The 72,089-nt window shown below is 44.0% G+C and overlaps 2 protein-coding genes across 2 annotated transcripts in view; one reads left to right on the forward strand and one right to left on the reverse strand.

The window, feature by feature from the left end:
- DCTN6 (dynactin subunit 6) overlaps nucleotides 1-9,698 on the reverse strand; it is a 13,032-nt gene extending 3,334 nt beyond the window's left edge. Inside the window, exons 1-5 of the mRNA XM_083177549.1 lie at nucleotides 9,563-9,698; nucleotides 8,826-8,890; nucleotides 5,763-5,868; nucleotides 2,241-2,329; nucleotides 1,829-1,876 (exon numbers count right to left, since the gene is read on the reverse strand). Coding sequence (XP_083033675.1) covers nucleotides 1,829-1,876; nucleotides 2,241-2,329; nucleotides 5,763-5,868; nucleotides 8,826-8,890; nucleotides 9,563-9,600 — 346 coding nt within the window. The 5' untranslated portion in view covers nucleotides 9,601-9,698. The remainder of the gene's footprint in view (nucleotides 1-1,828; nucleotides 1,877-2,240; nucleotides 2,330-5,762; nucleotides 5,869-8,825; nucleotides 8,891-9,562) is intronic.
- Nucleotides 9,699-29,854: 20,156 nt separating this feature from the next.
- On the forward strand, nucleotides 29,855-36,895 carry MBOAT4 (membrane bound ghrelin O-acyltransferase MBOAT4). The gene is made up of 3 exons (XM_083174217.1): nucleotides 29,855-29,970; nucleotides 31,781-32,008; nucleotides 35,956-36,895. Exons 1-3 carry the CDS (start codon nucleotides 29,855-29,857, stop codon nucleotides 36,893-36,895), a joined length of 1,284 nt encoding a protein of 427 aa, XP_083030343.1.
- Nucleotides 36,896-72,089: the final 35,194 nt, after the last annotated feature.

Below are 72,089 nucleotides of genomic sequence, written 5' to 3' on the forward strand. Positions count from 1 at the left end.
TAAAACTGCACCATAGGGGTTATTAGGTTAATGTATCTATTGTATTCCAATGAGGATTTATTATAATCAGCACATACACCTTTCTAGACAATGATATGCTAAGTACGAACAGAATATTTATTATTTTCTCCTTAAGCCATAAGTATGTGCATTTGATAGCCATATATCATTTTATTTAACTGTACATATAGTACTCCTCTAGTGTTTACATTACTAAACCATAATGTGTACTGGCCGATAATCGCCCAGAGATTTCCTTTGTGTTCCGTCTGTGTGATGATGGCATTGAGATACTTACATGCACTTTCCCAAGCTTCCTAACTTTTGTTCAAATAATATTTGGTAATTAAATTCTAAGCACAAGGATTTTTCCCAGCTCACAATTAATCCTAAAGCATGTAAGGTTTTGTAAAGGGTTTGTTATTCTAGGAAATAAATTAGAATTTGTAATTTGGATTTCTACCCTTCAGGCTATTAGTGCATGATTCTAAACACAATTATCTGAATGCCTCAAATAGGACCGAGATGTTGATGAGAAATAGCTGGTATATTTTATCTATCATATATCGGGTGGCCAAACTAGTTCTCAAGATCTACAAACATTTCACGATTTCCAGGCCACATGTGGGCCTATAGACTGTGGGGCAGATTTATTAAGCTTGGAGAAGAGATAAACTGGAGATAAAGCGGAGAAAAGGAAAAAGGAGATAAAGCACCAGCCAATCAGCTGTGTTTGAAAAAGACAGTTGGGAGTTGATTGGCTGGTGCTTTATCTCCTTTTACCTTTTCTCCGCTTTATCTCCAGTTGATCTCTTCTCCAAGCTTAATAAATCTGCCCCTGTGTCGGTTAGGAATGAATGCAGCACGTTAACAAATGTGAGTTAGTAATGACTACACCAGTGCACCAGCTAGGTGGTATGGAAAATGTGACAGTTAGTAATGACTACACCAGTGCACCAGCTAGGTGGTCTGCAAAACAGTTGGTAGATCTCAAGGACCTCTTTGGCCATCCCTGGTATATATTATAATTTATTAAAGTGGGGAAGACTCACAACAGCGCTCCTTGAGGACATATATAGTGCAAGAACATAGTACTGTAAGTACATGAATTTATTAAGCAATGACTTATAAAGTATATACACTGTCAAACATCCAGTATTAACAGCTCTACTGCATTTAAATTAATAAAACCGGTTTTCATTTTTCAGATAAATTCAAAAGAGTTATTTGTACATGTCCCTCTGCAACATTTTCTAGATTAATTGTAACCTTTACCAGTCTTCATATCCACCAGATCCAGACAACATTGGCTGCCACACAGCTTATGTCTATGTGGTAGGGGCCTGATTCAGAGGTGTACCTTATTTCTCAGCTGCAGGGAAACACAAGGAAGCGGCTGTGCAATACCCGCTAATATGTTAATGCTTAAGGGGTGTCTGGGGTAAACAGATGCCTCCTGACTGCTTCCGTGATCCGCTGAAGACGCATCAGACCACAATGCGTGACCATTGCTTTTATCCATTTAGTCAGTCGGTTGTAGTCTTTATCTGGTCATGTATGGGAGCACATGATTTATTTATTTATTTACAGTTTCTTATATAGCGCAGCAGATTCCGTTGCGCTTTACAATTTTCTCTCCTCCGCCTCCTTTTTTCTTACCAAATTAGTTAAGGTGTGCAAAAAGCATTCATGTAAAATTCTCAACGTTAATTTAATTTTAAACATTGCTTGTGAAGATGTAATGTATTGTTAAAATACCTTATTTTACTAGAGGTGTAAAATAAAAAAAATAAAAATCGCACAGAAATACAAGAAATTAATAGCTTACCTTTGGATTCAATAACATTGTTGTCCCCCATCTTCATTGCCTGGGAATCTAAGTAAGGCTATTAAGGTTTATTCATAGAAATCCTCCAAGATATTCAAAGATAAAAATGCTAAATAAGGTGTACATTTTTATGACAGGAAATTTTCATAAACAGGTGTTAACACATAACTCAGCACTCCAATCACTCAGAATGTGAATACTAAAATCACCCATGTAATCCAATCATAATAGCAGAGGTCCCCGAATACCCAGAGCCAGTGATATCAACCCTACAAAGGCAAGTAGCAGCACAATAAGTGAAGAACTCTGATTGGCTCTATGGATTGTAAATCCTATATATCCATCTCCACACATTTCTTATGAACATCATTAGCAAATGTCAGCGTATAATTATAAAAAAAAAAAAGGATACAGCTTCCCACTTCAAACACATTGTTGGTTCCAATGATCATGGCTTTTGGCTCCACATCTTCTGAATCAGGTGCGATGTTTTCAGGTAAACTGCAAAATACATTAATAAATCTCAGATTGTGCAGTTACCAGCTAACAACAAAATATTAGCCTACAATGAAAAATACGATACTTGTTTCCTAGCACGGCGCCCATCGCATCGTATACCATAAGACTAAATAAGGTATACGATGGTATGCAATGCGACGCAATGTTGTACAATAAAAAAAAAATGTATGGCATACATTGCGATGGTATACGATTTTTTATTGTACAAGCACCCTGATGGGTCCTTACAACGTTAAATGCCTCCACTATCAATGCCAAACCGAAGCATGGCGAGCGCAGCGAGTCCGCGAGGGGCGGCGGTACGCGTCCTCCGACCTTTTCATACCCCTACAATCCACGTCGGCGTGTAGTTGATTTTAGATAGTGTGGCGAGCCACCGAGCCCAAAGCGTGGCGAGCGCAACGAGGGGACGCGCAATACATGTAAAGTAATACATAGTTACATAGTAGGTAAGGCTGAAAAAAGACTTGCGTCCATCTAGTTCAACCTGCTATAGATATCCATTGCTGATTTGGTAGGTTCTGGTATTTTACAGACAAATTATATTTCTTATTTGTACCCATGGATGTTTTTCTCCAGTAAATGTTTGTCCAACTTTGCCTTGAACGAATTTAATGAGCCAGCCGTTACCACCTCTCTGGGAAGAGAGTTCCAGAGTTTGACTGTTCTGACCGTAAAGAAATTCTTTCTACTTGCTGAATGAAATCTTTTTTTCTTCTAATCTATACTCATGCCCTCGCGTCCTAGATTCCTTTCTAGTAGAAAATAGGGTGTGTGACAGTTCCTTATATTGGCCCTTGATATACTTGTACATGTTGAGCATGTCCCCCCTTAAACGTCTCTTTTCTAATGTAAATAGTCCCAAATTGCTTAATCTAGGTGAGGTCTCACCAATGCTTTATATAGTGGCATAATTACCCTTGAGTCCCTAGTTTCCATTCCCCTCTTAATACATGCCAGAATTTTGTTGGCCTTTTTTGTAGCTACATTACAATGGGCACTACATCCTAGATTGCTGTCTATTTGGACTCCTAGATCCTTTTCAAGTATGAAATTACCCAGTTCCTCTCCGCTAAGGTTGTAACTTGCACACTGGTTGTGTCTCCCAAGGTGCATAACCTTACATTTATCTACATTGAACCTCATCTTCCATTTTTTTGCCCACTCATCTAGAATTGCAAGATCATTTTGAAGCATGGTGACATCTTCTGGTGATTTTATGACTTTGCTAAGTTTTGTATCGTCCGCAAAGATGGATACATTGCTGAGTAACCCTATCCCAATATCGTTAATAAAAATGTTAAACAAAATGGGCCCCAAAACCGAACCCTGGGGCACTCCACTTAGTACCGGTATCATATCTGATACGGCACCATTCACAACCACTCTTTGTTCTCTATTACATAGCCAATTCCCTACCCATCTGCAGATATTTTCACCCAATCCTAGGTTCTCCATTTTATTAATCAATCTCTTGTGTGGGACAGTATCAAATGCTTTAGCGAAATCTAGGAAAATCACATCTACAGCATTTCCATTATCGAGGTTTTTGCTAACCTCTTCATAGAACCCTAGTAGATTAGTTTGGCATGAACGATTTTTCACGAACCCATGTTGGTTAGTACTGAGTAGACGGTGATGATCTAAATATTCCTGGATACCATCCCTTAAAAATCCTTCAAATAGTTTACCCACAATTGATGTTAAACTAACGGGTCTGTAATTAGCTGGATCTTCCTTTTTTGAATATTGGCACTACCTCTGCTATTCTCCAATCTTTTGGTACTATACCTGACGATAGTGACTTGCTAAAGATATAATGTAGGGGGGTAGCTAGTTCATCCCTTAATTCCATTAATACCCTCGGATGAATCCCATCTGGCCCTGGTGACTTATTTGTTTTGAGTTTGCTTAGCCTCAGTATTATTTCCTTCGGCGTGAAATCCACAATGAGATCTGGCTTATTTGTCCCGTTTGTGGTAAATGTTCGTTCCACAGTCTGCTCTCCCTTAGTAAATACTGATGAGAAGAACTCATTTAACAGTTTTGCTTTTCCCTTGTCCTCAGTAACACTTTTTCCACTAGTATCAGTTAGTGGGCCTATGTTTTCCTTAAACGTTTATTATTTATGTATTTAAAAAACTTCTTTGGGTTGGTTTTGCTTTCAGTGGCTATGCACTCTTCATATAATATTTTAGCTGCTTTGATTACCCCTTTACAAACGCCTCCTCATTCAAGTTATTTTTATAGAATTTAAAGGCTCTGGTTTTATTGTTGATAGCTGACCTTACTTCTTTGTCCAACCATGGTGGCTTTTTTTTGTTGAATTTACCTTTAGTTACTTTAGGAATGTATTCAATAGTTAGTGAATCAAGCACCTTTTTTAGAGTATCCCACATTTCCTCTGCATTTTTTCCCTCCATAACCGTTTCCCACCCAATTCCTGTTAGGGCTTCCCTGAATAATTCAAAGTTCGCTTTTCTGAAGTTTAGTATTTTTGCAGATCCTTTTTGATGTAATTTACTGAAGTTGATTTCCAGTGAAACTATATTGTGATCACTATTCCCTAATTGTTCAATTACTTTTGTGTTTGAAACTAAGTCTGTGTTATTTGTTAATACTAAGTCCAAGAGCGCCTCATCACGAGTTGGAGTTTCTACCGTTTGTGTAATAAACTGGTCTTTAAGTAAGCTTAAGAACCCATTGCTTCTTGCTGATTTACCGGTTTCGTTTTCCCAATCAATGTCGGGTAAATTAAAATCCCCATAATTAAAACCACGCTTCGGGCTCGCTGCGCTCGCCACACTATCTAAAATCAACTCCACGCTGACGTGGATGGTGGGGGTATGAAAAGGTCGGAGGACGCGTACCGCTGCCGCTTGCCATGCTTCGGGTTCGCGTTGATAGTGGGGGTGGCGTGGGGGGGCATTTAACATTGTTACAATTAAAAATCGTATTGGGGGTGCATTTAACATTGTAAGCACCCATTAGAAAGCTTATACAATTAAAAATCGCATTGCATCGCATGCGGCTATATGGCATACGATGCATAAGATGCCATAAGAAGGAAACAAGTACCAAAAATACTAATAAAGCATCAAGGAGCTGGGTCCAACTTGGAAAGCGACACGTTTCAAAAGATATTCACAGATAATGGCATTAGACCGAATGCAATCATTTGATGAACATGGTGCAAATTGCAATGCTATGGGTTACAGCAAACAACCCCACACTATATAGTGGTAGGTTTACTAAATATTGTGAGTGATAAACAACCAAATAAATCAGCCCCTTACTGTAATTGTTTAAACCCAGTCTGTAACATGACAGCTAGGAGCTGATTGGATGTTAATTTACCTTTCTCTCCAGTCACAACTAATTCTTCCAATTTTACCCAACATGCATAGTGCATTACCTGTTTCTTATAAACGCCTGCTCCTCTATCAGGTTGCCCTCACCAATAATGATAGGGCCTGCTTCAGCAAAAATGCGAACTTTCGGGTGAACTACAGTCCTTGGTCCTAAAGGACAGCCAAACAAAGAAATAAATAAATATTTTATAGGTCATTGGGCTTTAGAGATTTTTTATCACTAATTTATATATGCTGCTCCAACCAATCAGCTCCTGGCATTGTTTTAAACACATGACAGCTGATTGGATGGAGCAAAAACGTGATAACAAGAAGATCACTTGTTGCTAAACTGTATCTAAGTAAAGCTGTGTACACACGGGGGCGATAGGGGCTGAAATCGCTGGGAATTTGGTCACAGGCGACCATATTGCCAGTGATGGGAGTGTGCCCCGGCGATAAATCGCTGGGTGCGCGCTCCCGTTTTCAGCCCTGTTCTAATCGCTGGTCGCAGGAGCTTGCTCCTGCAACCAGCTGATTACCTCTGCGGCTCCCCCGGCAGAGGTTCCTTCTCATCAGTGACCATCTCTGGTCGCTGATGAAAAGGAGACACTGAGCAATATATTGCTCAGCAATATATCTCCCCCGTGTGACCTGGTGTGAGGAGGTACATGAACAGATATCTCTGATATTTGCCTCGGCCACTCCATTTTTGCTTGGAAAAGTTGCTCCTGTACCAATCTCTGGAGATCATTTTTACATTTTGTAGTGATTCTTCTGGGCATTCTGATAGCAGTATACAGATCTCATAGTGGTTAAAAAATGTTAATAAAGGAAAAAAAAACATCCAAGAGGCTTTGAACATGATTTATTGACAGTTGAGATGTAATCCTGAAACACACATTGGATGCTAATAGATACTGACAGAGTAAGCACCTTTTATCTACCAACATTGCAAGTGGAAATTAGGCCGGCAATATCCTGCAACTAATGGATTCAGCCAAGGCCATCCATTAGTGATATCTCACAATTGCAGGTCCTTTCTGATTCAATAAAAATGGCCTATAAATTGAGCAGCATGATTATGACCATCGGTCAGAAATCGTCCGTATTTATCACCCGATAGTGAAAAGAGCCCACAGTACTTGTTCATTATGGATACACAGTGGTTTATTTATTTACAGTTTCTTATTTATCGCAGCAGATTCCGCTGTGCTTTACAATAGTAGACAGTGATAAAACAAACTGGGTAACAACAGACAGACTTGGAGGTAGGAGGGCCCTGCTGCAAGCTTACAATCTTATGTCATGTGAAGTCCACAGTATTTTTATAGTGTTCATTCTAGCACCCGCTATCTTTGAAAATCCATGCAGTTCCTCTTCCCTGCCTGGGGTGTCGCTGTCTGCTGTAGTGTTTCTACCAGTGTGGTCTGTATATCAGCACTGATAAGCAAACACCACAGCAGACAGTGACACCCCAGGCAGGAAAGAGGAATTGCATGGATTTTCAAAGATAGCGGGTGCTAAAATAACCATTACTTGTACTTATGGATGCACAGTGATGTACTCACTTAATAGGATATGGTCCTTAAATGGCCTGTATCACAGTGGATGTTGTGACCATGTCTACAATCCTAATGACAACAGTAAGGATGTTGAAATGGAACATGTCAATTTGTAGAATGCCAGCATGTGAACACTGGTTCAGATGACTGCCAGTCCCAGAAGACACCACTGCATTGCTGGAACAAATACCATGTAAATGCTCACCGCATTACCAGGACACACAGTTTTGTCCACATTTTAATCATGTTGACATTTCACACGTGTCGACAAAGCTAATGTCACATACTGCATGTCATCATTCTTATACTGCAAACATATAAAAACAACCCAACCTGTATTAGGATGTTTGGGTTCTTGGCATCTAATGTGCATAACTTAAGACCCATAGACACGGGGACATTGACTTGAAAGCAGCGCCCTTTAATCGTTTGAACTGCTATCAGCTCAAAAGCCGCTCAGTGTGTATGGACCAGCTGGGGAGCACTGATGCGTGCTCCCGCATCATCACTGGCCACCCCTGTAAAAATCATTGGATGGGCGTAAATCGCTCAGTGCGTATGCACAAAGCGAGTTTCAGCACAGCGCTACTCCCCATCATCACGCTGCATACACGATGGGAAAAACACCCAGTATGCACCTTTATTGTACTTTGCCTTCCATTATCCATAAATATGTGATACAGATGTAGCCACACGCATTATATGTGGCAATTGGGCCAATCCGTTGCCATGAGCGAGCATCTATTTTGAGCCCACATTAAGCGGCAATGGTACAGCATAGCCATTTTGCACCACTGGTGTGCCAAACTAGCAACGTGGTGCAAATACTTTATCTGTATTTCCGTCGGGAGTTCTATTGAAATTAGGATGTTGCCCATAGCAACCAGATATTATCTTCTAGAAAATGCTAATTAAATAATGCTGCTTTCAGACCGCAAAACTGGCTTTGACCAGGTATTTTAAAATGTTTCTAAAAAGGGGTCTGCCAGCTAATACCCCTTTCACACCGCATGTCTTTAAACAGTATTTCAATGCAGTTTTTGTTCCTTCACAAAACTGAACCCGTTTTAACCCATAGAAAACCCTAAATAAATACCAGGTCACTAGAACCGGTAAATTCAATCTGCACCTTTCAGACTGCACAAATTACCATTTTAAAACGGCAAAATAACGGGTAAAAAGTGCGGTCTGAAAGCAGCACACGTAGACTGATAACATGCCACCTTCTAAAGAACTCCCATCTTTGTAGATTCACCCTAGTATGTGAGCTGCGTGACATGCATCATTGCCTGTGTATGCTCTGCTCACACAGTACCTTCCCCTCCAACACTCATTAAGCAATCTCTCTCCTCTGTATTACACCTGGGGAAATAGAGAGCATGCCTGTGACAGGGAAATAATATAATCACATGTAAAAACACTAGAATAGATTTTTCATTTATCAGCAATTACATAGTATGTGACTGGTGACTGGTGTGAAACTGTTCTACAGTTACAGATGTTGGAATGTGAACTATGATCAAGCAAGGACAAAGCTGTATAGGACTGCACCTATATACTCACCTATTGTGACATCCCCTTTAATTTCACTTTCCGCACAGACCACTGCTCCTGGAGCTATTTTCACACTGAACAGACAATAAAAATAATTAGCATTTATGCCGCCCATACACGCTGCCATTCCCGGTGGTGCGATGTGTGCGCTCCCGCAGCACCTCATCGCACAGTACAAAAAGTATGTGCTGCACATACTTTGTGTACTTGCGTTTCATCGCATCGCATTGCATGGACAAGGCATGCAATGCGATGTGATGGATGCTATTTAAGTCCGGAACGCACGCCGGGATCGCAGCGTGTATGGGCAGATTAAGTTTCATAGAGGCATATGTACTAACCCATGGAGATAGAATAACAGCCAATCAGCTCTTTAATGTAAGGTTATAGGCTAGGTTGAAAAATGACAGCTAGGACCTGTTTGGCTGGTACTTTTCTCTCTCGCTCAACCCCCTTTGATCAAATGTTAGTATCTCTTCCCCATACTGAGGTTAGTAATAACAGCAATCCCATACTAATTGGCTCCGATTTAATAATCAATTATAATCAACAGTATTAGGGCACTGGCGTGGCACTGAACAATACAAACAGTGATTGCCGGACAACTACTTCTTCTACGCCTGCACATTATACATAACACGCAGCGCTGCTGTCCACTGTAATGCAATCCCTGCAGCTCTGCCCCAGAGTTAGACATCTAAATACAAAAATGTATAGGTGCAGATAAAAGCATTGTCAAGTGTCACCTCTTTTGCAGCTGTGCCTGCTTGATCAGCTCCGCCATTTTTACGGAAATGGGTGATTGCTCGGAAATCGTCTTAGTCCCCTCAGCAAGAGAATTAGGCTTTAGCAAAAGAAGGACAGATAAATCGATTGGAACGCGGAACAAAGATTGCTGGAACGCGGAAGTATGCAATCAGCGCTGACACTTGAATCCCTGAAAAGGTGATAGCTTCGCTGAGTGAGTGACGCTGCCGTTACCATGGAAACTCAGCACTCAAGTTACAATTTACTATTACATTTTAAACTTTGCTATGCAAAGAAATTTTTTTTATTATGATTATTATTATTATCATTTTTGTTATTAAAGACGTTACTTCTCAAGTGAACTATTTTTTTTCCAACTTGGTACAGTGGTTTACCTTTAATTTCATTTTAAGCGATTTTGGGGAGAATTAAAGGCCCATACACACTGGGCAATCATGGTGAGATGAAAGCAGCTTAGTTTTACCATTTGTGCTGCTTTAAGCTCAAAAGCATCCCAGTGTGTATGGCACGGTGCTGAGCGGTGAACCATGATGAGCGCTTCCGCATCATCGCTGGCCGCCGACGTGATGAGCAACGGAGTGGACGGCTTTCCATAGTGTCCGGCGATGGAAAGTCATCCACCCCAGGAAAATCACTTAAATGGGTGAAAATTGCTCAGTGTGTATGCACTGAGCGATTTTGAGCCCATAGATTTTCTCTATTATCGCTCTGCATACACACTGCGCAAAAACGTGTATTAATTGACTTTTTTCCCCACACATTTTTGAACCATTGTGCCATTTTGCATACCGCCCAACTGTCCCACTTTTCAAGGGAACTTCCCGGTTTTATGGGACGTTCTCAAGTCCTGCTTATCCAGCAGTGTTCCGGGCATGGGTGTAGTTCAGAGACCCACCTGAACAGATTGTGCTGCTGATGGCTCCCTAGGAGCATACTTGCTGACTTTGGTGCCAGCTCTGTTAGGCAGGGGGCGGGACCATCGCCGGGAGTATAAAAAAAGCTGGTTTGGGGGCGGAGACACAGACGGGTTGTCCTGTTGGGGGCATGTCTAGGGTAATTGCATCATTTAAGCCACGCCCCGCCATGCAATGCATGGCGGGGGGCAGGGCTAAAATGACGGGAGGGGGACCCGTTTTCTGGGACCCTCCTGGCCATCCGGGAGGGTAGGCAACCCTGGCCTAGGAGCTGTGCAGCTCAGCCAAATATGTTCCTGTCTTATATATATCTGTACTGTCACTGTTTACTTGTTACCTACCTGGCTGTTGCAATGACCAAGTGGCACCGCTGATGGCTGCCTAGGTATTGTGCCCATCCAAAATATGTTCCCTGTGTCTCCCCTGTCCTTGTTCACTACCCTCCCCAGTGTGCAACTAGGCAGTGCCAGATTAACCCTTTGGGGGGCCCCCTTGCACTTGTCATTACTGGCCGCAAACTGCAAAAGTGAGAATATTACACTGTCAAAACACAGAGTAAAGGCAGTATAAACTTGGTCAACGGGAAATTGCATTACATACATACATACATACATACATACATACCACATGAAAAGCCTGTGTTTGTCCCACTGCACCTTACTCTGTAGGAGACCTCACAGTCCCAGTGCTGCCTCTGATTAAAAACCCTCCTATTACTAGGCTGCTACTGCTGCTGCTGCTGTTCTCCATGGGCCTGAGAAGCATGTAATGAGCTCCACTGCACTTGTGCAATCAGTGTGCCCTGGCTCCTGATGCTCAGCACCATTAATCATTGTCACATTGGCAGATAGGTGAAGCTGCAGCACTACCCCACTTTTTTTTTTAAATACATGCGGTTGGCAGGGGGCCCCTAGCAAGAGGGGGGCCCAGGGGTACTAACCCCTTGTGCCCACATTATAATCTGGCCCTGTATCTAGGGCCTGATTCTGGTTGACTCTGGTTGAGCCATGTAACGCCGCCCCCACCCCCCCCCCCCCCCGAGGCATGCAAATGCCCGCCCCCTCACCCAGCGAATATGCACGCAGCACTGTGAATGGATGTTTTGCATAAACATCCATTTGCAGGGTAGTTTGAGAGCTCCAAATCATTCAATGGTCCCTGACCATCGGATGATTTGTACAGTGCTCGCAAATCAGTCTCTGCTGACTTAAGGTCCATACACACTGCCCAGCGTGTATGGACAGCGATGATCACATTCAGGGCCAGATGTATCAGGCTTCAAAAAGTGATAAAATGGAGAGTTATAAACAACCATCCAATCGTGCCATGTTATCGGCTGGGTTTGAAAAATGACAGATATGAGCTTATTGGCTGGCTGTTTATCACTGTCCATTTTATCACTTTATGATAAGTGATGCATCTGATCCTCAGTCTGATTCCACATGTCAGGGATGCTTCTAGCATTTAGAAATATTGTTGGAATTGTCTGTTCCTCTGACCTTACCTCTCCTGCTTATCACCTCTGTAATCTGACTATGACTACTGCATTTCTTCCCATAGCTACCTGCTAAATTCTACAGCACTTTTGGGCCTGATGGCGGTACCGCTCACCAAGCAGTGGTTGTCACCACCACCGAATCCTCTTGGTAACATACGGTGCTAGGGGATGTACACGAACACATCCCCTCGCATGCGGCCGAAGGGGAGAGAAATCATTCGATGGTCGCCAACTATCAAATGATTTCATTCCCCCCCGGCAGGCATTGTCCCGCCTGCATTCCCAGGGGAACACACAGCATTTTCATGGAGACACCCATAAAACGCTGGGTGTTCCCCATCTCTGGTCCTTGCCCGCCCCCCTCCCTCCCCTACCTGGCGTGAACGCTTCAGTGACGGTGATGGTCATGAAAGGTGTTCGCACAGCAGCCCTGCACATGCATAGAATCGGCCATACTCATGCGCAGAGAAGCACCATCGGTCCCTGGAGCGAGTATGCAGGGCACTGATCCAACATGAATCAGGCCCTTTGTGTGTGGTGTATTGCAATACTGTGCTTTCAAAAGATTATTGGCAAACCTAAGCACCATGGGAACCTAAACTATAAGAACAGAGACCACAACTTTTTGTGGACTTCAGGATCCAGTCACATTCTGTAAAGCTTAAGACCTAGGCAACATGTGCCTTATTTTTATTTATTTATTTACAGTTTATTATATAGCGCAGCAGATTCAGTTGCGCTTTACAATAGTAGACAGTGATAAAACAAACTGGGTAACAACATACAGCCTTGCAAGCTTACAATCTATAGGGACATAGGAGGTAGCTTGTAGGTCCAGAAGGGAAGCTATATAATACATAAGTGCCTCAAAGGGTTATGCGTATGGAACTTAAATATGATAGGCTTGCCTGAAGAGATGAGTTTTCAGGGAACGCTTGAAAGGAGGCTAGTGGAGAGTCTTATTGGGCGTGGAAGGGCATTCCATAGGGTGGGAGCATCCCGATGAAAGTCCTGTAATAGTTAATGAGAGCTAGTGATCTGTGCAGAAGAGAGACGCAGATCTTGAACAGAGCGGAGTGAGCGAGATGGGAGATATTTTGTGATAAGTAAAAAGATATATGCTGGTGCAGTATGGTAAAAAGCTTTATATGCGAGTAGAAGTATTTTATATTGAATATGGTAAAATACAGGAAATCAATGGAGGGATTGGCAGAGCGGATCAGCAGACGATGAGCGTTTGCAAGGAAGATCAGCTTAGCAGAAACTGGGAAGACCACTTAGAATACTATTGCTATAATCAATGTGGGATATAATGAGTGCATAGATAAAATATTTAGTAGTGTCTTGTGTGAGATAGGGTCGTATTTTGGATATGTTTTTAGATGCATGTAACACATACTTGCCTACTTTTGAAATCTAGTTTCAGGGAGATTATATATGGTAATAGAATTTTACACAGTGCCCCACTGAGGAGGCATGTCATGCTCCACCCAAAGGGTGTGTCTAGTTCCATATATGGAGATATTGTGAGAAGAGATTGTGAACGTGGCCCCTAGAAGCGTGGGTTTGTACTGCTACATCTGAGAGGAATCTTTTAAAATTACTTATATCCAAGTGCAGATAAGCCCCAAAGCAGTTAGTAAGAGATACTATACTTAAAGTGCTGGGAAATGGTGCTGATGATTCAATGTAAATGTATCTCTCTCTCATTCCTTTTTTCCCCCAAAATGTAACAAAGTATTGTGCGCTAGGTGAAATGAGGGAGATTGCTAGACGAATGAGGGAGAGAGGGAGATTGCTGCTATTTCAGGGAGTCTCCTCCAGAATGCAGGAGCTATGATCTAACATGATTTGGAGACCAATTGAATGTGGGGAACAAAGGACAGTTCAGAGTCGAGGATGACCTCTATGCAACGAGCTTGTGGGGTAAGGTAGATTATCGAGTTGTCAACAGTTATAACGGGAATATAAGTAAATCAGTTTTTGGAAATATTGAGTTTGTCTTATTAAAACTTAAATGAAATACCTATTTCTACCTGCAAGAAGCCACAATTTTGATATTTGGATAAGAATAAATCTGTACTATACCTATACAATGTCTTTGAGGCAGTATTAACTAGAGATGTGCAGACTCGGATTCCAGAGATCCGAGCCCCCACGGACGTCATCATTCCGAGCCCGATTCCGAGCAGCGCTCGGAGATTCCCGCCTGACTCGGGTCCGTCCGCGTGATTAGAACGTCATCTCCCGGCGCCGGATTTCGTGAGGCATTAAAAGTGGCTGCCGCGCCTGCCATCTTCACTCCAGGCTAGTAGTGGGTTGGGAGAGGGTGTGTTGGTGCTGCTGCTGGGGCTTAAACTTGAGCTTGACCTTGAACGCAATATTTTTTATTCGCTGGGGCTGTCTTTCAGTGCTGCTGTGTAGTCTGTGTACTTGGGTTGGGATCGTTTGGTCGAATGCATTATGGTCGAATGTCATTACATCGAATCCATTAGGTCGAATTGCTAAAAGGTCGACATGATTCTAGGTCGACATGGGAAAAGGTCGAAATGATTCTAGGTCGAAAGGTCATTAGTTCGACAGGTCATTAGGTCGACAAGGTCATTAGTTCGACATTGTCTAGGTCGACATTCACAAAGTCGACATGGGGTTTTTCACTGTTTTTTTACCTGAATGTCAACACAGTCGACATGGACACAGTTTAAAGTGCACTGCATCCCCTCGCATCGCTTGCTGCGCTCGCTATGCGTCGGGCACGGTGCCTCGCTACGCTCGGCACACTATTTTATTCTCCCACCACGCCCTAGTGGATGGTAGGGCATGAAATACCGCCTGTCAGCACATGTCGGCTCAAAAAACAGTGAAAAACCCCATGTCGACTTTGTGAATGTCGACCTAGACAATGTCGAACTAATGACCTTGTCGACCTAATGACCTGTCGAACTAATGACCTTTCGACCTAGAATCATTTCGACCTTTTCCCATGTCGACCTAGAATCATGTCGACCTTTTAGCAATTCGACCTAATGGATTCGATGTAATGACATTCGACCATAATGCATTCGACCAAATGACCGCATCCCGTGTACTTGTAGTACTACTGTCTCCTCTGTGCGGTCTACCTCTGGTGTGCTGTGCTGTAATTAATTATTTTATTTGCTGGGGCTGTCTCCCTCAGTGCTGCTGTGTACTCTGTTCTCCTCTCTGCTTAGGAGAACAGTCTAACTGTGTACCTGTAGTACTACTGTCTCCTCTGTGCTGGGGCCTACCTCTGGTGCTGTGCTGTAATATTATATATTATATTAATAATTAATTAATTATATTATATATATAGTCCACTGGTGCTGCCTGCACTGAATCTGCCAGTATTATTTAGTTACTCAGTCCACTGTTGCCACTGGCAGTGCTACTGCCTACCTAGTGTACCTACCTAGTACATACTAGGCTGCTATATCTAATTTAATTAAAAAATAATACTTGTGCTGTGTGGGACTGTAAAAAATAATTCCATGCTGCTGGTGCACTGACGTGTGCCACTGCCAAGCAGTACCTAATATAAAATTAATTGGTACTTATGAGTTATCCGGGCGCCCGATTTTTTGATTGTATGCCTTAAGTTAAGGCATACAATCAGATGCGATGCGATGCGATATCGCATCGCATCGCATGCGACCATCGGATGCGACCATCGGATGCGACGACCCGATTTTTCCATAGGAATCAATGTTAAAATGGACAGAGTCCATTTTAACATGGAATTCAATGGGAAAAAGGGGTCCTCTTCATACCCCTACTATCCAAGTGGGCATGGAGTTGGATATAAACCTGTGGCGAGCGTAGCGAGCCACCGAGCCCGAAGCGTGGCGAGCGAAGCGAGCCCCGCTAGGGGACGGTATTCTATGTCCCCTCGCGGGGCTCGCTACGCTCGCCACGCTTCGGGCTCGGTGGCTCGCTACGCTCGCCACAGGTTTATATCCAACTCCATGCCCACTTGGATAGTAGGGGTATGAAAAGGACCCCTTTTTCCCATTGAATTCCATGTTAAAATGGACTCTGTCCATTTTAACATTGATTCCTATGGAAAAATCGGGTCATCGCATCGCATCGCATCGCATCCGATGGTCGCATGCGATGCGATGCGATGTGCCCGATCCGACCCGATTTAGAAATCGGGCGCCCGGATAACTCATAAGTACCAATTAATTATTATAAATTCTGCTGGTGCACTGCATAAAGCTACTGGTGGTGTGTAATATAATAACTAACATTTGTGGTGACCACTGGCAGTGCTACTGCCTGCCTGCCTGCCTACCTACCTAGTAGTTTATTTTCTCTACCTATTAGGCTGCTATATTATTAATAATTATTGAATTATATATATAGTCCACTGGTGCTGCCTGCACTGAATACTGTGAATAGAGGTTGCCAGTATTATTTACTCAGTCCACTGTTGCCACTGGCAGTGTTACTGCCTAAGTGTACCTACCTAGTAGTACAACTACATACTAGGCTGCTATATCTAATTTAATAAAAAAATAATACTTGTGCTGTGTGGGACTGTAAAAAATAATTCCATGCTGCTTGTGCACTGACATGTGCCACTGAGTGCCACTGCCAAGCAGTACCTAATAATAAAATTAATTGTTATAAATTCTGCTGGTGCACAATACTAGTATTGCTGACGTATCTACCTGTCTGGTGCCTAGTACTGCCATATCTACCATCTGGTCTGGGGCTCACTGCCTAATACTGGCGTATCTACCTGTCTGGTCTGGGCTCACTGCCAAATACTGCCGTATCTACCGTCTGGTCTGGGGGTCACTGCCTAATACTGCCGTGTCTACCGTCTGGTCTGGGGCTCACTGCCTAATACAGCCGTATCTACCTGTGTAGTCTGGGGCTCACTGCCTAATACTGCCGTATCTACCTGTGTGGTCTGGGGCTCACTGCCTAATACTGCCGTATCTACCTGTCTGGTCTGGGGCCCACTGCCTAATACTGCCGTATCTACCTGTCTGGTCTGGGGCTCACTGCCTAATACTGCCGTATCTACGTCTGTTTTGGGGCTCACTGCCTAATACTGCCGTATCTACCGTCTGGTCTGGTGCTCACTGCCTAATACTGCCGTGTCTACCTGTCTGGTCTGGTGCCCACTGCCTAGTACTGCCGTTTCTACCGTCTGGTGCCTAGTACTGCCTAGTACTGCCTTATCTACCGGTCTTGTGCCTAGTACTGCAGTATCTACCATGTGGTGCCTAGTACTGCCTCATCTACCTGTCTGGTCTGGTGCCCACTGCTGAGAGTCATTCGTATGAGGGACTTGTCTTTTCAATGCATACAACTGATTGCATTTCACTAATGAGAGTTATTGATTGCTTCACCAATCGCCCACTGCTCCTTGGCTGCACTGTGTAAACAGTGCACAATCAAGCCAGATAGGGCTCTTGTTGGATGTTAAACTGATCGAAACAGTTACACACTTGCAGACAAACTGTGCTGCACGAAATGCCCACTGCTCCCTGGCTGCACATGGTAAACAGTGCACGATCAAGCCAGATAGGGGTCTTTTTGGGGCCTAGTTTTTTAAACTGCCATCCTGTCTGCCGCTGCAGTGCCACTCTTACATGAGCCACGTGTTTGTGCCACACACTTGTGTGGCTTAGCATAGTTATCCAGCTACCTCGGTGCAACCTTTTGCCCTAAAAACAATATTGTGAGGTGTGAGGTGTTCAGAATAGACTGGAAATGAGTGGAAATGAATGTTATTGAGGTTAATATAGCGTAGGAGCAAAAAAACCCCCCAAATTCTGCGATTTTAGCAGTTTTTATGCTTTTTTAACAAAAAAAATCAAAACCCAAAAAATCCAAACACAAAACACTTAGGAGGTGTTTTGCCAAAACCCATTAGAACCCAAAACCTCAAGGTAATCAGAACCCAAAACCCGAAAAGTGGCAGGTGCACATCCCTAGTATTAACACAGTTGCACTATTTTTGGTACTTAGAATTATAGCCATAAAAAAGTACTAGTTGTACTGCCCATGACCACTAGATGTCTCTGTAATACTGCACAAAGACAATGTAATGATGTTACAGTTCCTGATAGAAGTAATATGATATGCTATTGTATAACTTCAGTTATTAATATTACGCCTCACAGTTTTTATACAATTTTTATTGTTTTTTTTACCTAAGCCATTTTCATTGCAAGTGAATTCTGACATTTATTCAACTAATTCTCATGATTTTATTTGCTATTAAACCTTCCCTGTATCTGGTCACATGGACGAACAGCAACCAAGTTGTCATTGAAAGTGTCCACACCACAATGTCGACATTTAAATATTGACACAGACAAACTGTGAATAGCACCATGCATCCTCAGAATGTTGACAGTTAACATGTCGCCATGAGAAATGTCGACATTCTGAGGTTGCTGATGTTAGGTGCCATCGTTAATGTTAAAGTTGACTATGGGGGAGGGTTAAGATTAGGTTAGGTTGCATGTGGGTGAGCTTAAGGTTAAGCACTAGGGGGAGAGTTAGATGTGGAAACTAGTCTAGAAATACTATTAAAACTGTCCGTGCCCCAAAGTTCTCATCAGGAAGTGACGGCCACGTGACCACCGCTGGGATAATGTAAACACCACTAGGGACAGTTTGTTGACAATTGATCATGTGGGCATATCACCCGGGTACACATGATGACTATCGACATGAGCCCACAAATCATAGCACACCTTAATTTGCAGTAAGAATATTACTCAAATGGATGCTACATGTGTGTTTCATATTTGACTGAAGCACATTGCCCAAGCACTATTTTTCCTCTTTGCTGAAATCTTTCAAATATATTTTATGAATAGAGCAAGTTTTTAATTATAGCAATGACACCAGGGGCTTATAATAGTCAGGCACTACAAGCAGGGCTGTTGAAAGCGCCACCAGGACAAGGTTAAAAAGGGGACATGGCCAGCAAAAGGGTGTGTGGCCAAAGGTAGGGGGCGTGTCCACATCCCTGTAAAAAAAATTAGCAGGGGGTGCAGGCCATGTGCCAGTGGTCGACTGTCTGGCGGGTAGGACACCCGCTCAGGGAGAGATTGAACAGGCTGTGCTGCCTCTCTCCCCCGCTCAGCACATGGCACTGGGCAGCGTGTGCTGAGCGGGGGAAAGGGACTGTGCTGCAGCGGGGGCCTGTCCTCTCTACTCTCACTGCCCGGCTAGCTGCAGTGGGGGAGGGACCTGGGACCCTCCATCAGAGCCAGGCCCTGGTAAAAATGACCTGTAACCCCCCCCCCGACGACACAGACTACAAAACCCTTGTGGCCATATCTCACAACGTTTGAGTTGACCAAGTCGGGACTTCTGCGTGTGCCCGCAATTTGGGGGCATGGTCTTCTGATCAGGGGCACGACTTTACTCTCACGAGGCCATGCCCCTATTTTCGCCTCTATGGCGGCATGGCCAGCAGCTCTGTGAGCTGCTGCCCATGCCCCCAGCCCCTCTATCTCCGGGAATAGACTCTGTGTGTATGCGTAGTAGGGTGGACTCCCAACTCCCCCCCCCTCCCCCTCCACTGCGGGACAGTTGGGAGGTATGTTTATGACGACATATAAATAAAAGATAATAAGAATTTCTGTCTCAAGCTGGGCATACATTAGGGCAACTTCCTGGGAAACTAAAAAGAGGAGGAGGCCCTTGTTCAGCCTCCTAAGTTCGGGCCCCGTCCTCTCCACTACCCAGTGCACTGCGCACATTGCACCCATTATATATACACCACTGGCAACTTCTCCCCTATTCTTCCCAACCCGCGACCCCCCTAGATCCTTCTGGGACCTTTCCGAGTGGCATGACCGCATGCGGTCCTTTCGCATGTGATATATGTGTGATCCCAGCCAATTCTGCCTGGCTTGGAAGCAATCCAACAGATTGCTTCTATAGAAGGAGCGACTCGCTTGCTCCAGTGCGATGCTCAGTCCCGGACATGTCGTCAATCAGCAATTTGGATGCTTTTTATGCGATTGATCGCAGCAATCACCTGAAAAGAGCCTAAATTGCATGTGAATGGCCCTAGTGTATGGGGACCTTCAGAATTAGAAATATGAAAATACAATATGTAAAAAACTATTTATCTTAAAAATCAACATATTCCAACATGCTTCATGAAGAAGATAATTGGTTAGTCAAATCTGCAGGTAAATTTGGTAAGTATAAGTATAGGTCTGGGGTCACCGGCAAATTTCACAGTCAAAGGTCAGTCGAGGTCAGGTTCCAGGAATTCCTAAACAGTGTAAGCTTAAGAGTAGCAGGAGCTAAGTGATCCAGGAGTAACAGACAGGATAACTCATGACTGCTCACAGAAGATCAAAACAAATATGAGAACATGACTGAACCATCAAATACACCTCCTATAGGGCTTGGAGGAGATGCAGGTGGCATCTGAATAAGTCATAAGTCATCATTGCTGAGTAGAGAAAAAGACATAAAGGTGCAGCCAGCAATTATGCAATGCGCATATGAAGTGGATAACAATGGCAGAAGTGCTTTGCAACAAGTTAACCAGGGACTGATTTATTAACCTCTGTAGAATGAGTTTCAGTGTAATACAGGGTTAAGCCCCATATACACTATACCAGTGGTCACCAACCCGTTGCTCGCAAGCTACCGGTAGCTCGCCAGAGCAATCTGTGTGGCTAGACCACTGCTCTCTGCCTGCCCACTGGCGCCTTCCCTCGCACTCCTCTGCTGCTACCTTCCTTCGCCTTCCCCCCTAGAGGTCAAATATAACTTCTAGTGTCTGTCTCCTCCGAGGTGGAGGGCTGTGGGTGAAGAAGATGGTGATGGGCAAGAATTGACCCTTGCAAAGAGCATTAACTCCTGGCAATGAAAATTAACCCCTGGCAATGAGCATTGTCCCCTGGCAATAAGCATTAACTCTTGGCAACGAGCATTGACCCCTTGGCAATGAGCAGTAACCCCTGACAATGAACATTAACCCCTTGGTAATGAGCATTAACCCCTGGCAATGAACATTCACCCCTTGGCAACGAGCATTGACCCCTGGTAATAAGCATGCAATTTACAATTTATTAGAAGCTTTACGGTGGGACATTGGGTGCAGCATCTTGTGTCAGGGGCATTGCGGTGTGGCATAATGTGTCAGGCATTGCGGTGTGGCATAATGCATACCTCCCAAATGTCGAAAAGACATCCCTTTTTTGGAGACAGTCCTGCGTTCCCACTGGGGCCGGTAGTGTCCCACGGAGTGTGTGTGTGTGTGTGTGTGTGTGTGTGTGTGTGTGGGGGGGGGTATTACAGTGGGGATTAGACACTGTGCACATGTACACAGTGTCTATTCAGGAAGGCAAAGTGGCTCTTCAGGGAAAAAAAAGAAAGCCGCTGACACTGTAATAAGAGGCGGGGAAATGCGTTGGAGGTTCTAATCCTTAAATGCACAAAAGGGATACCATCACTGAATGCAGCATAATACGCCAGCATCTCAGAGCTACTCCGGATAAAGTTGTACCAAAGGTTATTCAGCACCAGCGACTGGGAGGCATGAGAAGCGAAAGGTGACATCTGTAAGGTACCCTTCCTATAATGTCTGGTCAGATATACTAAATTGGACAGTTCCAAACAATTGTTTCACATCCATTAAAAATTGAAAAAGTCAAATTAATGATACTAACAAACATTTACTACTAAAGATGTCACAAGTGTGACATAGAACTGCTTATTAATAAGCTGCTATAATTAAGCAAATTCAACCTCCGCTCAGTGGCTAACTACTATCCTTAAGGAAAAATGCATGTCTAAACAACATAATTAATTTTTAACTATTATGTTATTTTAAGTGTTTCAAGTGGTCACAACCGGTTGTGCTTTTTGCATTTATTTTTTTGTGTATGTTAGATGTGATTTTGTAAAATTGTGTCATTTACTGGCAAATATTTAAAAATGCCATATTATTATTAACTCTACCCCTGTCATTGTGCAGTTCTATTTTTCACAATTTTTCTCTTTTGGCTCTTCAGGAGATTTATTTTGTCTCAAGTAGCTCATGCTCGATTAAGGTTGCACAAGGCGATATAATAAAAGATATCTCCCAGTAGGGCCTAGTAACGACTCCCTCCCTCTCCTTGCATAACGAATATTGTTAAAGATGATTCCCCCAATACACCCCCTCACCCCCGCATTAGCAAGTGTGTCAGCGGGGATTGCTTAATGTGTAGGGGGCTTTAGTGCAGTAGGTATATGATGCAGTAGGTTCTACAAATCCAGCCAGGAATGTGTATGGGTTAATACAGGTGGTGTGCTTATAAGGGAGTGCACACCTGTGTACATGCAAACAATGACATCATTTATCTTTTGAAATTAAAGCAACTTTTTGTCTGTAACAAACCATGAGGGTGATTCAGTACCACTCGATAAGCAGCAGTAGTCCCCATCAGGCCACCTGCATTCCCATGAGAAACACCCATAAAACGCTGGGCGTTCCCCTGCTCCAGCCCCAATTCCGCCCCCCCTGGCCCTCCCTCCCCACAATGAACAGCACAGCGATGGGGCAGAATTCGGCTCGCTACGAGCGATCCTGAAGCGGCCGCCATATTGCCATGCAAGGGGAGCAAATACATTTAGATTTTTTTCAGTGTATTGTAAATACTGGCTGCTTTTGCATGTAGTCCGCAAATGTTATACAGCTGTATTCTTAAGCTGGGCACAACCTAAAGATTTATCTATCCAATATGTCTAGTGGGAGCAAAAATCTGGTAATGTATGGGAGCATATGAGAATCGAACATTTGTTCCCAAACACCGGAAAACAGACAAAGGTAATTAAAACAAATTACATTTATTCCATTTGATTTAAGAAAATTTATCGTTAATCGTTTTTGTTTAATTTTCCAGCATTTTTGGAGCGAATGGTTGATTGTCATCTGCATACTGTATGGTACCCTATGCAAATTGGGCATATGAAATTTCCAAATTGTTTGCATGAATATAATGCCTATAATTGGCAATGTGATGTACCCCCTTATTATTTGTAAGCTTGGTGTGGGCCTCCTTCTCCCCACGCCCATCACAGCACCAAGTACGTCCTGGCTTACTCAGCGCTACGTGCAGGGGGAAAATAATTTGACGGTAAGTGATTTTGAATGGTTTTCCCCTCAATTGCAAATGGGCAGGGGGATTGCATTTGGTGGGCGGCGTTTACCTGATTGCTGGGCTCCGAAAACTCGCAGCCCAGTGATCATATCTGAATTGAGTCCCATATGTTTTATCAAGAAATGTCCCAAGCACAGAAGGATATGAAGTCTCTGTAAGCTAAACCCAGGGCCGGCGCCACCACTAGGCAAATCTAGGCATTTGCCTAGGGCGCCAGCCACTGGAGGGCGGCACTTCGCCCCTCGCCTCTCACATGGAGGCTGCAGGGGTGTCCGTGCCGGGTACCTGCGGCACTGTGTGATCTGGCGGCGGGGTCCCTGCAGTGATGCGCTGCTGGGTTTGAAAACATTCCGCATGCTGATTGGCTGAGATTCAACCAATCAGCGTGCGGCGAGTTTTCAAACCCATCAGCGCTTCCCGCGCCGCCCCCTGGCTGCCGGATAGCACGCATCACTGCAGGGACCCCGCCGCCAGATCACACAGCGCCGCAGGTACCCCCCCCTGTAGGCACCGGGGCGCCCCACCTCCCCTCGCCTGGGGCACTCCGGTGCCTTGCACCGGCCCTGGCTAAACCCCTTGAGTGGTGGGATTTGCCGGGGCAGGACAAACCTACCATGGCAGGTTTGTCCTGCCCCAACAATACTCACCACTCAAGGGCAGCAGCCAGTCCCTACTCCCCCCTCCTGTTGCACCCCCCTGTTCCTGACCTCCGCCCTCCTGTGATCCTACGCCAGAGCTCCCCACCACCATTCCCACTGCAGCAGTGACCATGTGGCAGGCCACGCTTGGGGAGGTTCTGAGCGGCTCGGGGGGGGGGGGAGGAGGGGGGGAGGGCACTCAAACTTGGGGGAGACTCAGGCACCCAAACTCCTATGCAGAGGTCAAAGGGGGAGTGACAGGAGGGGGGGGGGGAGCAATGGGAGGGTGCCTCTACAGGTGGTGCGCCAGTGGTGCACAGGTGGATGCACCACTGGTGCCCACCTACCTACTGGTCGTAAGCCCAGAAAATTTCCGGGCATATCACTGAAGTGGTTAAGGCCCCCAAACATTAGGCCACCCCAACTTCCCCTGAGCTCTCTAAAATTTAGCACTTGATTTTTTTACATGTGATAAATGGGTACTTGTGTACTAGCACTGCGCACGATAATTAGTCGCCCGATTTTTTATCGCATCGAATCGCATGCCATACACCCGATGGCATGCGATGCGATTTTGACCCATATACGATATAAAATTGTATAAGAACCCTAATGGGTGCTTTTAAGCACCCTAATGGGTGCTTACAATGCTTAAATGCACCCCCACGCCACCCCCCAAGTATAAACGTGAATCCGAAGCGTGGCGAGCGCAGCGTGCCCCTAAGGGGCAGCGGTACGTGTCCTACGACCTTTTCATACCCCAAGTGTGGCGAGCGCAGCGAGCCCCGCAAGGGGATGCGGATACCTGTGAAACCTGCGAGGGGACGCGGATATCGCTTCGGGCTCGGTGGCTCGCTGCGCTCTCCACACTTTTTAAAATCAACTCCACGCCGACGTGGATAGTGGGGGTATGAAAAGGTCGTAGGACGCGTACCGCCGGCGCTCGCCACGCTTCGGGTTCACGTTTATACTTGGGGGGTGCATTTAAGAATTGTAAGCACCCATTAGGGTGCTTATACAATTTATAATTGCATCCCATCGCATTGTATGGCATTGTATGCCATTGTAGAACATCGGCCGATATCGCGTCGCATCGCATCGCATGCGATATGGTCTGCGATGCGATGGGCGCTGTGCTAGTACACAAGTAAAGATAAATGGGATGCAATAAATTAAAAAATCTTATTCAAAAGACTGGGCTGCTGCTCTCTCAGCCAATCAGCAGGAGCCAGTCTTTTGAATAGGATTCTTCAATTCTCCTACCGCCCACCGCCCGCTGCACACTGCTCGCTGTACGCAGTCTGTCTCACCCCGCCCAGCACCCCACTCCCCGCATCGGATGTGATGATGATGATGGCATACATTTGCAATTTGGCCCAATTTCACCAGATTTCTTGACCCGAATCTTGTGAAACCAGGCCCACATCGCGAAGTGTATGGGGACCTTTAATCTAGTATCAAATACAATTTAACTATAGAATGTATGTTCACTTTAAGTAACATTTCCTTTTAATGTGTCAGAGATTTTGGTAAAACATTATTTTCATACTTTTACAGCATTAACATTGTTTTTACTTATCTGAATTGTTAATCTTATTCCACCTTCCAATTGTCCATGTTATTCCGAGTCATGCTGACCCAAGGCACAGAGCCAGATACAAAACACCAATTGTACTAAGCTTTTAAGCTTGAATTATTTTTACTGTTTATCTATAATGAGAAACTTTCAGTGCTTTCCCATAGAGATACGGGGGGAGGCGGGGGCGGTTCTGGAAGAAAATCAGTCTCTGCCCCGATGGTCAGGGTTTGCACATGCACATTTGTACGCATGTGCAAACGCCAACTGCGAATTGCCTTGGCGATTTACACTGTCGCTGGGCCATTCACAGCGGGCAGGGAGGGGGGGTGGGATGCAGGTGGTGATGGAGATGGAACATGAGAATGCCCAGCATTTCAAGATCATCCCCATGATAACACTGGGTGTTTCCATGCAAATGCAGGTGGGACAAAGTGTTCCGGGGTCGGTCGGCTAACGTCACATGACATCAGCCGCCTGCCCTTTCTTCGTCCCGGCACCCACAAATATAAGTCAGACTCCACTGACATATTTGTGAGCCCAGGTAAAATCATTTGAGGGCCCCCTCCAATATGGCCCTCATATTGGCCCTAAACCCCCCCCCTCCCCCAATATTGCCACAGTGCATCCCAAACCAGTGCTGGATTTGAGTGACAGAGTGCCCCTAGGCACCACATTTTTTGGCCGCCCCCCCTGACCGATTTTAAGATAGAGTGGGAGAGAAAGAGAGAGAATGGTAGGGAGAGAGAGAAAAAGGGAGTGTGAGAGAGAGAGAGGAAGGGAGAGAGAGGGAGGGAGATATATATATATATATATATATATATATATACAGAGAAGTTAGGGCGGCACTCGCTGGATTTCAGAATGAAGAATAACTCCTGGACACAGGTAGTTCTGTTCAACGTTTCAATCTCAAACAGATTTTTATCAAGAAAGTTCTTGATAAAAATCTGTTTGAGATTGAAACGTTGAACAGAACTACCTGTGTCCAGGAGTTATTCTTCATTCTGAAATCCAGCGAGTGCCGCCCTAACTTCTCTGTATCTGTGGTGGTGAGAGTCTCCCTGCCAGGGAAGGCACCAGGGTCTGTGGAACAGTTTTGTGGTGGAGTTGCCGACTGCACGACAATTATATATATATATATATATATATATATATATATATATATATATATATATAGAGAGAGAGAGAGAGAGAGAGAGAGAGAGGGAAAGGAAAACAGAGAGAAAGGGAGGTAGAGAGAGAGAGAGAGAGAGAGAGAAAAAGAAGTAGTGAGAGAGAGAGAGAGAGAAAGGAGGGAAAGATAAAAAGGAGGGAGAGAAAGAGCGAAAGGAAGGGAGAGAAAGGGAGGGAGAGAAAAGTAGAGTGGAGATAGAGAGAAAAAGAGAGAGGAAGCACAGAAAGAGAGGGAGCGCAGAGAGAGAAAGAGCACAGACAGTGAGTGAGCACAGAGAGAGAGAGAGAGGAGTGCAGAGAGAGGGAGTGCAGAGAGATAGATGGAGCACAGAGAGACAGAGTGAAGTCTGAGACACAAATAGAGCGCTTTTTGCAACCTCCCTCCCACGGGGTCAGATTACCTTGTGGGTCCCCCCCCCTGTGTGTGGTGGCCTCAGGACCACTGTCCCTGTTGCCCCTCCCTTAATCTGGTACACAATGGTACACAATGAGCGATATTAATGAAGGAAGGAACGGTCACTGTTCTGTCCTTCATTAGCATATATTGTGCACCCAGCTTAGACTAGCTAACCACTTTTTTCTGATTAGAGTCACAGATGTGGGAATGTTTTTGTTCAATTCAGAGCACAAGGTAGCAGATAATAAAACTATTGTAGGAGAAAAATCCGGTCTCCCCTTAGTTGCTTTAAAGTTTTAACACCCTTGAACCTTTTGGGGGACAGATTGGACTTCTTATGTATAACGAGTATTAATAGGCATCTTGTTAGATCAAAGGATTTTTTACATGAGATAGAAAACAGACAACTAGACCCAAAGTAAAAATAAAAACAGTGAAATATCTCAACTGGGGAAATGGGGCTTATGAAATGAAGGTAAAGAGTGGAGGCGGGAAAAGGTCTAAGGTTCTAAAGGTTATGGTATAAAGAGTGGACAGTATGTAGGTTGACACCAAGTGGTTGACATGCACAAGGACGCCTTAGACAAATGTTGACATGGAAATGGCAGACACATGAAAAGGTCGATGTGCCAGAGTTGGTTTCTCCCACATTCTAGGGAAAGGGTTCATCTCCTGTAGCTCAGGGAGGAACCACACCCTTTCCTCAATCACATACTGCTAAGATATGTGGATTAGCTAGTCAGGGGGGAATGTGAGGGAGAGGTTGTAACTTCAGAAGCCCTCTCTATGCTGTGATAGCTGAAAATCCTGACTTTAATGTGAATACTCTGCTCATTGGAACTATTGTCTAAAGTAAGCTGAATTACTGGCGGTGGTGGGGACCCGGTGGGGTGCCGGCATTGGCAAGTGCATATTCACTTGCCAATGTCAGCAGGCGGGAGCAATGTGGGGAGTGGGGGCCATGCTGCAGCATGGCTCTCATTAACGAGATGCTCCTTTGTCTGTATTGAACATACGAGGGAGGGGTCATTCACGATGCGTGCAAGCGTGCATTGTTAACGATATTGAGTGTACACTCTAAATGAGAAAATGGCCTTTATACTTTCTCATCCTGGGTGTATGGGGCTTAAGAAGTTATTACAAGGGCATGAAATAAAGCTTACTTGACTGCGATACCTCAGTCGCCCAATGGTTGTCTGGAACTTACCAACTACAGTGGACCTAAGATTTTTATTTATTTATTGTGTTCATTTGTAGATTTCAGCACATGGACCCCTAATGAGTGTACTGCATCCCCTCGCCCCACTGCAGACATGGTACCTCGCTGCGCTTGGCACACTTTACCATGTCCAATTGGAGTCCATGTGGATGGATCATGTTGACCTATTCATGTGTCAACCATTTGACCATGGTGTTCTTTTGACCAATACCTAGATGACGCAGTTTTTTAATTTGTGGAAACAAGACAGTGCCCACTATCAAGGCCATTTGATTTTTTGGTAATTTTAACAAACATTTTCCCCTGCCTTTGTTTGCATTTCTACAGACAGTGGACCTCATTGAGACTTGAATGCCAAGAATCTGCAGTACGTAAGTTGGTCCATGATTGAATTGTGATATCGCTCGTAATGAGGGATTAGTCAAAAGTAACAGGTAGACAGCGTATTTAAGTGGTAAAGAGGAGTGGGCAAAAGCAGGTATGTCATGGTGAGTCTGCATGGTACCCATATTTCAGCATTTGTATTCTGTTGAACGAAATTGATGATGCAGCAGTGGGCATCTCTATGCTCCTGCCCATATTCACATACAGTATACTCGCATATTTATCAATCACATCAACAGTCACATCTGAATGAAGCCCAGTGAGTCAGGGAAGCAGAATTGATGCAAAGTAACAGATGATACACAGCTTACATTGCAGTTTAATAAATGTGTTCCAATTTGCATTTTAAATCTTAAAAGTTTTACTGATTCACTATTCACTATTGGGGCAGCACAGATGATGCAATGGTTAGAATTGCTGAATCACAGCGCTGGGGTCATGGGTTCATTTCCACCATGGTCCTAACTGTGCAGAGTTTGTAAATTCTCCCCATGCATGTGTAGGTTTCCGATATAATCTAGTTTAAAAAGTATGTGCAGCACATACTTTTTGAGCTGTGCGATAGTATGTGGCGGGAGCACGCACCGCATCGCATACAAAAAATGCGCCGTGTATGGGCACCTTATCTTACTTGTTAAGTTTTGTTATTTTGTACGGTGCTGCGAAACACTTGTGGTGCCTTAAAAATAAAAATATAATACTAATAATAGTTATAAAAAATAAATAAATTTAACATCCAACACCAAATCATGGTGAAGATGGAATGACTAAACACGGAAAATGAAAGGAAAATGGCTTCATTATAATATTTGTAATAATAAAAAAAAAGATTAGGTTCCATCACCCCTTTGTCCTCATATATAAACCACTATTCCATCAGTAACAAGATAGACTATTTTTTTTCCATTAGTCTGTCAGTAGACTGTGTCCAGCTGATAAAAAGATTAAGGTATCTCCAATTTCCCCTCACCATTATCTGCCCACTTGATCAGCAATATGGGGGATTTCTGGTAAACCTAGCACGCTTAGCATGTCATAGACGTCTCCATCTGCTTTCTTCTCAAAGTGCTGGAAACTGCTCTTAGAAAAACAAATACTTTGACTGCATTGGTGCAGATAAAGCCTTTCTGGAATAACTAGGTCACCTTGGTTATCAGGCAAAGCCAGGGGTGTGTTTATTTGCACTAGTACTCCTCATATCGTGTCCTGCTATATAAGGATGAAGACAGGGAACTGTTCCACACTGATGGTGAAGACAGTTCTTGTCAAGCGCGTTGCCTGTTATACTGGTAAATAGAACTTTTGAATGGATAATATTCAGGTAACATTTCATCCCATCGCTCTGTACCAGCTGGCTGCCTTCCCATGTGCTTTGCTGTACTGTTATCTCTGCTCAGTTGGCCATTTGCCTATCACATTCAGGTATGCTTTGAAGTGCTAATTAAATACTCCTTATTACACTCACATTGCCAAAATGTTAATTTAACATAAAAGTGTGAGAAGTAGAGAAGCAACACAGAATGGAAGTAGTGTCAGGTACCATCTTTAGATACAATGGGGCAGATGTATTAAGCCTTAACAAGAGATAAATTTAAGTGTTATAAGGAGAGATAAACTTCCCAGCCAATCAGCTCCTTACTGACTTTTTCCAAACACAGCCTGTAACATGGCAGTTAGCAGGTGATTGGATGGACGTTTATTTCTCCTTATCACACTTGCATTTATCTCTTGTTAAGGCTTAATACATCTGCCCCATAATGTTTATATTCAGGACTAAAATCAAACTGCCAATAATATATAGCTCTTGTACTCCAATCCGGGAATCCGACTGTCAGAACGTCCCGACAGTCGGACAGTCGGAATTCCAGGCCGTTTTTGTTTCTTCTGACTGTAACTCAACAGCTAGAATTCAATGTTCCGGCTGCCGAGTGTTGGAAAGTCTGTGGATCAGTGAAAACGGCCTCGCATTGTCAAAAAACAGAAGTAAATTTGACAGAGGTTCTTTAAAAGAAGGGGGCCAGAAAAAAAAGGGGCATCTTAGCCTGAGCACAGGATTGTTGTGTTTATTTAGTTGTGAACACTTGCAGAATGCCACACAGGTGTTTATATATAAAAATGATATTTGCAAATGGTCATGGGCAAATATTCTCATGGTTGCAACAAGGTTGCTGATCTTTCTGTTGGTTGCGACAAGGTCACAGATTATTCAGTGGGTTGTGGCGAGGTCACATATTATTCAGTTGTTTGCTGGTTATTTAGTTGTTTCCTTTTGCAGGTAGTCATATAGGCCCTTATTCTGGTTGGTGCGGATATGTCCGCATGCGTTCATTCCGCCGATGTTTTGTGTTTGCGCATGTGCAGAGGCATATCTGCAGAGGCATTGACTGTCTGTAAATACCCTGTTTTGTTGTATCACTGTCTGCTATTGTAAAGCGCAACGGAATATGCTGCGCTATATAAGAAACTGTTAATAAATAATAAATAATGTGCGAAAGGGACATACGTCCAAATTCCACATGAATTGTTTACACTACGAACAGGGGGAGGAGAGGGGCGTGAAGGGCTGTTTGGCCTCATTAACATATGCATATGCCCCGCATTTCATGGGCGTTCCCATGAAAATGCTGGGCGTACGTATGGTAATGCGGCCGTGATGCACGTGTAGGGGGCGGACATATGACATTGCCGGATGTCAGCTGCCCGCCCAGATCCCTGCTTTTGCACGGAGAAATGCCCGAGTGGTCTGAGCTTGCGGGAGCTGCCTGACCACTCGGTCCTGCGACCATCGAATGATGGGGGAGGTTCCCAGAGATGGAGGAGATGTATACATGAGAAATCCACTCGTGCTCCGTGCGGTCAGCGGCTTACCGCATTCGGACGGAGTAAGCGATCCGTACGGAAGGCGGGGTTTAGGACGCATGGTCCTGGCCGCATATTCGGCTCCAGCCGCACAGACCAGAATAAGGCCCATAGTTTGTTATCCTCTTGCCTACTTCTAAGGATTTCTAGGTTCTTGTACCATGTACAGTAAGACCTGGTGGCACCAGAGTTGAGGTGGACCTAATTCGGCTATTAAAGTTGAAGCCTAGCACCGCAAGATCTAGTCATCCCTAGGGAGATGCAACAAAGGTAGTGTAGGGGCTCACTGTGACTCGCTCAGACTGTCCTAAAATGATCTGTTCCGGTCTCCAATTTACATTAATTACTACATTAATTGTTTTCTTTATTTCAGATACATATATCTCCTACTTGGAGGAGTGATTTTAGCATGTACTTCAATGGGTCCTTGTGCTGCTACACTGCTATTCATCCCTGCCCTGGGCACAACAGCGCTGTGTTATACTGTAAGCTACCATGTGGTGCACAGATGGGCTTTTCTGCTTCAGATGGGGTGGCTAACCTGTTGTCATCTATGGCTAATGTATAAACAGTATTACCTGTATGAAATCATGACAATAAAGTAAGTAAAGCAACTACAGGACAGCAGTTGCAGAAATATGTATCTATGCACCATAATTATTGAACAATATAGTGCCTGATTCAGTGCTAGAATCAAGTGCACAATGTTTTAATTATGCGCATTTAGCTGAGATGCACTGCACATATGTTCCAATTTGTTAACACGGTCGGAACTACATGGAGATCCATGCAGTTACATAGTTACATAGTAGGTAAGGCTGAAAAAAGACTTGCGTCCATCTAGTTCAACCTGGTATAGATATCCATTGCTGATTTGGTAGGTTCTGCTATTTTACAGACAAATTATATTTCTCATTTGTACCCATGGATGTTTTTCTCCAGTAAATGTTTGTCCAACTTTGCCTTGAACGCATTTAATGAGCCAGCCATTACCACCTCTCTGGGAAGAGAGTTCCAGAGTTTGACTGTTCTGACCGTAAAGAAATTCTTTCTACTAGCTGAATGAAATCTTTTTTCTTCTAATCTATACTCATGCCCTCGCGTCCTAGATTCCTTTCTAGTAGAAAATAGGGTGTGTGACAGTTCCTTATATTGGCCCTTGATATACTTGTACATGTTGAGCATGTCCCCCCTTAAACGTCTCTTTTCTAATGTAAATAGTCCCAAATTGCTTAATCTCTCCCCGTAGCTTAAATTCTCCATTCCCCTAATAAGCTTTGTTGCTCGCCTTTGGACTTTTTCTAATTCTATGATGTCCTTTTTATAGTGTGGGGCCCAGAACTGTACTCCGTACTCTAGGTGAGGTCGCACCAATGCTTTATATAGTGGCATAATTACCCTTGAGTTCCTAGTTTCCATTCCCCTCTTAATACATGCCAGAATTTTGTTGGCCTTTTTTGTAGCTACAATACAATGGGCAATATACAGTTCCTATAGTCCTTCTCAGTAGGTGACAGGGCGGGGCAGTTGCATGTGTCAGTGGGCATGGTGGGGTGTACCGGTGTCTGTAATTGTGCAAGAAGGCTGGCAGCCAGATATTGTTGGACATTCTGAGCAACCATACGGTTGCTCAGACGTTGGATGGTGCAGCTGATGCCCTCTTGATGGTGTGCCTTTGTGCACACCATGGGGGACTAGAGCTGCAGCCGATAGGCAGCTTAATCCCCAAGCTTATCAACTGCAGCCTTAGTATTATTTTGCAGAAGCATCTATGACAGAAGTCACTGCTGCTACTGCTTAGCGTCAGACTCAAAATCAGGCCATGGTGCAATCTAACATTTTACAAAAATATACATACTGGAGCTGGAAATATGTATTTTTATGGAAGATTCACATTTTCATAATCTGCATGAGCACAAAGATTTAATCCATGTAAAGTTTGTAGTGTATCTTTGACTTCTTACATGTGGAGAGAAGTTACATATAAGCATAGACTCATGATCAAATTATTGTGACTCATGCAGATAAAAATGCATATACATCAGTCAGGAGACATATATTGTGCATGTATTGGAGAGCTGGTGCATATATACATATCATAGTTGCCTACCCTTCTGCATTCTACAGGAGACTCCCTGAAATAGCAGCAATCTCCTTCTCTCCCTGATTAGTCTAGCAATCTCCCTCATTTCAGTAAACCCACATTACACAGCGGTTACATTTTTTGGGGGAGACAAAAAATAAAGAAGCATGAGAAATATACATTCAAATGGAATCAATACCATTTCCCTGCATTGGTTATTTTATGGTACAATAATCTCTAGAGGTACATGCATATTAAATAAGGTTTCTTGTGGCCACTTATATGGAACCACGTGTAAAACACAATACATGAACAAATCCTGGCACATATCAGTGTATTTTCTTCAACAAGGAGAGTAGATCTTACTAACTGCTTTGGGGCTCATCTACATTTGGATGTACTGTAAGTCATTTTATGATATGCCTCTCAGATGTAGTAGTGCACATCTGCGCTTCTAGGTGCTACCTTCCGGGGCCTGCCCAAGGGTCCCTCAATTCTGGTGCCTCAATTACAATGTCCGTGAAAAATGTTCCCAAAACTAGGTAAGTATGGTTACATTTCATTTGGATGTTATTGGATAGGCATCACATTTAATGACATATAATATGCTGAGTTAGAAGAAAATAAGTATCACTCCCGTCATAGGGACCCCTCAGGCAGGAGGCACTGACACCCTGGGCCCCCCATTAAATCTGACTCTGGTCCATATATGGAGCTAGACATGCCTTTGGGTGGTGCATGACACACCCCCTCTACGGAGCGCCATGCAAAATTCTAATACCAACTCTAATCTCCCTGAAATTAGTTTTCAATAGTAGGCAAGTATGATACATCTGTATATCTTTAGTAGTAATGATAGTGATAACTTTAAGCAGTACTATTCCATTATCTGGTATGTCCATACAATAACATGACTCAGATGTGCTTGGATTGTGTATCTCTGCTGCTTACTTGGACGCAGCAGTGATGCACAGATATATATTAATGCAGCAGGAGGTGTCTGCATTTATTTGCAGTCCAGTCACCTGCAACTCCATCAGCAAATGTGGTCATGTAAATATTAGTCAGCAGACAAAGCTCTGCTAAAATGGAGGCAACATGTGTCTGTTTTGGGAAACCTATCCCATCGCATTCGCCACCTCAAACAGCTGCAAACTGCCAATCATTTGATGTCTGCAGCCATTCTGCGTGCAGTAGTAGTAGTAGTAGTAGTAGTAGTAGTAGTAGTAGTAGTATGTTTATTTATAAGGCGCCGCAAAGTGTCCGCAGCGTCGTACATAGCAAACAAAAAACAAATTACAAGGTAACGTACAGGGTGTGTTGAAAAATACAGTATGAATAGGGGTATAGCTGGTAGAACTAAAATCAGCATCAGTTCAGAAGTAGGTGTCAAAATTGTCGAGGAGACTGAAGATGAAGTAGAGGAAGGGAAGAACAGGACAGGAGCACAGGTGAGGTAAAGAGGTAGGGTGAGTATGTGAGGAAGGAGGACCCTACTCATAAGAGTTAACATACTAAAAATAGGTGGGTGGACGAACGAAAAACAATAGGATAAGTAGGAACGGAGGGGAACGGAGGCAGGATAGGAGGATCAAAAGAGGTTAGGAGGAGGGATAGGCTAGTCGAAAAAAGTGGGTTTTGAGGGAGCGCTTGAAGGAGGTAAGGGAATCAGCAAGCCTGATGGGTGGCTGGAGGTTGTTCCAGTGCAGGGGGGCAGCGCGAGAGACAGTCTTGGACACGGGAGTGGGAGGAGGTGATAAGGTGAGAGGTCAGTCGGCGGTCAGCGATGGAGCGAAGAGGACGGGAGGGAGTGTGGATAGAGATCAGTGAAGAGAGGTAAGGAGCGGTGGAGGAGGAGAGAGCCTTGTAGGTGGTGGTGAGGAGTATGTCCAGTACCCATACTGGGCATGCACTGTATGTGTCCTGCACATGAGCAAAGTACCAAGCATCACTCAGAATGCAGGGAGCATCTTGTACAGCAACTATCTTGCACTTGGTGAAGAGTACCAGACATATACTAGTGGGTATCCAATACTTTTGTGAACAGCACTAAATATACACTAGTCAGGGTGCAGCCTGCCCAGTGGATGGTCTGCAGCTCTGTAATTGGATATCCGGTCGATGGACCAATGGTGTCTAGATCAACCATGTTATGATTGACAACTCTTAGTCGATGTGTCTAAATTAAACGTCTCTTGCAGTATATTATAAAACAATGTCTAATTTGTGCAATGTGTCGGATGTGCACATTATGCCGTATGAAGCAAAATAAAGTGTCATGCAGTACAAATGCAAGTGCCAAGTGTAGAACTACTAGCCAATGAGTTACAGCATGTTGCAGAAAAAAAAAATGTACCTTTGTTTATTTGTGGTCATTTAATTTGGGCTAACCATAGTAGAGGTCTATTTGTATTGTCATTGTATCAAAAATAAAGTAAAAACCATTGACAGAATATTTTTATTAGGTTTTCCATCATGATTTCATCCCTTATGCTGTTGACTCAAAAAGTCACATCTCTTGCTATGGATATCCATGAAAGGAAAGTGACAGTCATAGCAGAAGATTGCATTAAGGAGAAAGGTTCCCATGATCAGCCCAGTCTACTATCTCTCCTTTCCTACCTTATGTCCTTTCCGGCATTGTTGGGTGGACCACTTTGTTCATTTGTGGAGTTCCAGCATCAGGTCAGAAGTTCCCATAGGTGTAGTAATTTGCGGCAGGCTTGGACGACAATTCGAGGTTGCACATTATTTCTGTTACTTCAAACACTCCGTGGTTTTCTGTCTGAGAGGAAAGTCTTCCAGTGTGATCTCATGGACTGCAGGCAGCATCACTGTGTGTATGTAATGTGGACCACAGCACTGTTATATAAACTGACTTACTACTCCCACTGGCTCCTAGATGAGGCCCTATTTCACTCTGCAGGCTTTTCAGTAGTTATGGATTCTAATACAAATCTTTCTGATATAGACATCTATACTTTGGAGACAACCAACAAAATCGCAGTGTTTGCCAGGACCTGGAATAAAAGTACAGCAAAATGGCTTAGGAGAATCATATTCCAAAACTGCAGAAAGAGTCCCTTATTCGCTACATTCGCCTTCTCAGCTTGGTGGCACGGACTATACCCTGGACAAATATTTGGCTTCTTGTGCTGGGCTGTGATGGTGGAGGCTGATTACAGGATACACATGAATTTAGATACGATTTCAAATTCATGGTACATCATCACTTTTAACAAAGCAATTACTTGGATTCAAACCCAGTTAATTATTGCATTCATCATGTTAGCTATTGAAATGAGAAGCGTAACAATCGTATATTTGCTTTGTTTTTCTTACAATAGTTTATTTCCTATTATATATGCCTTGTCATTTATATTCTTTATTAAACGAAAGAGATAACATTATCATGATACTTAGAGCTTAAATGGGGGGGGGGGGGGGGCATCGGTATGGGCTAAAATGGCGGCAAGAAAAAAATTAATTAATGTTCTCTCTAAACAAAGTTTTCAATGTGAACAAAAAAATTAGGATTAGTTATTTTACACATTGTTGGTAATCTTGTTTGGTTCACCCATGGTGCCGTACAAGCGACCTATCCAATGAAGGAGATCCCTGGCCTCCTTCTGTACACACCTACATTTGTTATTTTAAAAAACTGACCTAATTGCTCCCCCTTCCTCCTGCAATCCAAATGACAACAGCTTGTCAATCACCAATAGTCTGCTGCTGTACTGCATCCGGTGTCACAGGACCCATTTGTGCAAACACTGATTGGTAATTTGTAGTGTATTGTACACCATTTAAATCTTCATGGTGAAGAGCAATGCTGTATGTTTGGGATAAAAAATACTGCAATTTATAACCAATGAGCTTATAACGAGCAACCTCATTGGCAGGAAAATTTGCAGTTAGTTTGGACATCCTTAAGTCATCAAAATGACAAATACAGGTACTACTGTTAAAACAACACAAAAGGATGCTTGATAAAAATGCTCATAAGAAATAATACTAACCATGTATGATAACCATACTTCACCTAAAATTGTGGCTTGGTTACCTTTTTTAAATTTATATTCATTTAATCAGCTTTTGTCTATTATTGATACAAACTCAATGATTTGTGGTCTAAGAGAATGCTAAAAATGCAACTATAAAGAAATTGCTCAACTGGTTTAGAATTCACTGTCTACTTTTTCTTTAAACATCAAACATAAATAGCTTTATTAATGTAAAATATACAGTTCTTCAAAGTGCGAGTTACTGATTTAAAAACCACATCAAAGTGTGTGTCTTTCTGTATAAGTGATCCATCGTACATAAGGTCTTTTATTATCTTTTGTAATATTTTAAAAACCTGGAATAAGTGACAGAAAATGCCACTAACATTTGTTATCATTTAATTTTGCCTGGGGCTTTCTAACTGGCCCCATCTGGCCAAAGGGGATGTAGTTGGCATCCCAGCGTTCAGAAAACTGGCAACGGAATCCAGACACCTGTCAGAATTCTGCCTCCGGAATAACAAATCCCGGAAGCCCTACGTAACTATGTCAGGGTCAGGAGGGTTATGCTGCATGGTTCGTTCAGGTTAGTCTGTGGGGTGGGGAGGGGGAAGGTTAGCGTTTGGCTGCAGGACGGAAAGGTCATAGGTTAGTGTAGTTGAGGTCCCCAGGCAGGATGGTAGGCAGTTGCTATGTCGGTGTCAGAATACTGACGGATGGTATCCCGACTGTTGGTATCCTGTACCCAATTCAACCAAAGATACCAAAACCAGTATCAAAAATATATATTCTTTTTCCATGAGGTATGACATAAAGGGGGGTATTCAATCGCGGGTCACAGCTGTCGATCCATCTCCAACAGCCGTGACCCTGGCCCGTTTTCATTTTGCTTGACAGCATATCGCTAGGCGGGATTCAATGTCCCGCTTGGCGTTTGGTAAGAAGGATGTGCATCCATTTAAATGGTCATGAATTGTCGAGATTCAGCCGTGATCGCGACAATTCATGGCCGTTATCGACAAAACGGGCGCAACAGCTTTTAAAAAGTCGGCCGGTTCTGTCGATCTGCCTCTTCAATAGTGTCAAGCAAAGACAGCATTGAATAGGAGCCTGCTGATATTTCCCCGTCGTAAATAGCGACGGGGATTGAATACCCCCCAAAATGTAATATAATTGGTCATTTATCTTATTCAAGCTATACAACAGAGCTGCTTATCCCTGGTTTTCCAATCAGATCCACTGGTTGTTCAGACACCACCGCTGATCGACAAGCCACTGGGAAAATTCTGCATCTTAAAAATCCCAGATTTGCCACTTACAATAATTTTGTGGTTGGAATCAGCAAACATTTTGGATTTCCTTTATTACTCCACTATATATGTTGGCAAAATGGGGTATTGAAGCAATTCATCCCAGATGTATAGGCCCCATTAGATTTGATTCTTCTATTTCATGACATTGTAAAATTGAATTGCAATTGTTTGTCTCATAATTGTTTGTGAGTTTCTTGCAGCGTGAGTCATCATGGCATTATCTTACTTTATGGCAGCCCAAACTCGCTGGCCATAGCTCTGCAAGCAATTTTTATTGAATATGAGCAGAAATCAGGTCACAAGGGGGGAGTTCCGATGAGTTCCGATGATGTTGCCAGTTTTGAAATGCCACATCAACATACACCATTCGCAAATAATTGGATTGACCCCTATGCACAATGGTGCATATAAATACTACTACTACTACTACTACTACTACTAATAATAATAATAATAATAAAATTCATACAAAGCAACCAATTTTTTATGTATAAACAACTTTTATGTTATTCAATCAAAATGTTAGAATATCATTACTTTGTTAAAAGTCTCTTCAACAAGATTTGATCCATTATTCCATAAGCATGAACAGGTACGATGATCAGGTATTTTATCTACCATCTTCTTGTAACGGAAATAATGAATACATCACAGAAAATGGGCCAGATGTACTTAGCCTTGAAAAGAAATAAAATTACGATAAATCACCAACCAATCAGCTCCTACCTGTCATTTTTCAAACACAGCCTGTATCATGGCAGTTCGGAGTTGAGGGTTTATCACTTTTCATTTTCTCAGTTTTCAAGCTTAGTACATCTGGCTCTATAATATATGTATATAGAAATTGCCTAGCTAGAGGTAGCCACTGTAAATTTTATGAACTTGGACTACACAGTCTCCTTGACAATTTTGACACCTACTTCTGAACTGATGCTGATTTTAGTTCTACCAGCTATACCCCTATTTATACTGTATCTTTCAACACACCCTGTACGTTACCTTGTAATTTGTTTTTTTGTTTGCTATGTACGGCGCTACGGACACTTTGCGGCGCCTTATAAATAAACGTACTACTACTACTACTACTACTACACATGATAAGTGCTAAGGGCAGTATTCAATGAGAAAAGTTCTCCGTGTTTTGTGGAGAACTTGTGCTTTGTTCGCCTTGGACAGAGCATTTTGCTCTCCAAAAGCGAGCAACCCTATTCAATGTGAAATGTTCTCCGTCTTTCTAAGTGACTTTCTCCGTGTCTCTCCGTGTAGCAATTCTCCATCTTTTGATGGAGAGTTGGAATGTGAACTTTTAAACTAAAAGGTTTTTTTAAGAAATTTTGGTGTCAAAAAATCATTTTTTTTTTCTGTGAAGGGGCATGTTATTTTTATTCATGTGCTTATAGAACATGAATATATATTTAATAAAAAAAAAAAAAATTTTAATTTTTTTTTTTTTTTTTTACACAGTGCAGCCAGCAGGGGGCCGGAGCGCTCGAGCCGCTCATTAGATATTCATATATTCACTGCACCCGAACGTAACTATGCACAAACGGGTGCAGTGAATACTGGGTCCCCCGCTGGCTATAGGGGGGTGCAGCCTGGGTCCTGGAGAGCCCCCCTCCCCTCCACAGTCCTCTGGAGCAGCCAGGGAGACTTTAATCTCTCTGGCTGCTTCCGGCTCCCTGAAAGCTCCCTGCTCCCTGCAGGGGTTAAGACTCTCCGCGAGTGGCGGAGAGCATCAGCCACATTGAATAGAGGGAGCAGGAGTGGCAGAGAGCCCTCCGGAACACGGAGAGTGCATGGAGAGCGAAATAAAACGCTCTCCATGCACGGAGAACTTTTTCATTGAATACTGCCCTAAATGTCTGGCAATAGATAAAAATCCATGATGTGTATGCTGTATCGTAGCTGTACCCAAGGCCAGTGGAACATAGTAATCCCGTTAGCAGGCTACACTTGCAGGTTGGCCAGTACAGGTGCTGTTCAACCATCCATTACTCGCTAGAAGAGCAAAACATGGGCATGGTAGCAGAGAGACAAGTGCACAGGTGCATTTCCTATGTACATGCGCTTAGTAAGGTGACAAAGGAAATTCATTTATGCAACCAATATTGATTATTAATATTATTATTAAGATTTAGTTAATATAAAATGTATCCTGCATTGATACAAAAAAAAACATATTGGTAAATACATGAAGCAGTGATAACTGTGGGGAAGTGAGCCAGTGGAGCAGTTGCTCATGGCAACCAATCAGCTGCTCTGTATAATTTTATAGTATGCAAATTATAAATGTTACTTCAATGCTGATTGGTTATATTTGTCACTGACTAAGCAGATGGGCCGCAACACTTAAATGCCAATTCATTTTAGGCATTTATTGTTAGAGATAGAATTGCCTCGTCTTTATTACTGGTGTTGAGTTCATGTATAACTACTAGTAATTCATCATAACATCACAACTACAAATATAACTATTGAAAAACATTCCAACCTTGCTAATATTTAAACATATAGATTATAGTCTATCCAGGTGTGGCTACCTGTAGCGTAAAAAATAGAAATTTGTTTACCATGTACGTCATGAACTGCACTTTGAAATGTCTCTGAAAACCACACCATTTCTGTTCTGTTGTTAAACTGATGACAGACAAACAATAGGTGACTTAAGCAAATATGAGGCTAGGTTTTGCAGGGAACTGCCCCTGTAATTCATCAGTCTTTATTCAGATTTTCAGATCTCACTTGCTTCTTGGCATTGTACTGTATGTGTCATGAGACAGGAAACAGAGCTGGCACATCCACTAGGTTGGCTGTTGTTAAGGTGCCGTAGTTGTAGGTTGCCTAAAACACTGAATGTGTGATTTCATTCCTTTTATTTTCACTGCGGTACCCTCACAGTAAGTGCAAACCAATGTCATGAAGCAGCCATCAGTCTGGCAGAGACAACGAAGATGTTGCTCACATTATATATATATATATATATATATATATATATTTATTTATTAAGAAGTAGGCGGAGGTTGTGTTACCATGGGTGCCCAGGGCATATTGCGCTCCACATTTTGCTATGGTGCGGTCAATGGAGAGCCTCATTGCCCCAATCCTTACCCTCCACCACATATTATGTTACCTGTATATTATAGTAACAAGTAAATCTTGCTTGTAATTGGTCCGAAATAATTGTTAATTTTTATAGTAGTGTCACACTGACATTGTCTGTGGCTGTATAGATTAGTAACTGTAAAGCTGGGTACACATCTATACAATCCCTGTTTTCTTGCAAACATTCGATCGACCATACATGCGACCGACCGTCCATAAACACCAGCCGATACGCACGTACACACTTGTACAATTTTACTTGCATCCGATCTACTCCCGTCCAAACAGTAGCAAGAAAAAGATTGTACCACCATAGACACTCTCGATTTGGGCTATTGACACATCATATATAAACAAAAGTATCATAATGGGCTGGGCTAGGGGCATACCAAAACAAAGAGGCGTGAGTACAGAACCTAAACAAAAGTGATTAGGGTAAAGAAGGGGCACGCGTCTAAATTATTCAGCCGGCAGGGTGACAACGGCAAACTGCTATATAGACGGGGTATGCTTCTAAATTAGTCAGCAGGCAGGGTATGGAACACCCACATTTGCGCTTAAAGGCAATTAATTCTCATTTGTATTTGTCTATTTCCCCTTGTAGCTTTGACAACCAACTAGTATCAACATCTTGCTCAAAGATATGTATATAAGATTTTTCAAAATCCAGCAATTTTGCTTTATACTTCTGTTGCTCCTTTGTCGCTTTCTCAACAACTAATAGGATCAAATCCATTGAACACTTGTTGAGTATTGCGATCCATCTTTTGCAAAAATTTACATTGTACCTTCCAATGGTCGGCATATTCTTAATGCGAGACCCCCTTGGAATCTGTTGCAATCTATAATAGTCAGACAAGGTGACGCTGTGATACATGTAATCGCATTCTTTTTGTCGCAGTCTCAACCATTGTCGATATAACACTTCAGGGGTTAAGCATGGTAATTCATCTTCAAGCCTTTGTTTGGACAGTATGGCTTCTGCCTCAATATAACTAAAGGACACTGTGTCCCGGACATCCATCTGCATAAACTCCAGTGCAGCGTCCAAAGCCTGACTTGCTTCCATATTAGGATAACCTGCTTCCTCCTTCAATTAAAAAGGCTTCTGTAGCTCTGTGTAGATACACCAACTCCAGGTTAACCTAGTCAGTCCTGGGACAAAATGAGTCCAATGAACGATGACAGTATGGTGCCTTGTCACAACATAATCTAGGCAGCTATGGCCACATATGTTGGTATATATCCTGGGTGTAGACCGGCACTCACTGTAGATATGCTAAATGCTGCGGTGCCCTCCAAACCAACAACGTTGGTGAATGTAGATAGTGCAGCGGGCGGCAGTCAAACAGACTGGATACCAATTTGGTGAAGAATAAAACAGCCTTTATTCCAATGGTGTTTCGGACTATTACACCCCCGTTTTCAAGGACAGACATTAATGAGACTAACAAACAATGTATAAATAGGTACACCTACCCGCCCACCCCGCCCCCCCGGATCCTGACCCGCCTCCACTCAACGGACACTTTACTTGCCATACACCCGGTCCACATGTTCAGACACCCGCCAGCGACGTCCATCCGCTAACTGCTGCTCCTGGAACATGCTGCGTGTTGCTAGTGTTCCGGGTGCTGCACGACCAGAGAGCTGCTTCCGGGTATCTTAATCACGTGACTCAATCGGCCAATCTGCAAGGGGTATGTCCCAGTGCTGTGTTTGGCGTGTCACCTAGGAAACAAGAAATATGTGAAATGTAGATAAGAAAAGAGTAGGGGTAGAAGTGTTAAAGATTCTTTAGTAAAATTAGACATCACGGGGTGGGAACGTAATTCTAGTCAACATTTTTTGAGTTGTAAAAATGGTTGCTATCGGTGCCTGGGATGCACCACATGTCGTGTTATGAGCACAGGGGCCACATTTTGTCATCCCTATTCAGGCAAAAGGATCCCTATTAAGTACCCACTTACTTGCAGTTCAACCCATGTGATTTTTTTTGCTGACATGCCCTTGTGGCTGGTCATATGTGGTACATTCAAGGAGCGGATGGCCCTTCATAGGTACAGCATCCATGCAGCCTTGATTCAGAATGGGATGCAGGTAGCAAAAGCTGTATACAGGTAATGGATGCTTGGAGGCATGGAGTAACCGTAGCTGGGACACAGGTGTCTGGAAACACGGAGTAGAGACCGCTGGAGCACAGGTGTCTGGAAACACGGAGTAGAGACCGCGGGAGCACAGGTGTCTGGAAACACGGAGTAGAGACCGCGGGAGCACAGGTGTCTGGAAACACGGAGTAGAGACCGCGGGAGCACAGGTGTCTGGAAACACGGAATAGAGACCGCGGGAGCACAGGTGTCTGGAAACACGGAATAGAGACCACGGGAGCACAGGTGTCTGGAAACACGGAATAGAGACCACGGGAGCACAGGTGTCTGGAAACACGGAATAGAGACCACGGGAGCACAGGTGTCTGGAAACACGGAATAGAGACCACGGGAGCACAGGTGTCTGGAAACACGGAATAGAGACCACGGGAGCACAGGTGTCTGGAAACATGGAATAGAGACCACGGGAGCACAGGTGTCTGGAAACAAGGAATAGAGACCACGGGAGCACAGGTGTCTGAAAACACAGAATAGAGACCACGGGAGCACAGGTGTCTGGAAACAAGGAATAGAGACCACGGGAGCACAGGTGTCTGGAAACACGGAGTAGAGACTGCTGGAGCACAGGTGTCTGGAAACACGGAGCAGGTACAGCTTGTGCACTGGTGCCTAGAAGCACGGGATCACAGCAACCGGGGCACAGGTGCGGATAGCTGGGATCTGTGGCAGTGAAGGTGGTCACAGGTGCAGGTAGTCACAGGTGCAGGAACTGGAGCACGCAGGTGGTCACAGGTGCAGGAACTGGTGCACGCAGGTGCAGGTGGTCACAGGTGCAGGAGCTGGGGCACGCAGGTGCAGGTGGTCACAGGTGCAGGAACTGGTGCACGCAGGTGCAGGTGGTCACAGGTGCAGGAACTGGAGCATGCAGGTGCAGGTGGTCACAGGTGCAGGAACTGGAGCATGCAGGTGCAGGTGGTCACAGGTGCAGGAACTGGAGCATGCAGGTGCACGTGGTCACAGGTGCAGGAACTGGAGCACGCAGGTGCAGGTGGTCATAGGTGCAGGAACTGGTGCACTTAGTCACAGGTGCAGGAACTGGGGCATGCAGGTGCAAGTGGTCACAGGTGCAGGAACTGGGGTATGCAGGTGCAGGTGGTCACAGGTGCAGGAACTGGGGCATGCAGGTGCAGGTGGTCACAGGTGCTGGAACTGGGGCACGCAGGTGCAGGTGGTCACAGGTGCAGGAACTGGGGCACGCAGGTGCAGGAACTGGTGCATGCAGGTGGTCACAGGTGCAGGAACTGGTGCACGCAGGTGCATATTGTCACAGGTGCAGGAACTGGTGCACGCAGGTGCATATTGTCACAGGTGCAGGAACTGGGGCACGCAGGTGCAGGTGGTCACAGGTGCAGGAACTGGTGCACGCAGGTGGTCACAGGTGCAGGAACTGGTGCACGCAGGTGGTCACAGGTGCAGGAACTGGAGCATGCAGGTGCAGGTGGTCACAGGTGCAGGAACTGGGGAACGCAGGTGCAGGTGGTCACAGGTGCAGGAACTGGTGCACGCAGGTGCAGGTGGTCACAGGTGCAGGAACTGGTGCACGCAGGTGGTCACAGGTGCAGGAACTGGTGCACGCAGGTGCAGATTGTCACAGGTGCAGGAACTGGTGCACGCAGGTGCAGATTGTCACAGGTGCAGGAACTGGGGCATGCAGGTGCAGGTGGTCACAGGTGCAGGGACTGGTGCACGCAGGTGCAGGTGGTCACAGGTGCAGGAACTGGTGCACGCAGGTGCAGGAACTGGTGCATGCAGGTGGTCACAGGTGCAGGAACTAGAGCACACAGGTGCAGATTGTCACAGGTGCAGGAACTGGGGCACGCAGGTGCAGGTGGTCACAGGTGCAGGGACCAGGGTGGTTAAGAACTTGGGAGCCTGTTCAGGGAGCGCTCCTTCAGCATGGAGCTTAGAAGCAACGATGCACAAGCAAAGTGTGCATGCAGGGCTGGGAGGATAACCCCTCAGAGCAGCACTGATTGGGCAACCGGGTGATTGGGAATGGCAACGCCTGGAACAGTCTCTGGATGAGGCCAACAGGGAACTTACATGATTCCATTCAACCTGTAATTACAGAGTTAATGGCTGATTCAAAACTCACCCAGGTGCTCATTACTAGCACAGGTTCAGATCATATGGTAGTCTTGCTGCAGCAGGCTGAGATACACAAGACTGACAGGCCGGTATGACAGGACAAATGTACAGAGTTCTGGCAGGATTGTGACACCAATGAGACAAAAATGGCACTCCGAGACTAAAGACTGCATTTAAAATATTATATTGGAGAGTACAGGTAATGCTTCGTGGGACAACCCCCATCCTCAGATCCTTCCTACAGCAAAGGTGCACCCCAAAACCCACCACATTTATTCCTACCCTCAGCCGGCGGCTCCACGGACCTCACAGCACCGCCCCACCGCTACCGGAAGTCGCAGCTCAGAGCATTGCTAGGCAATATTCTGCTTGCATTCCACAGACCAGGAAGGAATACAGCAAAGACTCACCAGCTGCGGGGAACATGTGCAAGTGGGTCTCAGAGGGAGCTACAGCGGGCAGATAGTGTACAATTTATTTATTATTTATTTATGTATTTATTTATTTGCAGTTTCTTATATAGCGCAGCAGATTCCGTTGCGCTTTACAATAGTAAACAGAGATAAAACAAACTGGGTAACAACAGACAGATTTGGTGGTCAGAGGGCCCTGCTGCAAGCTTACAATCTATAGGGACATAGGAGGGAAACACAATGACAGGCATCAGTAATAGCATAGCAGTCCCAACAAGTTACAAGTCCAGAAGGGAAGCTATATAATACATAAGTGCCTCAGAGGGTTATGCGTGTAGAACTTAAATATGATAGGCTTGCCTGAAGAGGTGAGTTTTCAGGGAACGCTTGAAAGTTTGGAGGCTAGCGGAGAGTCTAATTGTGCATGGAAGGGCATTCCATAGGATGGGAGCAGCCCGATGAAAGTCCTGTAATAGTGAATGGGAGCTAGTGATACGCTCAGATGAGAGACGCAAATCTTGTGCAGAGTGGAGTGGTCGAGATGGGAGATATTGTGTGATAAGTGCAGAGTACAATCTCACATCATTACCTCACTGGACACCATGCATACAAAAACTTACTTTGATGCATAGCAGGACGGCATGCCCCTGTGTCCAGACATGATTAATGTCTTCGCAAAGGGACCTGCAGCACCGCACCCCCCACCACAGCCATTGCCATGGGTAACAGCACAGGAGATAATGGATTATCCAAGTTACAAAGCATAAAAACACATTTATATAATAGAGTCAAAAAGGCATACCTAATCTAAGCAAGTAATCATACAAGGTTATATACACAATCCAATAAGATTACACATATAAAACAGACATATATCACATCACGTGAGACTATTCCAATTGAGTTTCTCATTTAGGGGCAGATTTATTAAACTTGGAGAAGAGATAAACTGGAGATAAAGCGGAGAAAATGTAAAAGGAGATAAAGCACCAGCCAATCAGCTCCCAACTGTCTTTTTCAAACACAGCTGATTGGCTGGTGCTTTATCTCCTTTTACCTTTTCTCCGGTTTATCTCTTCTCCAAGCTTAATAAATCTGCCCCACAGTCCCCCATTGTCCCCAGTCGAAAGATCCACCTGGACTCAAGGAGCAATAACTGTTTAGCCCTATTTCCACCACACATAGGTTCTGGTAAATGGTCAATCATAAAATATTTTAAGGAACTCAAAGAATGACCCATCATTTTAAAATGGCGCGCCACTGGCTGATCTACCTCTGCCATATATACACTACATGGAAGAAAGTAATTGGACACCACATGTCAACAGAAACCATGCGTTTATTTACAATCAATAGGGGGTAGGTCCACCATTTGCAGAAATAACAGCAGCTACTCGTCGTGGTAAACTTTCCACAAGTTCATGTAGCACACATAGTGGGATATTGTGCCATTCCTCCTGCAGTACAGTCACCAACTGTGGTAGTGTAGAAGGGTAAGGCGATCGCGACCTCAACCTGCGCTCAAGTTCCTCCCACAGATCTTCTATGGGGTTCAAATCAGGGCTTTGCGCAGGCCACGCTAGACGGGTGACACGATTTTCGTCATACCACTCCATTGTTGCCCTCGAAACATGACACGTCGCATTGTCATCCTGGAACACACAATTGTCGTTCCCACAGAAACACCACAACGTAGGTAATATGGAGTTCTCCAGAATATCTCGATAGGTCGCCGATGTCATGTTCCCATGCACCTGTACGAGTGGGCCCACGCCATGCCAGCAGAAAAAAACCCAGAACATGATGCCTCCACCTCCAAATGTTACTGTTGGCACTACACATTCGGGTAACAGGCGTTCTCCAGGCAATCGCCATACCCACACTCTCCCATCTGATCGAAACAATGTGAAGCGTGATTCATCGCTCCATAGAACTTGTTTCTATTGCTCCACCGTCCTGTTTTTCCACTCCTTACACCAACAAAGTCTCTGTCGTGTATTGGTTTTTGTGATCAGAGGCTTGTGAGCCACAGCTCGACAATGATAACCGAGTGCATTTCCTGTCCATCATTTTATCAGCAAATGATCTACTATGATGCTTGCTTCCATATTTATACATGTAGGAAGAGTCCATATTCACTTTGTCAGGAAGATGCCATTATTTCAGAGTTATATCCCAAGAGACCGGCACTCTGCTATATAAATAAACTTTTCCTGGTGCCTTCACAAAACGTAATGTGCATCTATCCAGAAGGTGATAATAAACATGCTGTGTATCAAGTTTAGTACAACGTTTCAATCATTGTTGAGTTTCGTCAGGATACAAAATACAACATTACAAGAGCTTACCTTATAGCCCTCACCCACATGCACCGCCCATCTTCAGCCCGACCCCGGCTTCTGATGCGGCGTGGAAAGATGACGTCACCGTGAATAATCATTTCGCACGTCACAACAGTGTAAATAAAAACCGTGACAACTAGTAAACAACCCGGCGATACTGCAAGAGAAAATTTACAAAAGATACAATCAGTGATATGCATGCATATAACAGAATATGGCATTTCTGCTAAATATTTGCACCGCAACATGGTTAAAACTAAGAGGAGACTTGTATCAATTATTAAACATAGACAATTAAAGAATTTCATTAAGACCTCGCGGTGTAATTACATTAAGCCTAAAAATCCATTCGGCTTCAGAATTAAGCCTCTGTCACCCCCTCGTAATAACGGGGGCATATGATCTATCATCCGATATCTGAGGCTAGCCATCGGGTGTTTAGCCTCGGCGAAACCCATAATATCTACAAAAAGATACCTTTATGTGCACCATCTGCTTTTTCCAATCGTGAGTGAGGGTACGCTTGTAGTTACCCATCCCCTGAATTTTACTAAGATTCTGTTACACATATGGAATTGTCACTTATACATGCTTTCATTTGTTTTGTATATTCTATACTTCTGAGAAACACCGGATAATTGTGTCTACAAACCTTTCATTGCCCCTGGTCCATTTCTCCAAACAAGCTTTCCCGACATAAGGGTTAAGTGGTGACCCTTTTTTGTGGACTCGGCTGAAGAAAGGCGGTTGCGCCTTGGGACTTTTTTCTCTTTTCTGTTTGTGCTGCCATTCTTTCTTTAAATTTTCACAGAATTTTACCTATATAACTTAATCCACAAGGGCATACAATTTAGTATACCACATAAGAACTGTCACATGTTAAGTGATGTCTTATGTTGTATTTTTTACCAGAATGTGGATGCGTAAACGTATCCCCAGGGATCAAGTAATTACAGGTAGTACAGGCACATTTAAAACAGCCATTTTCCTTCTGCCTCAGAAAATGACCACTAGTTTTACCCCCACGGCCAGAAATATCAGTCTTCACCAAATATATATACTGTATATAACCCCAGACTTGACATGGCTTTGACTATTCTTCCAGGGAAGTAGCACTGCCTAATCTGCACCTTAAAATGTATTTTGAACCTTTTGCCTTTACTGAAACAGCAAACATCTGATCCTTATTATTAATTACATTATGGGGCTGATGCAGCTTTGGATGCAAGTTGGCTATAATTACCAGTGCCACCCCTGGGCACTTCTGCACATTGCCAGGCCCCCACCGCCCCAGCAAGCATGAGTTAATGACATCACCGAAATGGATGCTGTGCACCTGATGTGTCTTTCCCACATGCCAGGTAGGAGAAGGGCTCAGGTCATGCCATGCCAGAGGCCTTGGGAAGCTGGTAGTTGTTCCCACATTTTGTGCATGGAAATAAGGGCCTGATTCTGGTTGACTTGTAAAGCTGCGAAATACTCAGATTTGTGGGACGTCTAAACAACGCCCGCCTGCATGATTGAATGCCCCCCCCTCACACGCCGATTTTCCCCACACGCATGCAAATGGATGTTTTGCATAAATCATCGAATCATCAAATGATTTTGCAAGCGCTCGCCGATGTAAGACACCGCTCTGGTGTGTTACATCTGCAAGCGCCCTGTGCAGGAAGCGGGCGGGCAGCTGACATCTGCTGACATCAGCTGCCTGCTCCCCACACCCGCGTCACGGGCAAATTTCCATGGGAACGCCCAGGGTTTTCATGGGAACACCCATGAAACACTGGGTGTTCCCATGGGTGCGACGCCATGCCCCTCCCCCGCCCTTACTGCTGTGTGCAAGCGGCCGGCGAATAATCAATTTGCGGTGCCTGCTCGCACACAGAGTCTGCACAAGCACATAAATACTTGTGCACATGCGTAGTCTCTAAAAATCGCTCCTCTGTGCGATGAACTACAATCACCCCCCTAAATGTGTATATTAGCCTGTATGCAGACCTGTACCTATCATTGTAAGCAGACATCCCAATATTTGATTCGTCATCATCATCATCATCAGTACGCTATTAGAGCAGCACTATCCTTGGGGCAAAAGATACGTCTGAAAATGTTTATTAAGTATGCTGGCAGACTGTGTACAGCCGGCACACCCTAACTGAACATTGCCTACATGAGAGCGGTCCATTACAGCCCAGTTATATACAAGGACAAATATATAGGTTTATTTGTGGCAACAGATGTCTCACGTCAAGAAAATGTTGAATAAGGTAACAATGTTTAGTCCTCCATGTAGTATGCCAGATACCTCACAAATAGTAGAGATGGAAACAGACAGAAGGATCCCAGATCAATCCACCAAAGTGTGAAGATACAATATATGCTTGCTTACATGTGCTTACATAGGCACAGTGAATGTGAATCCTATAAAGGTATCTTTAGATGACATATATATGTCAGGGTTGCCGACTCTCCCGGAATGTCCTTGAGACTCCCGGAATCCTGGGACATCTCACGGACTCTCAGGAGAAGATCCTTTTGTCCCGCAGCTGCCGCAAGATCATCCACACTGCGTACTGTGCTAGATCAGAGCGAGACTTGAGCACACGGAGCTCCATCACCAATGCGCTCCAGGGGGAGAAGTCCCGTGACAGTACCTACCCGGAAGTGTCGCTAGGCAACGTTGAGCACCGTGGTACCACAGCCGGAGAGGCTGCGGCACGCGCACACCCCAGCAGAGGACAGAGTGGCGGGGGACAGAGCACACGCCAGGGGACCAGACTGAAAGTTACCAGGAACAACATCAAATGCAGGTACGCATTATTCTTATCTAGAGTAAGTCCCTCCTCCTCTGGTCCCATGTCCCTTCCTTGTCTGCAGGATGAAATAGGGATTGGCCCTCTCAGTTTCCCATAGGGCTTTTGCCAGCAGCACTTCCTCCGGGTTCAGGGGCCAGCACACAGAGCAGGAGATAGTAGCAATGTGCAGTGTCAGGGACAGCCCGGTGATGACATACTGGCCAGTGCAGGGGCTGCTAAGGGGGAGAGCAGAGGATGGGGACCAGGCAGCTGCATCTTCTCTGAGACACCAAAGACAAGCAAGGTGGTCACATCCACACACTGGAAGCAGGTTACAGCAGTTGTTATGGAGACCAGGCTGGGAAGATGCATCAGCGATGCAGGGACTGGAGTAGCAAGAGGGGTTTCTGTGACGATGCATGGCCCGCCCTGGGGATGCAAGTTCCGCCCCCTGGTGATGCAAGGCCCGCCCCATACCTTATACTTTTCTCCCTGAAATTATTTTTCAAAAGTATTCAACCCTGATATATGTCACATGTATAAGAATGAGATGGTACGAGGGGCGGATGACAGCGGGAAGGGGTTCGCCCATGAGAATGCCCAGCGTTTTATGGGCATCCCCATGAAAACACTGGGATTTCCCATGGGTACGCGGGCGAGTCGATGTCTGCAGGGGGTGGGTGGCTGACGTCATCAGATGCCCGCCCCGTCTTTGTCATTGTGCTCGTAAATAAATTTCAGTTTTCACTGACTTCTATTTTCAAAGGCAGGATAAATCATTAGATAGTCAGTGACCATCAAATGATTTCCCCTGGTAGCAGAGACAAACGAGGGGATGTGTTCTCCTACTGGGTCAACCCAGTTCAAGGTGCAGTGTGTAAGCACCAAACTGAATAACCTGGGCTGACCAGCCTGGCAATTCAACCCGGGTTATATGAAGGGTTAAATCCGGATCATCCTGTGTAAAATGGATGACCTGGGTTTAGTGTGAAAAGGTCCGACCCAAGCTGAAAATCCTGGGTCGGACCCGGCTTAGAGATCAAAAAGCAGTATTAGTAATACCATCAAGGATCTTGCTCTTAGCAGCTTTTTTGAGTATGGTTGCAGAGAAGCAACCAGGACTACATAATTTGCCTTATGCTAGAAAAAGTTTCAGTGCTTTGTGCATGTAAGTCAGATTACTCTGAATAACATATGTGTGCTTAATATGTTTTCAAAATTGGGGGGCACAAGGAGGGATTGTACAAGTGCTCTGATTTATGCATTCTTATAAGGGTTGATGTATTATTAGGTGTTATGGGCAAGGAATGGCACCTGCACTGATGCTGCTTCTCCATGAAAGACAGCAGTGATTACCCCAAATCCCAGAGGCACTATAGGCCCCATTCATTATAGGCGCTATTATCTACAAGATAGCATGCCAATGTGCCATGCAATGTATGAGTGGTCAGTGTCATTAAATATTATGACAGTTGCAGCTACAGATTTCGATAGCTGCGGGTCTGTATTGAGTATAAGATGGGAAATGTGCAAGTATTCCCATAGTGATATTGTACAGCCGGGAGCCTGTAATATCACATAACTCCCGGATTCCGTCCATGGACCGGAAGTCATGTGACATATGCGTTCCACACACCGGAAGTAGGAACACATTATTCCAAATACTGGAAGTGGGTAAAAATTACGTGAAAACACTTCCTGATATGGTTCAAACTAAAGTATGTATTTTCTTTCATGGAATTTTTATAATAATTGTACATAAATATACTCAATAGGTCTGCCTCCTATAGCTCTTACACATATGACATTGAAACAGTTTTGATAAGATTTGATACTAAATAGTTGGATCAATTGGATGATTGTTTGAATAAACTTCCTTTGCAAGTGCAATACCTTTGATAAAATTATGTATACCACACACAATTTTCTACCTGCATCCCATCTTGGAGCAGCATAAATACTTCTCTACCTTTGGAACTTGGAACCCCTGACCCCCTTGTCCACCCACCAACTGGGACCTTTGTGCATACTCTCCCCACCTATATTTGACTAAAGGAACTTGCCTTCTAGTGAGGTCGCCCGTACCAGACGGCTTTATCAAATGTGATAGAGCCGTCTGATGGCGAAACGCATCAGTGACCTACCTACTGTACCAGCCAATCCTCATGGACCCATCCGAACCAGCCCCAGATCTAGATTTGTTCCAGTCGACCACAAAACCAGGACAAGATCAAGCAAACCTCACACGGTGGACTGGACTCCATTGCCTTTTGACCAGTTAACACACCACAGCACAAGAGGTACAAGAGCATTCCAACCTACACACTCGGTTGTTGGACGATAATAACTTTATTCCATCTGGTCTTATTATTCTGGACTTATTGGGGAATTATAGGAATGGATGGTCCTATCCTCACTTGAGAGAGGTTGTTTACAAGTTCAGCTTTTAAAATAATATTTATTGTAAAGTCAGTCCAGTTGATATTTATTTTGATTAATTTTAGCGCTACTACTTTTTTCTTTTTTTTTTTAGTCAGGCCACTGAAACTGTGCACTTCAATTGTGTTCCAATTTAAAGGGATAGTATAGTAAACCTATGCATAATGAATGGAAAGGAATGCTCCTAGAGAGAATAGAAATGAGTGGTGTAATGCCCCTGTTTTCAGTGGCCACATCCACTGCCTTTGGCATGCACACACACAGTGTTTTGCAAAGAGATTTTGTCTACTTGCTGTAATGACTATGGTGCATATTTACTTGCTTTTTTATTTTGCTTTACTCTCAATTCAGAAGCGGATCCAATGAGTGCACTGTAATCCCATTGTAGCAGGAAGGAGTTTTGACATGTTTAGACAATCTGTGATAACATTACAATCTATTGTTTCCAACAAAGTGAAAACAGGCTAAACGGAAAGAAGGAAGTAGAGTGTGGCATAAGCCTATTAAACCATAGTGGAGTTTAGGATATCAGTAAAAGATTGCATTTAATTTTACCTCTTTGCACATACATCAGTACTGTGTAGGGTTTAGACAATGCCCCTATTAGGTAGGCTTGTGAATGCAGATATTAGTCCTCACACAGGACCAGAGACTAGCAGCATTGTCTGTATTAGAAGACACATTATGGAGGGTGTTCTATCTCCCGCTGCCATTCCCGATGGGGGAAATGGCGGCGGTGCCCTCTTTAATGCTGACTTCCACGACAGCATTCAACAGGGATCTCGGCCGAACGTGCCTGACTTCACAAGCAGTCGATCACGTTCTGCCGAGAATGGGTGGGAATTGACGAGCTCCCGGCTACAGCTCGCCTATTTCTGGCTGCTTCTCGCGGCCACACCCCCATCTCAGCGCTCAGCAGGCAGGACATTAAACCCCGCCTGCAAAATCTCAGTCATGCAGACCAAGAACGGGACAGGGTCACGTCTGTCGCCCGACAGTCGTGACCCTACATTGAGTACCCCCTATAACTCTAATACCCTAAAACATGGTCTGTGAAAAATAAACTTTAATATCACAAAATGGAACACTGATCCCAGTGACATAACAATGGCACTGCAGCCCAAGTGGTGGCTTGGGGGGACCAGCGCTGTGGTGGCACATGGTCTGTGCAGATTCCAATGGGACTGACCATCAATATAGAATCTGCTTAAAATGTCCTTCCAAAAATGGCTGCTGCCTTGGAGGAGACAGATGCTAATGGTCCTACTGGGTAGTGTATATCACCACCTGAAAGTTACAGATTCCAGGTTGCAATATATATATATATATATATATATATATATATATATATATATATATATATATATATACAGTATATCTATAAAAGGATAGATAGGCAGCACTCACAGACTAGAAATGAGGGATGCAAGAATCCCATTCGGTTGAAGGTCAACGTTTCAATTTGAACTTGAACCGATTGAGAGTCTTGTATCCCTCATTTCTAAAGTATGTGAGTGTAGCCTATCTATCCTGTCTGAAATTATTTGAGGAGAGCACCCGGCATTTACTACAAGGAAACGTTTATTAACATGGAGTGCCGAGCATCATTGGAATATATATATATATATATATATATAAACCAGAGGGGGGTTGGCCGGCACTCCGCTGAAGGCAAATAGGCTGGGTGCCTTCCCTGGAGAGTATAATGCAATCCAATACAGCAGCAGCCGGGTGGGTGGCACTCCCAGAAATAAAGGACTCAAAAGTCTGGAACGATTACCAACGTTTCAAATGTATTGTGACATTTTTCATCAGGGTGAACACCCTGATGAAAAATGTCACAATACATTTGAAACGTTGGTAATCGTTCCAGACTTTTGAGTCCTTTATTTCTGGGAGTGCCACCCACCCGTCTGCTGCTATATATATATATATACACAGAAGGGGCGGCACTCGAACGGATTTGAAACATAAATGAAAGACACAACCACAGTGTAGTGATCTAACGTTTCGGCAACCAAATGCCTTTATCAAAGACACAGAATAAAAGACATAGACACTTACTTATAGGGAGTGACATCCGTGGTGAAACCGGTGCTCCCACGCTCACAGCCGTGCTGGCGCCTGAGACTGACGTCATCGGAATCTCCTCTGTACAGTCAGCTGCTCTGCTTGGCGCGTTGCTATGGGAACCCTCCGGAGCCTGCAGTAACCAAGTGATACAAGTGAAACAATGTAAATAACACCAAAACATGATCGTGAGCAATTTAGAAATGAAAACTATGTATGGTCGACATGACCAGGCTAGCGACATGACACCACGCAAGTTAGGCACGGAATGCGCAGCACAAAAACGGGTACACATACTGAAGCAAAATATATATGCAAACAAAGTAGAAGGATATTAGGTTAAAGCAATCTACAGAAATCAGATCAACTGATATGGAAGGAGTTCAAAGAGAAAGCATGTAGCAATATAGAGAAGGGACAAAGGGAAAGTACATATAGTTAAAGAAAACAATTAAGAGAGGAGTATTCATTGAGCCCAGCTGGCGCAATAACATTCAATTTGAAAATCCATTTTGCCTCTAATTGAAGCAATTTCCTATCACGATCGCCACCACGCACACTGGCAGCTACCTGGTCAATCATTTTATACTTCAAAGTGGGCAGCGTGTGGCAGCAGTCCCTGAAGTGCCGCGCCACGGGTTGTTCGGCTGGTTGCCCTTCTAGTGCTTGTTTAATTGAAGAGCGATGCATGCCCATACGTTCTTTAAATGTCCGGCTGGTCTTGCCCACATAAACCAATCCGCATGGGCATCTAATAATGTACACAATGTAACGACTCATGCACGTGAAGATGTGCTTAATCTTATAACGGTGCCCAGTATGAGGATGCGTGAACGAGTCACCCCGTTCTAAGTAGCCACAGGTAACACAGCCAGTACAACGATAGTTCCCAGGCTTCCGTGAAAGGAAGTGGGTGGTTTTAATTGCAGAGCCTAGGCTAGTTACATCAGCTTTCACTAGCTTATCACGTAGGCTGGTACCTCTTTTGTAGCATGGCATTACCGATACACCTTTCAGTGCTGGTAGTTCAGGATCTTGGCTGACCAATGGCCATATCTGCTTCACCGATTTCACCAATACAGAGCTAGCCGTCGTATATGTATTGATGAATGGTAATTTCTCACAAGGATTAGATGCAACCTTGCTGCGCAGGGTCTCCTCTCTAGGGATGGCTAGGGCTTTTGCTTTTGCTTGTAGCAACATCTCCCGGTTGTAGCCTCGATTTTCAAATTTTTTCACCATTTCATTCATTTGATCTTCCGCTACTGATGGTGCACTGCATATTCTCCTTACACGTAGCATCTGGGAGAACGGCAGGCCACGCTTGGCAGCTGGAGGGTGGTAGCTTGTGGCTTCCAGAAGGGTGTTTCTGTCTGTGGTTTTCTGGAACACAGATGTTGACAGATTGCCGCTGTCAATGGTAATTTGGACATCCAGGTAGCTTATAGTAGATGCGCTGTGGGATGAGGTAAATTTTATGTTCGGGTCTGCTGTGTTAGCATATAACAGCACCTCTTCCAATAGTGACTCGGAGCCAGTCCAAACAAGCAAAATATCGTCAATATAACGAATGTAAAGGGCAGTGTGAGCCACTGCTGCTGGATGGGATAGGATAAGTTTTTTCTCCATGGCGAACATGTACGCGTTGGCATACGTCGGGGCTACACAAGAACCCATTGCACAGCCCCGAAGATGCAGGTAATGGGCACCATCGAAATAGAAATAATTTCTGGTGAGCGTGAGCTCTAACAGTTGCATATAGAAATTCACCTCAGGACCAACGAATGCTGTATTGTTGCTGATCAACTCCTTAGTAGCCTCGAGACCCTCACGATGGGGGATGTTCGTATATAGGCTGACCACGTCTATAGTACAAAGGATCGTGGCTTCTGGAAGGTTGGTCAATTGGTTCAGTCTTATAATCAGGTCCGTGGTGTCTTTCAAAAAGGTGCTTTGTGCTTGCACTACTGGCTGCAGATAGGCATCAAGGTATTGCGATATGCCATAATACAATGATCCCCTCGCCGATATGATGGGGCGTCCCGGCGGCAGTTGTGGATCCTTATGGATCTTTGGTAGCGTGTACAGCAGAGGTATCAGAGGGTGATGAGTGGTAAGTGCCTCCATGCATTTCTTGGATATGATTTTATCCTCCATTGCTGATTTAAGGAGGCTGTCAATTTCCAATTTGAACTTTGGAGTGGGGTCCATGGACAGACGCTCGTACACTTCATGATTGGACAGTTGAAGATAGATGTCCTTTTTGTAGAAATCGATGTCGAGGATTACCACGGCACCCCCCTTGTCTGCCGTTCTTATAACTATGTCATCATAGTTTTGTAGCTGCTTGAGTGCTGCACTTTGTCGTTTGGATAAGTTGTTGCGTATATGTTCTGTATTGCGCTGTGAAGAAATGCCCACTTGGTCCAGCCTGCGTGACAGATATTTGATGCTTGCATTGCTTGAATTAGGGTCAAACTTAGATGTTGCTTTGACAGGTAACATTTCAGGCTGTTCTTGTGCCTTACTCGTACCAAAGTATTCTTTAAGACGTAAGGAACGGGCAAATTTGTAGTAAAAAAAAAAGCAAAAGCCCTAGCCATCCCTAGAGAGGAGACCCTGCGCAGCAAGGTTGCATCTAATCCTTGTGAGAAATTACCATTCATCAATACATATACGACGGCTAGCTCTGTATTGGTGAAATCGGTGAAGCAGATATGGCCATTGGTCAGCCAAGATCCTGAACTACCAGCACTGAAAGGTGTATCGGTAATGCCATGCTACAAAAGAGGTACCAGCCTACGTGATAAGCTAGTGAAAGCTGATGTAACTAGCCTAGGCTCTGCAATTAAAACCACCCACTTCCTTTCACGGAAGCCTGGGAACTATCGTTGTACTGGCTGTGTTACCTGTGGCTACTTAGAACGGGGTGACTCGTTCACGCATCCTCATACTGGGCACCGTTATAAGATTAAGCACATCTTCACGTGCATGAGTCGTTACGTTGTGTACATTATTAGATGCCCATGCGGATTGGTTTATGTGGGCAAGACCAGCCGGACATTTAAAGAACGTATGGGCATGCATCGCTCTTCAATTAAACAAGCACTAGAAGGGCAACCAGCCGAACAACCTGTGGCGCGGCACTTCAGGGACTGCTGCCACACGCTGCCCACTTTGAAGTATAAAATGATTGACCAGGTAGCTGCCAGTGTGCGTGGTGGCGATCGTGATAGGAAATTGCTTCAATTAGAGGCAAAATGGATTTTCAAATTGAATGTTATTGCGCCAGCTGGGCTCAATGAATACTCCTCTCTTAATTGTTTTCTTTAACTATATGTACTTTCCCTTTGTCCCTTCTCTATATTGCTACATGCTTTCTCTTTGAACTCCTTCCATATCAGTTGATCTGATTTCTGTAGATTGCTTTAACCTAATATCCTTCTACTTTGTTTACATATATATTTTGCTTCAGTATGTGTACCCGTTTTTGTGCTGCGCATTCCGTGCCTAACTTGCGTGGTGTCATGTCGCTAGCCTGGTCATGTCGACCATACATAGTTTTCATTTCTAAATTGCTCACGATCATGTTTTGGTGTTATTTACATTGTTTCACTTGTATCACTTGGTTACTGCAGGCTCCGGAGGGTTCCCATAGCAACGCGCCAAGCAGAGCAGCTGACTGTACAGAGGAGATTCCGATGACGTCAGTCTCAGGCGCCAGCACGGCTGTGAGCGTGGGAGCACCGGTTTCAGCACGGATGTCACTCCCTATAAGTAAGTGTCTATGTCTTTTATTCTGTGTCTTTGATAAAGGCATTTGGTTGCCGAAACGTTAGTTCACTACACTGTGGTTGTGTCTTTCATTTATGTTTCAAATCCGTTCGAGTGCCGCCCCTTCTGTGTCTCTTGACACTCATCTCTATACAATACTCGGGAGGGCACCGCCGGTTGCTGTTCAGGACCACACTACCGAGTGCCGGACCCAAACGCTGTATATATATATATATATATATATATATATATATATATATATATATATATATATACAGGTTGAGTATCCCGTATCCGAATATCCGTTATCCGAATTATTCCGAAAACCATACATTCCAGAAAGTGGACAAAAACTCACTGGGGACATTTGTAACAGCATCACTGGGGACATGATATGTAACTGGCACTATATATGTGCAAGACAATGATTGCTTGGCATTCAAATTCATTATCTGAGATAGTACACACATTTTGTTTCATGTTTTGAAACCTTGTTTTTTGAACAAATAAAATATATTTGTGTTTATTTTATGTGGTAATAAAATATATTTGTGTGTATATTATGTGTTTATACAGCATAAACGCAAGATACTTCAAAATACATCATTGAAATATTAAAATATTCCGAAATACGGAATAATCCGTTATCCAAAATTCTCCTGGTCCCGAGCATACTCAACCTGTATATATACAAACAGATATTTCTGCGCAATATCACCAATGAATAAACTGCTGTCTGTGGTATCTGTATATGTAGATATGGTGCAGCTCACTTCTATGGACTAGTCAGGCCCCAAATAGCGGTATGTAGAAACAAGGAAAGAAGGAGCGCACAACGTGAGCAAAGTTTATATGAAGTATTTACTGTAACTCAATAAAAGAAAGCTCACATACATAGCAGAATGAATATAACCGCGTGAAATACATGCATATTCACCGCTCCTAGAGCACGTCGCAGTGCAGGCACTGGGGACACCAGCCGATCCAACACAATGTTAGGTGCAATGTAGGTACTCTCAGCAGGTAGCGGGGCGGGCACTGCGGACTCCAGTCGCACCGTCTGGCGTGTATCAGCAACAGCGGTCCCTCCGGTTCAGATGTATCAGCAACGGGGACCAGACTTTCACAGCGGGAAACGACAGATACGAACAGCACGGAACAGATATGAACCAGTGATCTCAGCATCAGATGGAAACGTCCCAACGCGTTTCGTCATCGGACTTCATCAGGAGGCGTGTCCATGGTAGGTACGGTGGATGTTTAAATACCCAACAGATTTGCTTTTAATGAAAACAGCTGATGTTTATCAGGTAACACACTGTGTGGCTGAATATTCATTGCACAGCAATAAAAAAGGGGGAACATAGAAGATAATATTTTAACAGATTCAACCGGTGGACAATAAACATCACCGGCTGAAAGACAGAAATAGTATCAATGTAAAATACAGTAAATAAAAACATTTATATCTAATACAGTGTTGCATAGCGCAAATACATAAATATAATTTTATATAAATTTAAAAAACATAATACTAAATACAATGATTACTAAAGGATCAATCCCCTAGATGAGAAATATAAAAGACGTAAAACAAGGAGAGAAAAAAAAAAACATTGATGTTAGATGTGAAACAAAAAACATTTTCATTCATCGATTAACAATAATAGCAGCACAGAAACCATCAATAAATGTAAATGGTTGTAAACTAAATAATGAAGATATGGACACCGGTCTGCACAATGGATAAGGGATGATCCAACCACCATCGGCACCACGAAGGAGGAAAACCTCACAACAACGTGGTGTCAGTGGGAGGAACACCACAAAACCATTATTTAGTGCAGAAAGGGTACGATGTCCACACCCTCATTAAGACCATGAGGGGCGAGTGTACCAAGGGTATATATCCAATAAGTTTCCCTCCTACTAAGTTTTTTAAGGATATCACCACCCCTTTCATCGAGGGTAATATGCTCTATCGCTTTAAAAGTGAGATTGTCGACATTAGAAGAGCAGCATGCAGCAAAATGTCTAGGAACAGTATGAGATAGAACCTTATTCTTAATATTTCTAGAATGTTCAAGAATACGAAGTTTCAAGACCCTCTTTGTTTTACCATTATATTTTTTTCCACATTGAGTTACAGTAAATACTTCATATAAACTTTGCTCACGTTGTGCGCTCCTTCTTTCCTTGTTTATATATATATATATATATATATATATATATATATATATATATATATATATATATAAGATTTGTAGAGAGGCAGGCACTCACCAACACTGAGAGTTTTGTGCAAAAGCAAGGTAGTCTTTATTCGTCACATCAGGGACATCAAATAGGCATCGACGTTTCGACCCACAACAGGGGTCTTTGTCAAGATCAGCAACATGGGTACACCAGACAAGATATACAGCTAACCCACTGACCGGCTATTTATGGCTTGCACCCTCATTAGTTGTCACCACCCACTCACCTGTGGAGGTCTAATGGGAAGCACTGAGATCACTGGTTTATATTAAAGCCACACTTACAATTCTATCAGGGCAGGGGGATATACCAGCGTTAGGCACCATAATAAATTATCATGGTCCAAAAAGGCAAAGAAAAGCCTGTAATAACTTAATTAGATAGCGTGCGCTGGAAACGGAAGTAGCGTGCGTTCCATAGCTTTGGAACGCACCTCCTGACCGGAAGTGGTCATCCTCAGTGTCTAAACGCCCCCAGGCAGTGTAGCGCATTCACAGCTGCCGCTGAACCAGGAAATAGAATGCGTTCCACCCAGCTGGAACGCAAACAGGAAGCAACAAGCGGAGATAACAGTTTATATCATAGAACCTTAGTTTATCATGATCAATCTCAAGCCATATATAGCGCAGGTCAGCAGGTCACTTGCATTTACAATTCATTAATTAAAACCACTAATGTATAGAAAAAACAATAATATGAGAAAATGAAAAAAAGTGAAAAAATGAAAAAATGAAAGAATATAAAAATAAAAAATACATAATCAAATGCATGTAAAAAAGAGAAAAAAGAAATACACCACAAACATTTATTGCACTACCCCCCAGTCCATTGCTTCTCACGCTCATGAAGCCCTCTACAGAAATACGTTATAGGCATTATGCTCATTTAAACCCCTTGGGACAAGTGTCCCCAATTCAAAAATCCATCTCGCCTCCTTTCTTTGTAACACCTTATCCCGATCCCCGCCACGTTTTAATGGTGGCACATGGTCTATCAGCATGCATTTAAGACTTTTTTCTCTTTTTTACATGCATTTGATTATGTATTTTTTATTTTTATATTCTTTCATTTTTTCATTTTTTCACTTTTTTTCATTTTCTCATATTATTGTTTTTTCTATACATTAGTGGTTTTAATTAATGAATTGTAAATGCAAGTGACCTGCTGACCTGCGCTATATATGGCTTGAGATTGATCATGATAAACTAAGGTTCTATGATATAAACTGTTATCTCCGCTTGTTGCTTCCTGTTTGCGTTCCAGCTGGGTGGAACGCATTCTATTTCCTGGTTCAGCGGCAGCTGTGAATGCGCTACACTGCCTGGGGGCGTTTAGACACTGAGGATGACCACTTCCGGTCAGGAGGTGCGTTCCAAAGCTATGGAACGCACGCTACTTCCGTTTCCAGCGCACGCTATCTAATTAAGTTATTACAGGCTTTTCTTTGCCTTTTTGGACCATGATAATTTATTATGGTGCCTAACGCTGGTATATCCCCCTGCCCTGATAGAATTGTAAGTGTGGCTTTAATATAAACCAGTGATCTCAGTGCTTCCCATTAGACCTCCACAGGTGAGTGGGTGGTGACAACTAATGAGGGTGCAAGCCATAAATAGCCGGTCAGTGGGTTAGCTGTATATCTTGTCTGGTGTACCCATGTTGCTGATCTTGACAAAGACCCCTGTTGTGGGTCGAAACGTCGATGCCTATTTGATGTCCCTGATGTGACGAATAAAGACTACCTTGCTTTTGCACAAAACTCTCAGTGTTGGTGAGTGCCTGCCTCTCTACAAATCTTATGTTTGGGATCCTAAAAATCCTCTAAAGTGGAGCACCGCCCTGTATCCCTCTCTCATGGACTGAGTGCGGTTCTTCCAAAATATATATGGAGTGCCTGAATTGATTTCATGTATTTCCCTGTTCCAGCACCGACCCAGAATATTGCTACAGATGATTGATGATACTGGATATTTTAATCTTCGTTTGATGGCTCTACAACATGACAAATATACAGCTTTATTGAAGGGGTGTATCCCCTGTTTTATTGGGAACTGCGCTACCCCATACATTGATTGGGTGAGAACTCTTCGCTTTAGCATGCCTAGATAATCTAGTCTCAGTTGCCACTCCAGTTTTGTTACTTTAAATATTTTTCTAAGTTGATTTTCTTGTCTTTTTTATTTCATTTTTGGTGTGTGTAGTTTGTACGTACTCTCTAGTGCATCTATGATGTCGCAAAATGTAATCTCAATGCTTGATGATGCCACCCTTGAGAGGGCACAGAATACTCTGATTTCATTAACAGATGATGAGGCCGAAAAGGTCCTATTTGACCACTCTGAGTTTATTGAATTGCCTAATGAAACCGCTGCAGATCTTTATCATAAAATCTTAAAACTTAAGAAAAGGGAAGTCGATTTGACCCTACACGGTCAATTTCTATCAGACTATTTTCGCAATAAAAAGATCCCACGCGGTTTCAGGGTTAACAATGTACCCACCATCGGGCGCAATAATCTGGCATTTTGCACCCGATGGTGTGGAGTGCTCAACAAATGTTCTCTAGATCTTGTACTTTTGGTGATCGAGGAGGTTGGTACTGAATTAACTAAGGTTAAACAGGAGATAGCACAATTTAATGTCTCATCACTTCCTGCCCTTTCTTTGGAAAAAAGTGAGAAATGGATTGAGAAGCTTGGCGACCAGGTCAAGAGCTACCAGGGTGATTTGATAGCTTTTAAACGGAAAAAACTGGAGGTTGTGAACTCTGACTATACTAACCATCAGGTATATAGGTGGCTCAAGGGGGAACCCAGGCGCCATCAATACCAAGGGGGACGCCGACCATTTAGGTCAAGGCAATTTAGATCATTTGATAGCTCCTCCCAGTCGAACTCTGAGAGTGAATTCACTGACCACAGACCCCCTAGAAATCCCAATAACTCTGGGACTTTTTTAGGGAGAGCAACCCGCAAGTTCCCAGACCCCACAGACCGCCCAAGCAATACCCGAGCAGGAGGGGGCGCGGGGGGCGGAAAAAGAGGAGCGAAAGGGAAAACTTAGCGGTAGTATTTAACATTTCTAGTCACCCCCTGACACCTATGGAGACTGACCTGTTATCGCTTGGCTTCTCATTTATTCCCACAGTTAGACCAGACAAATTTGAACTGGCCATTGATAATTATAAATTTGCACGTAAGTTGCGTCTCCGCGAATTCTTCGGGGACAATATTACACAAGTGGCAGAGAATACCTCCAAATTTGTTAAAACCAGTACTTTTGACCCACAGACAGCCAACCCTAGCATCAAGACCTTTGCCCGCATGGTTGAGCATGAGATGGTGATGTGCAAAGATACACACAACTATGATAATCTCTCTGTGGATCAGAGACAAGCACTACAGGATCTAATGAAAAAAGACCATCTTGTGTTCCGCCAGGCGGATAAGGGGGGTGCAATTGTTGTGCAGGATTGGACGGCATATAATGCAGAGATACAACGACAGCTTAGCGATGGTAGCACATATGAAAAACTTGACATTAATCCCATGTTTAAAATTAAAAAAATGGCTGATCTGATGATTGATAGGGCGGTCATGGCTCAATGGATCGACCCTAAATGTGCGGCCTACCTCCGGGTGGACCATCCAGTCTGTCCATATTTGTATACATTACCCAAAATACATAAAAGACTGGATGTGCCACCCGGAAGGCCTATTATCTCTGCAATGGGCTCGGTTTTACAACCGATCGCCAAGTTTGTTGACAGTTTCCTGCAGACTCATGTTCAGGGGATGTGGTGTTATATCAGGGACACCACTGATTTTCTGGAGAAACTTAGTGAACTTAATGATATACCTGAAAATGCATTGTTTGCCACCATGGATGTCAGCTCATTGTATACGGTCATTCCCCTCCAAGGTGGACTGGATGCAATGAGGGCTGGCCTCCTTGGTGGCGGACATGATGGTCCACCGATTGAATTTTTGCTGGAACTGGCTGAGCTGGTTTTGGGTCAGAACCATTTTTGTTACAATGGCGAATTCTTTATGCAGCGGACGGGGACCGCTATGGGGTCATCCCTGGCCCCGTCATATGCGAATTTATATATGCATGACTACGAAAACAGACACATTATGCCTATATTTGGTTCAAAGATTTTGTGTTATAAACGTTTTATCGATGATATTTTTATGATTTGGAGTGGCACTGAGATAGAATTTGAGGCAATGCTGGAGTGTCTTAATGCTCTTGATACCCCTATACGCTTTACCCATACAGTGGACATTTATTCGATTAATTTCTTGGATGTTACAATCTACCGTGAGAATGGACAGTTGTGCTCCACATTATTCCGTAAAGAAACGGACAGAAACTCCCTCCTACATTCTACCAGTCATCATCCGAGCACCTTAAAAGAGAGTCTCCCGATCTCACAATTCATGAGGGTACTAAGAAATAACACCTCAAGTCACAATACTACCATGCAGATTGACGAGATGCGTCAGCGTTTCCTGGATAGAGGTTACACATTGGCAACGATTGAGAGGTGCCTGTATAAGGCCAAGAAAAGGCACTATACCACTGAGAGTAAGGTTACAAAGCGATTGGAGGCAGGGAGAATGATATTCCCATCAACCTACAATACTGCCTCTAAGGACATTGAGCGGTCTGTTAAGAAGCATTGGTCCCTAATCACGTCTGATGCAAAGATGAAGGGGATAAATAAAAAACCACCTATGTTCTCATACAGACGTGGACCTAACCTCAAGCAATTACTTATGTGTCCAACCAGACAACCCAAGATGGCCACTACAACCTGGCTACCATCACAGAGATTGGGTTGTGTGAGATGTGCTGATTGCACAACCTGTCGTTCCATGTTGGTGGGACGGTCCTTTTCGCATCCACATAGTGGAAAACAAATATCGATTAAACATCGAATTACTTGTACCTCATCGTATGTGATCTACATCTTAATCTGTCCTTGTGGACTCTATTACGTTGGTTTAACCACGAGATCATTCAGAGACAGAATGGCAAACCACCGCCTATCGATAAGACAAGCACTGGAGAATAAAAAATCGGATAAACCAGTTGCGAGGCACTTCTGCCAGATGGGACACTCCGTAGCAAGTCTTAAATGCATGCTGATAGACCATGTGCCACCATTAAAACGTGGCGGGGATCGGGATAAGGTGTTACAAAGAAAGGAGGCGAGATGGATTTTTGAATTGGGGACACTTGTCCCAAGGGGTTTAAATGAGCATAATGCCTATAACGTATTTCTGTAGAGGGCTTCATGAGCGTGAGAAGCAATGGACTGGGGGGTAGTGCAATAAATGTTTGTGGTGTATTTCTTTTTTCTCTTTTTTACATGCATTTGATTATGTATTTTTTATTTTTATATTCTTTCATTTTTTCATTTTTTCACTTTTTTTCATTTTCTCATATTATTGTTTTTTCTATACATTAGTGGTTTTAATTAATGAATTGTAAATGCAAGTGACCTGCTGACCTGCGCTATATATGGCTTGAGATTGATCATGATAAACTAAGGTTCTATGATATAAACTGTTATCTCCGCTTGTTGCTTCCTGTTTGCGTTCCAGCTGGGTGGAACGCATTCTATTTCCTGGTTCAGCGGCAGCTGTGAATGCGCTACACTGCCTGGGGGCGTTTAGACACTGAGGATGACCACTTCCGGTCAGGAGGTGCGTTCCAAAGCTATGGAACGCACGCTACTTCCGTTTCCAGCGCACGCTATCTAATTAAGTTATTACAGGCTTTTCTTTGCCTTTTTGGACCATGATAATTTATTATGGTGCCTAACGCTGGTATATCCCCCTGCCCTGATAGAATTGTAAGTGTGGCTTTAATATAAACCAGTGATCTCAGTGCTTCCCATTAGACCTCCACAGGTGAGTGGGTGGTGACAACTAATGAGGGTGCAAGCCATAAATAGCCGGTCAGTGGGTTAGCTGTATATCTTGTCTGGTGTACCCATGTTGCTGATCTTGACAAAGACCCCTGTTGTGGGTCGAAACGTCGATGCCTATTTGATGTCCCTGATGTGACGAATAAAGACTACCTTGCTTTTGCACAAAACTCTCAGTGTTGGTGAGTGCCTGCCTCTCTACAAATCTTATGTTTGGGATCCTAAAAATCCTCTAAAGTGGAGCACCGCCCTGTATCCCTCTCTCATGGACTGAGTGCGGTTCTTCCAAAATATATATATATATATATATATATAGACTTGGGAAGAAATCACGGCACTCCGGGGAAGTTTTTATCAAAGCATATAATGAAGAAAAAACCACACCAACGTTTCGGAGCTTGCTGCTCCTTTTTCATCTTTAGTGGGGGACCTAGGGCCAGGGCTGCTGGTCCGGGTTGCTGACGCCGCATAGTGACCTCATCAAGAGGCTACAAAACCCATTACCATGGTGACTGCAGACGCTGTAACAGATAGCAATGCAGCTTAATGCATAGAACTATTGTAAGTACTTGTGTAGTTTCACGGCGGCAGTTACGTAGTTAGCATAGCGTCCCTGTCAGAATCAGCATAGTGTTCCCACGGGCAGAGTAGTCAACATCCCTGTCAGAATCAGCGTAGTGTTCCCCTGGCCGCCGTTGAAACTACACAAGTAGTCAGTCAGGCGTCCCTGTTAGTATCAGCGTCGTGTTCCATCCCGTTTGCGTGCAGCCGGTGCTTACGTAGTTAGCGTAGTCAATCTGCGCTTATTACATTATGTGGGAACCATTGACCATTTTAACCTGCCTGTCATGACAGTGTTCCTGAAACACCTCCACTATCCATGCCAGCCCGAAGCGTGGCAAGCGCAGTGAGCCCGCAAGGGGACGCATTACACGTCCTCCCGACCTTTTTATACCCCCACTGTCCACGTCGGCGTGGAGTTGATTTTATAAAGTGTGGCGAGCGCAGCGAGCCACCGAGCCCGAAGCGTGGCGAGCGCAGCGAGCCCTGCGAGGGGGTGCGGATTACTTTACATGTATTCCGTGTCCGCTCACCACGCTTCGGGCTCAGTGGCTCCCTGCGCTCACCACAATTTATAAAAACAACTACACGCCGACGTGGATAGTGGGGGTATGAAAAGGTCGGGAGGACGCATAGCGCTGCGCTCGCCACGCATCGGGCTGGGGTGGATAGTGGGGGTTTCAAATGGAGGTATTTGCCAGTATGTAACATGGAGCACTGGCAAATGCCTCCTTTATTGTACATGAGTCACCCTTGCATCCGCACCCCCTCTTTGTGCAGGAGACGCACGCGCTACAGAACCCCTAACCCTGTCGGCAGGGTTGCTGTACCCTGCCGCAATAGTTACTCAGACTTTCCTGCATCTCAGATGCTCCTGCGTCTCAGACAGATGGAGCGCCTCTCCGCCGGCGCCCGCATGAGCCCCTCTCCGCTGGAGAGGGGCTCATGCGGATGCCGGTGCTGTGTGAGAGGCGCTCTCTAGGCTTGCCAGGGACGCCTGGAACAGAGATGCAGTTCCTGGCAACAGTACGGTAGTTACTTGTGTAGTTTCATGCTGGCAGCCTAAGCTTCGCTGATAACGTAGCTTAGGCTGCCACGTGAAACTACACAAGTAAGGCAGCCGTTGGGCTACGCTGATAACGTAGCGTAAGCTGCCGCCGTAAAACTAAACAAGTACCCTATTGTATATGTAATAGTTCTATGCATTAAGCTGCATTGCTGGAAAGAAACTCTGTAAAGAATAAAAGAGGAATATGTTGGAAATAATATAATAATGCAGGCTTTGTAATACATAGCACAGTACTATTTTGTGTGCATTACCAGACATACTTTCCAGCCAACATTTAGGAATCACAAATGTCCATATAGCTACCATTGTCTATAACTGATTTGGTAACCAGGAGCAACTGTGACATGAGCATTGGCGGTTTTTACCTATGGGCTGCAGGGCTGCAGCCCCCCAGGTAAAATCCGCCACTGTAGTGAAGCCAGATGCAGTCTGTGAGACAGCACTGGCTTCACTGTGACTGGCAGTGACTTCCTATTAGAAGTCTGACCTGCCAGTCACCAAGGCCGTCCCATTGAGAGGTGTTCCCTCTCTCCAGGATGCCTTTCTGCAGGCTGCCATGCAAAATCGCTGATTGCGCATGCACAGTACCTATATTGGTACTGCACAGGTGCTGGTCCTGGTGCCTGTCATTTGTATTATACGGGACCATGATTCCCTTCTATGGGCTGTTGCCGAAGTATCCCATAGAAGCTGGCCACATGCGCAGTACAGATGTTTGTACTGCGCATGTGCCAGTCCTGGCGCCTGTCATGATAACACAGGCGCCAAGAACTCTGCAGAGACTGGCAGAGATGATGGGGAAGGGGGGGGTGCCTGCATTGCAGTACCCCGAGGCGGCTGTGGCCAGAGGCAGCCTCCCTCCCCTGAAAAGGTATGGGTTGCCATTGGACATGAGCAACATCTTCACCTGCTTCATAACTTGGATAACTACAGTTTAAAAATGAAATAAAAATTAATCTTGAATCAAATGAAATGATTTATGAATGGATACAGTGCAGAAAACCTGATTTAATGGCTTTGTGTTAGATTCATCTGACATGAAATTGTGGGGATTACTAAACCATATGCTCCATGCTACTGTACTTCACCTACTACTTTATGCCAGTTGCGGTAATTCTATTTTTACTCACCTTCCTCTTAGATTGATACGGATGTATGGGTCTGACACTATTTCCGCTAGTCTCGGCTACACAAAGGATTATTTTAGCAGAACGGATGTGGTGAAGGAATTTAGTAGATTAGAATTGTGTTGCATTTTATTCGTTTGGGTGACAGCAGATATTGATATACAAAAAATTAATAAAAAGTTTTGTTTCACTGACAGAATATTACTTCCATGCATTTTATTAAAATATATGGCAAATAGGCATACAAGGGTAATATGAATGATGGGGAAATGCCTATACAAACTTTCAGTAACTGGTTAAAGGTTACAAGATGATTTCAGGTTCATTCAAAATAAATAATAATGAAGCAGCCAGTGTTTAGCCTCCTCCTGTCTTGAAATAAATATATTTTAAAGCTTTCTCTGCTTTAACTGTAGTGATGAATGTTAACCATTTATTTTGTAATGAGATTTGACTAAACATGGCTGCCTCATCTGGTATACTTGTGGATGGGGAGAAAAATACATGGACCTGACTATCTTGTTGGGACCCTATTCATTTCCACACTGAAATCCCCCATTTTGTGTAATTTCTTCTAAAGGTAACTTATTCCACCCAGGGTAATCCTATGCAATGCGCCAAGATGGCTGCCTCCCTTGGTACCTTGCTAGGGTGGACTACACAAGCCACTGAAGTTATTATCCAAAATGCCTGCACCAACACAGCATTGTGCCTACTGTGCTCTTAAGGTTTTCTTTTATGTCTGGTCTGTGTGATGTTTCTATGTCTGTACTACCCAAATCCATTGTTTATGATGTTTGTAATGCGCCTTAAGTAAATCAGGCTAAATTTACTAATTGGCGTATAGCTTATGTTCCACAGTGGTTACTTGTTTCTATGTTATTTGTAAAACATTGTTTCTCTGTAAGCACCATTAAATTAATATAAATATAATAGCTTCTAACATGCAGTGGTTTAATTAGAAACCGCCGCAAAACAGAACAGGCCACGAAGGAGTGTCATTAGAAACCACGATTTACACAGTTTAGAAACATGTGGTTTCTAAATGACACCAATTACTTTGTAAACTTAAGCTCATCGTCTACATTAACAGCTTCGGTGGTATGCCTGAAAATTTTCCTGGCTCAGCTGCGCTGCCGC

Source organism: Crinia signifera, chromosome 1 (genome assembly GCF_055691185.1).
Source record: "Crinia signifera chromosome 1, ASM5569118v1, whole genome shotgun sequence".
In the NCBI taxonomy this organism is placed as follows: domain Eukaryota; kingdom Metazoa; phylum Chordata; class Amphibia; order Anura; family Myobatrachidae; genus Crinia; species Crinia signifera.

Excerpts from the sequence above, each read along its gene's own strand:
- MBOAT4 (XM_083174217.1), top strand. The coding sequence starts at position 29,855 with ATGGATAATATTCAGGTAACATTTCATCCCATCGCTCTGTACCAGCTG. Across the intron at positions 29,971-31,780 it reads CATTTGCCTATCACATTCAG|ATACATATATCTCCTACTTG; the intron begins GTATGCTTTGAA and ends TCTTTATTTCAG. Across the intron at positions 32,009-35,955 it reads TATGAAATCATGACAATAAA|GTTTTCCATCATGATTTCAT; the intron begins GTAAGTAAAGCA and ends TATTTTTATTAG.